The following is a 72,089-nucleotide window of genomic DNA, read 5'->3' on the forward strand; positions in this document are numbered from 1 at the left end:
GGAATGTGAGATTTATTTTCTTCTATCAAAGAAATTAAAATAATAATTTATTTAATATGCCTATTCTCTATGATTGAACAATGCAGTAATCTTAAAGGCACTGAAAAAATAACTTATTAGATTGCATTTTTCACTCATTACATCAAAAATAGTGCTGATATTAATAAAATTAATATAAAAAGATGTATGAAATCATATACGTTACAACTGCAGTAGATGAAAGTGATACTCAGTGTAAATAGTTTAGTGGTGACCTGCAATTGTTGTAGCAGATGATAGATATAAAGTTGTCTATGGGTTTTAATCACACCAGTTCCTTACTCACCAGATGTTGCGTGTCAGTGTTTGTTTGTTTGTCAGATAGTTGTGCTCACAAACAACACGTTAGCGGTGTCAGTTGGAGTGTTTGTATTGATTGTCAGAACTAAGTTTTAATTACAAGTGTACAGTTTGGCACGCTCACTTATACTGCATGCAATGTATCCGTCGTAGCTTTCACTCACTACCTTGGACACCCAGGTAGAGTTTTGGTTTACAACAAAATTGAATTGTACTACAACAATGATGATGTTTTTAAGTACCAGCCACAGACGAATATCTTCTAAGGTATTGTTGAGATAGATTCTAATAAATAAACTTGGTAATGTTCTAGTAAATAAGTGAATTTGGGCAGTAGGTGTTTTCCTTTAATGTGTGATAGTTTCTATGCAAGATGGAGTTTACCAAAACATTTTCTTACAATTACAGAAAACACCTTCCTGGTTATGTTGTGCATGAAATCTTTATCATATTACTAATGATATTGAGTGAAGTAATGAAAATAACTTTTGGAATTTAACATAAATAAACGTGAACAAAGAAAGTGTCAATTATCTAACCAAGAAATTTTATGATTTTTTTTTGTAACATTATTTTTCTTCTTCTTCCAAGGGGCAGCTTAAAAACAAAACATAAAAACAACCAATTAGGTCCTTCTGGAGAAATTCATCACCCTTTTCCAGGATGCAAAAGCATTCACAATGGGGGCACAATGCTTCCTTAATATCACAGGACAGTCAAAAATCAGATGGTCAGTAGTTCCCTCTTGCTTATTACATAATCTACAGAGCGGATCATCATTGAAAAATCCAGACTCTGGAGATTCTTAATATATTTTAAATAACCATGCCGTAATATTTTTCAGGTGAAATACTGCCATCAATTAATTAGTATGAAACTATAAATTTGTTGTAACTTGTTTTTTGACAAAAAGTAATTTACTATTTTGTAAAATAATGAGCCAGTATTGTGTGAGTAATTATTGGAATATTTCATATTTACAAAATGTCCATGTCTATGTACTCCAAGTTAGTTTAGACTATCATGACAGGGATGATGATGATGATGATGGAGAAAAATCAATCTATGAATTTTTATTTAACCAATATATGATTCTAGTAAAGACAAATTGGAAGTTATTTTCTATCAGTGAGCAAAGTGGTTTAGTGAAAGTTGAGTAAATTGAGACTTTTTTTTTACTTAGTTCTGAGGTTCTGAACAAACCCTTATAATTTAGAACTAAGGAGAAAAAAAGACATTTGCGGTAGTGATTGGCCTTGGTTTGACAAGAGGAGTCTAAAACAATAAACTTTTATGTCAGTTTGGGTGTAATTGTTGTAAATTATATGGTCCTGCTGCTCTGCCAATGTGTAAGAAGAAGTTGAAAGAGGAACTTTGCAGTACCCCATTGGATATTGGATCTATGCAGAATTATCAAATTACAAGTCTTGCAGAAAAAACCTGTTTACATATTTATAGCCAATATATAAAATAAAATGATATAAATTTCTTAATGATTTATTTTTATCAAAAGTTTAATTTCAAATATGTGAGTCTGATGATATGTTCTTTAAAAGCAAAAGGATTCGAAAAATAAAATTTAATTATTGGATTGTTTGATGTTTATATTAATAAACTTATAATAAAAACAATATTTATTTATAAAGAGTCTACACTTAAATACATTTCAACTGAGTGATTAACTTGTTTTCTACATTTAATGGTTATTTCTAGGTTATTTTCTAACATCTCTATAAGTATCAATATTTTATACTTTGAAAAATTCAGAAAAACCATTTGTAATGAAGTATTAAAATATAAACAATAGAAAAGAAAAAGCTTTTATATGTCCACAAACATGCCAAAACAGAACTAGTTGCTGTAGTAAACAATGTCTGCAATCTATAGTTTAAGTATCCCAATAAGTAAATTGAAAAATTAATTAAATATTTTTCTGTTATTTATTGCTTGTTTTTTTTAGGAATTTAATACGAAGCTCAATATTAAGATTGCACCGAATACACACATAATAAAATTTACCAGGTTCACGTTGCGGTAATTTAGATATTACTTTTTCATCTGGTTCATGGTCAGAGAGAAGTTGACAAGTGAAAGAGTTATATTAATTAATATGTTACGAAATGCCAGTGGAAATTATATTTTCTATCAATTTGATACTATGATTGACTTCAGTTATTCAGACAATATTGTACCACTACTAACCTGGGCATAGATAGTCAATAGCAACAATAGCATGATAAACCACCATCAGTCACCCAACTTGGCTTTCCACTTGTCAATATCCAACTCAATTGTATTGTTTTGTCTGCCTTCAATATTCCTCTTCCCAAGGAAATCAGTTTTATAGTCATGAAAATGCCTGTGACTTATAGTTTGAGAGAATAATTTACCAGATTTTACTTAGCAGCAGTATCTCAATTCTAAATTAATTTGTGATTATTTAACATTGCAATTTTATTGAACAGTTTATATGTACCAACAGTCATCCGTACAAAACAATCAAGGGGTAGGACCCTACACTTTTTTATTGTGCACTTATTGTAAATGATATACTTCAAAGTACTGAAGTTTAAAAATATTGAAAAAAATAAAATAAAGTCGTTCTCAACCTGGGGAGGTGTAAAAGATTTTCAAGGGAGGTGTCAGTGCATAGGAATAAAAGGAAAGTGTTGGAGAATACGGCTTGCAAGCGGTTCTCATAATGCTCACCTGTCATTTTATTTAGTAAGTGATTCTTGACGCTTGCATGGTTTATTAGTCTACTATACTACAGTTTGTTGGACCAGTGAACATAAAAAGTGGGGCAGATAAGTTGTGTGTTTTTGTAGCAGGCCTAAAAATGATCATATCGCTGCAAAGGAAAAGATTGTATAGTTATGATTATGTTAAAGATGGTTATTACGAGGTTATTACTCGTATTTACCTCAATGCGTTCTTTGCAGTGCTGTTTTGAGTAATGGTACTACGTGGCCTAGATGTTTGAAACTCTATTGTACTGGAAGTTATCGAATGGGGAATGAGAAAGCAGTTGAAGATACATCTACTGCTTCAATTTATCAATGAATTTAAAAATCTTGTATCACAGCATTTGGTGTAACAGATGTTAGAACAGAAAGCTAGCAATTAAGTAGACATGAGATCCATTTAAATTCGATGTGGGTGTAATCCCTTAGCACATTCAGGAATAGTCAATTGTCATAAAATGCCACGCAAAGGCGGAATTCCAAAACATGGGTTTTGAATATTTTTGGTTGAGTTATCTTCATGTTTACCTGCAAGTTGCTAAGGAAATTACAAATGTTTCAGTACAATTCTCATCCACACACCTCTTTGACTCTGGATTTTCAACATATGCTTATCTGCAGTCAAAAATCAAGCAAAACTGGATGTTAAAAGTTATCTGAAATTTGCTTTGTCACTGCTAAATTTAGATATTTAAAAACTTGTAAAAGACAAACGATGCTAACCCTCTTACTACAAGTGTTATAAAGTGACATATAATAGCGTTATGAACTAACTTTTTTAGATTTTATTACATATGTGAATTTGTTTCTGTGTTTCATTGTTTTATTTGGAGAAAAACTTACTGGTAGCAATAGTGTAGACAAAGACTACTTAAAAAGGTATTTAAGATTTATTGAAAAATTATCAAATATTAATTTTAATATGTCTAAATCTAAAATCTACCCTAACCTAAAAGTACTCATTTAAATTTTACTGTGTTGACCACATAAGGTGAAGGTGTTAGATGGGAGGCATGACTAAATTTCAGTGTACTGGAGAAGGCACAAAGCCTGAAATATTGAGAACCCCTGTAGTAATGTATGCATTACTATACATACATTGTTTGGATTAATAAGCCAAACATTAAAGTTTTAATCATTTGGGGAAGAAAAATAATAGATCTTGAGAAAATTGATGCCAGAAACTCAATTATTTTGAAATGTAATAACTGCCATTACTGTAATGTGGAACCTTATTCCTTCAATCACAGTTTATTTAGGGTGGTTTTAGAATACATGATATGGAATTAATATGAATTTTTATTGATTAACTGAGCTATTTATTGATTTATTTAGAATTTACTTCGATACAAAGACATTTGTAAAGGTTTTTACCAATTAGTTTTTGTTTTTAAAATGTTGAAGTAGTGGAAAGCATTCCAATATTAACCAATATGTAAGGAAAATAATTATTCAGTTGTGTAACAATAGATAACCAGATTGACCTAGCGATTTGGGTGACAGTAGATTGGTTGTACAGTTGCAGCTTTGCTACTTTTTGGCTAGTCCCAAAGAACTTAGTTACTACTGTATTGGCAGTCATCTTGATTTGAGCCCCACAAGAACAATCTTACACCTCATACACTTTTACAACCTTATCTTTATTCGTAGAACTAGGGGATATGTCTCATGTATAATTAATACCCATCCAAAAGCTATTCAGTTTTTTCAGTACTTTTATAGGTTATTCAGAAAAAAATATCTACCATTTCCATACTGAATTATTTTGTGAAAATCACTGTAAACTGCAATTAAGACAATAGCAGACTGATTGTATGACAAGTTGGTCATGGATAGGGAGAGAGTGAGGTGTGAGTTGCATGTTTTGAAGACAGTTAATCCTAACGACAGAGTGACATGCACCAACTGACAGTCCAATAACCTACTGTTAGCCTTTCCACGGTAGCTTTCACTGACTAGACTTTCACCTAGCATGAGTTAGGGGATTCTTGTGAATTGGTTATGTGCATTTCTTTTGCAAAAAATTAGATAGTTTACCAACCTCTGTCACCAATCATTCATGTACTCCAACTATTTGTAGCTTATATTCAAACTTACAAGTCCAAGTATAAAGTGTATAAAAGTAATTGAAGAATTATAAGTTATAATTGTTACATTTAATAGTTAAATTTATACATTTTAAGATACATTAATTAACAATCACAGAATAGGCAATGCCAGTGACGTAAATAGGACTAGGAGAGGATGAATCTGATTGAAGGGCACACCCACCAGGTATTAGGAATACATTTAAATCTGTATCAAATAGATAAGCCTATTTCAAGCAAAACATTCAACTGCAGCATTTCAGACAAGGTATTATACAAATATTTGATTTGTTTTAAGGATTCTTTGAAGGGGGGGAGGTTCTATTCATCTAATCCCCTGTTAGTTACACCACTGAGAAGTATTATCTATTTGTTCTTATTCATGTTTTATTAAACTAAGCATGATCCTGATCTAAATATTTTTTAACATTTTTAAAAGCTCTTACAAACCAAAAGTAATGAAGCATAAGAAAGTAGAATATCTACAAGAACACATACAATGAAAAATCAAAATTGTAAGCTTTACAAGATCACTAAAAGTCAGTTAGTACACATATTCCCTTTCAAGGTATAGTCATGTAATAACTTATTAACTCTTTAACAATTTCAAAAATGGCTATGGCATGCAATACAAACAGTTTTAAATGTTAGGTAGTACAAAAATCAATACATGCTGTGTAATCCAAAAATAACCATATTTTTGCAAGATGAATAAACTAAAATCTGTGAAATGAGTTGTTCAAAGAGTTAGTAAATAATATAGAAACATGACTATTTAAAAAGTAATATTTACTATGTAAATAGGCTCTGAAAATTTAGAAACATTGAGACAGCAAAACATGACTAAACTAAAAAATCCTTCTAAAACTTTAAGTGCCTTACAAGGCATGCAAAATCCTATAAACCAGAATAGCATATTGTACCAGAATACCAACAAATTGAGAAGTATAAGAAGGAACTTTCAGAGATGGCTAGAGTAACATAAAAGTTGTCTTTTACATATATAGAGAGAGTATATGACGTAATAGCTTTTTCATCAACAATTTATTTTACTGCTAGTAAAATGTATGAATTTTAATTTTACAACTGAATTTCCTGACGTAAAGTGAAGAATGTTGACCACAAACTTGTGGATGTTATAGTGGTGGTGAGCAGTGGAGTGAGAAGGCCACAGATGTGTTTGAGGAGCTCTGCCACGTGGCCCAGTGGAAGCCACTGTTGGCTAAGGTAGTGTCGTGCGATCAGCAGCCCAGAGGACGCAGGGAAGGCAGTCCTGTCCCTAGCGTCCATCTGTTCGACTCCAGTGGTCCTGAGGTTTGTGCACTTTTTACTTTTGTACATTGGAAATTAATTTATTTTTATAAACCTCACCACATCTTAATTGCAAAAATCCGTCAAAAAATCTTTGACAATGAACTGTCTTCTAAAAATCAGATATTTTTAGTCCTGTCTGGAGTTTTTAGTGAAATAATTGTTTACAAACACTGTCCAAAAACATTTTAGGAATTGTGTAATGTAGTTATTAAACCATATCCTCATTCATCTTATTGAATTGCATTGAAGGGTGGTTGCACAAAAACTAATTCAATAGCTGTAATGTGGTGTGTTTAAAACAAAAGCATTAAACTTTATTTCAAAATGCAACTAATTTTGTTATTTTGTTTTAAAATTTATTATTATCCTTCTTGATACTACTTGTAATTACTGTTTAACCTAAATTTTGAAAATGTAGAGGTCAGTAACAAATGGAAGAGATTTAAGGAATAACAAAACATTGAATTTCATTAATTTCAAATTTACAAAATACTTTTTGTAATCATTCTTTCTCTTAATTTGGATTAGGCTCATCAAATTTTTACAGAGTATTTTTAAACATTTGGAAAGAGCCTTTGGGAGCACATTATAGGCGCTAGTATTATTTTTAGTCTTAATGTGAGTCAGTAAGTTTTTTTTCTGAGCTATAGGTTCAAAACTAGTCTATGATTTTTATTTTTACTCTATACGGAATTAACAATATACTGAACTTCTACTTATCTTATTAATAATAACGTATTGTAGTATTATCGTCATATTGTTTTCTAGTTTGGCAGTGAGAAATTTGAAAGGAGCAATGTATTGTGACCTTTCGAGTCTCGTTTGGCCCTCTCCAAGGGAAGGCTTTCGTTTTAAAACTCAACAAATGTGTGTTATATCAGGATTGTTTTTCTCTTGCTACAAAAAAATTACCCTATAACTGTAGTTTTCTCACTTTAACTCAAGTTTCTCTCCTTTCAATACGTAACAGTAATACCGAAACCTCCCTGACAAAGGTATGGCAGATATTTTAGCTCAAAATCCACATTTGTTCATAAAAATATTGAATAAAATGTATATTGTAACAACGAAAATGCAACTATTCCAACTTTGGAGCCCTTCAGGTTTGAAAGATATTAAAATTCATTGAAAGAAAAAGTTCTATTTTGATCATTAAAACATAATTTTGAGTTTTTACATGTGTTGACAAAGGAACATGTTTGCACTAAATTGTAGTACAGAAATGTTAGGTTTTTTATTTAAAAATTTATTTAATCAGTGGATGTATTTATGGATTGATTATCAGTATTCTCTTCCAGACCATTCTTGAATCTTTTTAACATACTCACTACTAAAAGTTACTGTAGCAGTATGTGGTGTATCTCCCATCAGTCAGTCAGTAGTCTAAATTGTTGTATATTGGTTATCTAAAGTGTGTATTGGTTACTGTTGATTGTATTGTTTAAATAAGCTGTAATATATAATTATGTGTTAGATTGTTAATATTATTTTTTTTGTGGATACTTGTTACTTCAATATAATAAGAATGTTTTAACATTGGTAGTCACATGCTTATTATTAAATGCAATAGATATTTATATTGTGTGTAGAAAATAATCTGTTACTTTCGTGAACAGGATATAGATATTGGCGAGGAACTAGTGAAGCAAGGGTTGGCAGTGAGGGAGGACAGTCCACAACGCAGTCTGTCACGAGCGAGCGGCGCAAGTGGTGCCAGCACTCCTTTCCTTCCCAGCGCTACCAGCCCAGAGCCCAGTTCTGATGCTGAATCCAACACATGAACTGCTTGCTCTCACATGTATATAGTGTACAAATAGATAATACTGTAGATACGGTTTATTTTTAACAATTGGTTAAGGATTGGGATAACTACAACTTACTATAGTTGTGATCACAAAAGGGTTGGTAACTGAGATAATCCTATGGAGAAGTTTTCTGAGACATGAGCTCAAAATCTTCCTCCCATGGTGTAAGAATAACAACTGATGTGTTCCAAAAAATATGGTTTTTTTCTCCAACCTCTCTTTAAAGATTTGTGAAAAATACTTTCATGGTCTAAGTCATGGAATAAATTATACATAATGTAAAGGAAGAGAATGTGGTTTTGAAAAGTTTATTATTTTGTACTTAGACTGTAAAATTATAGGACTGAAAATTATAAAAAATCTTTTTAGTGTTTATTTAAACAATTTTTATGGATCTTTGCATAAATAGTAGTATAGTAAAAATTAAAATTATAAGTTTATATAAAACAAGATATTTCTTAGTTAAAATATTAATCAAAAACTTGCAGATAATAATAAAAAGCTATTTTTGTGGAAACTCTGGCCCACTCAGTTTTAATAGTTAGTTATCTGGTGGTTGGTCAGCTGCTGTTCAAGAACATATCACTAGCACATAAAACACAAAAAATTTCACTGGAACTTAGTTAACAGTGGCATCCTATGACCACACCTATTAAAACAATTAATTTAGTATCAAACTTCATGTACTACCTTCCACTTCATCAAATACCAGGCGGTTTTTTTTGGGGTTTTTATGGAAAATGTTTTCTAACATCACAAAACACATTTTTTCACCCTTTCTTCAAAATAATATCTTATGTTCTTTTACGTTTTACTGAGGTTTATATGTGTAGAGTTAATGAAACAATTAAATTGTATCTAAAATGAACATAACTTTATATAAAATTACTATTTAGGCCAATAAATCTTTTAACATGTTGTTTAGATGGAGGCGCAGTTTTTAAAATGAAAAATGTAAATTTATGTTTTCTAGAAGACTGTATGTATGATTCAAGGAAAGTAACAAGATATGTTTTGTGTACATAATATTTTGTGTAGTGGTAAACTTAATTTATGTAGAGGTTTAGGTGGACCTTAAACATTTTATAAAATTGAAATGAAAATAAAATCACATGTAACTGGCTTGATTGGTATGATAACAACAGAATGATACAGTAAAACTTGTAAACATAGGGATTTAATTTTTGTTTCAAATGCAGTTACAACAATTTTAATTAAAGAAGTCAGGAGCCAATTTGTCTCTAGTTTTAATATCAAAATTTAAGTTTATTTGCTGGTGTAACTAAAAATATTCTATAAAAACTAGGTTATATTGTATATTGATCGCATTTTCAGTTTCCTATTTTTCATAACGCTTACAAATTCCTAAAAATGGCAAAAATGTGTGCCAAAATTGATGTAAACTATGCTATGTATGCGTTTTAAGCTATATAGCATAGTTTATCTGGCATAGTTTACCTACTTATATAAATAGGTAAACTATGCCAGATAAGCGTTTTAAGCTATATAAGTAGGAGTACCAATAGTTTGATACAATTTTGTGGTAAATGCTTAGCTATAAAAGCCGATTGTACCCTTTATTTCTCTCTCATATAGATAATTTCTAATACAAGGAATAGTGAGAATTCAGCAGAATTATTTCCTGCCGATTGCTGTCCTTGCTGAATTAAGTTTCATCTTAATTCAGGCTGCAAATTATTAAGTACTTAATATAAAATCAAAAGAACAGAATTGTATAAATATTCACCGTTTTTAGAGTTATGAAAAACTAAGACAATGTAAAGACAAAATGGGTTATTTTTTAAATTTCTTTTTTTTAATTTTTTTAGCAGTTCTTTTATTGCCTTATGACTATGAGAATAGTTATTGATAACAAGAAATGATTGTGATGGTGAATTTAAGAATTTATAGCTATAGGTAAGCAAAATACTTTGCTCATGTTAGCATTTCTTTCCATTCCCTATTAAATTTAAAACTGACTCCAATTGTATTTTTATTGTGAAAGCTGTCAAATATTAAGGTAATAAATAGATGTCTTATTTTGTATGTATAGTATACTTGTACAAACTTCATCAATGCCATTGTATAGTTGTATTAGTATTATTTTTATAATCAAAATAGTTATTTACAACATTTTAAATTATATTTTATTAAACATTTTTAAGTCAAGTTAATGTGTAAACAAAATGAATTGTGCCTTTTTTAGTACTTATTGTGTAAGAGAGCTGGTTTTATATCAGTTTTACCTGTTACGTTAAAGTGATCTCAAGTCGTTCTATCTTAGTTTATGTTGACACGTTTACAATCAAATTCAAATTATTTTTGTCATTTGTATCAAAATATTTCCAAACTTGTAATGAGATCTGTTACAAAGTTGTTACTTTGGTATGGTTTTTCTTTTATTTGTAGATGTAAGTTAAATGTTGCAAATAAATAGTGTCAAACCATTTTGTAGTATTTTGTTACTGGCCTTTGTCTATTTTGCAAACAGAGAAGCTTTATTCATTTTCCTTGTTATTCCTCTCTAAATATTTATTGAGAAATTGATCACTAAATAGATTTTGTAAACACTTATTTTGCAACTACACTAAAGCATTGCCGCATAGTAAAGGAAAAAGTAGTTTCGCTTGAGTAATCAGTCAGTTCAAATTAAGTCAATGACAATTTTTTTCTAAACCTAATTAATGGCAGTCAGGCTAATTAAGGTTATTAATTGAAAAGTAATAGTTGATTAAAGTAAATATTATTTTTTAGAAGTTCCCAAGACACTTGCTGTTCTTATTTTACCTTTGTTCAAAATTTTCTGAATCTTAAACAATAAAATTGTTTAAGTTAGTATAAAAAATTACTTTTGCTGCAATGACACTCATTAATCGGTCACTATATTAGCCCTTTAAAGTGTTGAGTTTTCAACAGGGCTTTCACCCGATACTGCCGTTATCTGTTATTTGTTGTGCACAGAGCTGCTCCATAGACAGCTTACATGTAGTGTGTTTCTCATACACCATGATGAACTTAGGCAACATATTCATTTACCATATTGCCAGTAGAATCTCCTGATTCATCAAATCAGATCATGGTTAATAAATTGAGTCCATATCTTGATCGCCATCATTCTCTTAAAGTTGCACACTGCTGAATGCCTAACTTACAACAACACATCAGGACGAATCTAAAATGTATAAAATATCCTTATCATTATTAAAAATAATTCCTGCCATACTGACTAAACCACAATCAAAACAGAAATTAAAAAATTACAGTATCAACTTTGAAATTCAATTGAAAAACTAGAAAACAATAACTTTTTATTTCTAACATCCAGGTAAAACTTCACTGTGTGCTTAAGTTATAGTTCCTTAATTGACTGTCAGGGTGTATTAGCAATTAAATGGCTCTTTTTTCTTATCTGCTTGGATATTTTTGTATAGTCTTGCAGTGGAAAATATAATTGTGTGCACAAAGGACCGTTGATCGGAAATGGTCCACAGACAAATCTTCTGCTTACAAAACATTGCATGGTACAATGCCACACTACTAATTTGGCAAAATATTTATTATGAAGAAAATCAATTAGCACAATATCTACTTATTTACTTGTTCAATAGTTTATAACCAGAATGTTCAGTAAATGTTACATGTTGGTCATATACAATATATTGGGAGTTATATTGAGTATTTTTGCATAATTGTTATATAAATATAATGATTCCAATGGTCCTCATGACATAATTCTCAGAAAATGTTTGCATGTCTGCTTATAACCCCCAGATTCCAAATCCAATCTCTATTCAGAAATGTACATGTACTCGTATATATACATGGGCTTATGCAATATACTATGATCACGATAACCAATATCAACCTCTAACTAATCCAAAAAAAACTTTCTAAAGGAATGGTTCTTACACATATATGTATTGGATAAGTTGTAAGCCAACCTTAATCAATACTATGAAGGCATCAATTGTAATTTGTGAAATTGTTGAGTTTTCCATTAAATTACATAATAACATCAATAACAATCTTACCTGGTTGAAGATAAATGTCTTGGAAATAATTGAATATTTTTGCATTTCCAGCCTAAGTGTCTATAAAAGAACTCCGGGGTTTTAAGACAAAATATTTTAATAAAGTAAAAAACGTACATACATGTTTTATACATGATTAGAAAGCTTACATTTTCAAGATTTTTTAACAACTTAGTAAAGTTCAATGTGAGCTCCGTTAGTGGCACGGCACACGTCAAAACGGTATTCTACCTCTTCCCATGTCCTGGCGAGCATGTCTGGGGGAACGGACGCCACGCAATTCACTATTCGTTCCCTGAGATGGCGAACATTTCGAATTTTCTCCGCATAAACAAGATTCTTGATATGCCCCCAGAAGAAAAAGTCCAACGGAGTCATATCAGGGCTCCTTGGTGGCCATGGAATAGGTCCTTCCCTTCCAATCCACCTGTTACCGAAACGAGCGTCCAGTGACTCACGCACACGCAAACTGAAGTGTGGCGGCGCCCCATCTTGTTGGAAGTAAACTAAACCTTTCTCCACCTCAATGTCATCCAACTGAGGATAAACATACTCCTCTAACATGTCACAATAGACATCACCATTGATATTCCTTTCGGCAAAAATGAAGGGACCTATGACTCTGTCATGCATAAGAGCACACCAAACATTCACTTTGGGCGTGTCACGTTCGTACTCAATAAACTCATAGGGCGGCTGTGAACCCGTAGAATCTCTTAACCTTGTCTGCCGGTTTGATATGGTGTAAAAGTTGAATCTTATAGGCAGTTAAATGAAGTCTTTTATGAATTACCTTATGGACTGTTGATCTTGGTAACCCCAATTCCAGACTGCGTCTTGTTACCGATTTCTTAGGGCTTCGAGTGCATGAAGCTCGGATTCTGTCTACATTCTCTTGAGACACACACGGCCTACCCGGCGACTTTTGCTTCAAAACACTTCCTGTTTCCTTGAACGCACTTAACCACTGACGAATTGTTTTGTCTGTAGGCGGGTCAACACCATAGCTACATCGAAAGTTTCTTTGTACAGTAACAACAGAATTAGTTTCTATGAGCCAAATAACACACTAAGCCTTTTGTTGAGGGGTCCCCATAGCGCGGCAGTCCAGACGACACTGACTGCCTGCCGCAGCCGCTACGTCATTTCAAGGTCAACGCTCCGCAGTGCTGCCAACTGTTGAGAGAAACATTCCCAATTGGTATGAGTAAAACTCTTTGAGCTGCTTGTTTCAAAGGAATTGATCAAATGTTGCTATCTTTTATAGTTTTAAAAATATTAATTTTTTAAACCCCGGAGTTCTTTTATAGACACCCTGTATTTTATCAAATGTACAGTACAGTTTGGATATCATTCGTCTTTATTTTAATCCTATTTCCTGATCATTTTAATACAAAATAAAGAGAATTAAGTACACTTCCAATTAAATATCTTACATCTAACACAATTACGAGGTACAGTAATAAAAATACGAGGCTAAATAATAATATAATCAACACAGTATTTTCCAAGTAATTCCATTAACGTTATATTTATTCTCAAAATCGATATATATACTATAATACACATAATGCAAATAAGAGTATTTCCCCACAAAAACTATACATCTGTGTGTGGGGAAAGGGTTCTAATCATTATTGCTGAATAAAACACATGAACATTCTCCTGCATAGTCTAAACCAAGCACACGTGTTATATGTTGAAAAATAACTAAATAAAATCAACCAGAATTATAAAAACTAATATAAACCAAATTTAAAATATTAACTTATTAAGGTTACAATAAATATTACATTTATTAAAAGTCCAAGATCAAAAACCCATAAAATAGTAAAATACTAAATAAAATTAAGACGTTGGGTGATTTACCAAACAACAGTGACAACGTTATATTGGCTTTGTGGCTTTGTTTTTAAACTTTGTGTGTCATGAAGGTCACGCATAGTTGAACGAACAGCCACCACTTTTTTGTCCATTTAACCGTCCTCAAAGAAAATGCGTGGTCACTGTGGACTTTCGCTCTGAGGTTTTGTAGCTGTAGATAAAAAGGAGAAAGCAATCTCATATAAAGTCTTCAGTATTGAGTTGGTCCTCACTGATGCCTCAGTAAAGCTCCCATCAATGTTCAACTCATTTGCAGTAAGTAGTCAAAATATTTTAGTCACACACAAAGATATAGATTTTATATCAATACATGTTTGTAATTTATGTATCTTGTAAAATTAAATATTCCCATATACTCCCGGCAAAGTATTGTACTGAAAATTAATCTAAATCTATTACTTTAAGACACATTTTAGCATTTTTTTAGTTTACAGACGTACAATAGTAAATAAATAGTTAGTTTTAACCAATAAAACTTTTTTAAATGGCGGTTGTTCAAATTTGTGCAAAATTTTATCTCTCCTATTTTACAATCTTTACTTAATATATCATGTGTTTTATGAAGTATTAACAAATTTTACTCAACTTTTACTGTTGCACAGTTTTTCATATCAGCCTAAAAGTTGCAAAATAGCAATTCAAAGTTTAGAGATGTCTAATCTGACATTGCAGAATTAAGAATACTTACAATTGCTTTGATTTCTAACGGATTAAGAGTAATCTTGATATAGAGATAGTATTTACTCATGGCTTAAATATGTTTCTTATCTCAACCAATAAAACGTCTTAAGATTATCATTCACATTGGCATGTTTTTAAATTATCCTTTTGACCATTTACAACTCATTGTTCTTACATGTTTTTTGGTATCTTTTAAGATTTAAGATAGTAGTTGAAGATTGTGTACAATATTTTGAGATGTATACCATAAGGGAAACAAATTAAATCCTACTAGTTACTGAACGATATCGTTGGTGCCAATTTTTAGCAAAGTATTTGAACATTGGATTAAAAATGCGATCTATATATGTATATGTTAAACGATAGATATTTATGTAAACAGCAGTTTGGTTTTATACCTGGTCACAAAACAATTAAAGTTTTAGAATCGGTTGTATCATATGTTTTTAATAGCTTTGAGAACAAAATGGCCTGCCAGTTTCATCAATAGATTTATCAAAAGCATTTGATTATATTCCACATAACTTACTCTTTAAAAAACTTGTAAGGTTACTGTGTAAAAATTAATTAACTAAACCTGTTCTCATCATATCTTATGGTCATAATCAAATGGTTGTACAAGGTGCACATAGATCAGGTTTTACTAATGTCACAATAGGGGTTCCACAGGGTTCGTTGCTATGGCCGTTCTTGTTTGTAGTAGTGGTGAAGGAATTTGCACAAAGTATGACACAAGTCTTTTAAATAGCAATAATCTGAACGGTTTAGGTCTAATTCACTAGTTCTAAATAACATAAAAAACAGAGCATATATGTTTGTTTCTCCTTGAATATTAATATTTCTCTGTGTTGACTCTTCTACTCCAATTGTGACAAACTGCAACTCTATGACCAGAGACAAGAATAAAGCTAAAGCATGCATAGAACCATTAGAAATAATTTAGCTGAACTGAATCCTGATACAATTGTTTTAACAGAGCATAATATGAGCAATCTTAAATTAGAACGATTTAACCAAGAAAACTATTTTGTAATTTCACAATATACTCACTCTACTACAACTGGAGGAGCAGTTGTGATTTTGTCCAAAAAGAGATGGAACATAAAGCAGATGGATAATGTAAAAGTAAATAATCTATGTCAGGATAAATTGTTTGAGTTTTGCTTAGCCAAATTAAAATTAAATTGTGCAGATTGTTTATTGGTAAGGATTTACAGAACCCTAAAATATGAAAGCTTAGAACTTTTAAGTAGATTGAAAATTCTGATGGAACTTTGATAGACAAACAAAAATATATGGTTATAACGGGAGATTTTAATATTGATATTTTAAAAACCTCAACAGAAAGTAAAGAATTAAAAAACACTTTAATTCATATTATTAACAGTTTTAATGTAGTTGATACTATTTATTGCACATTGATACATACTAAATAAACCCTTTGAGTTGATTTGATATTTATGATATTTAAATTTTAACCCTGTACAACTTTTAGGTAACACTTAGGATAGTAAGCTTAGCTAAGCTGGGATGTACATGCACAGATAATCTGTAAGAAATTGAGAAGAGTTATTTATTTACTTACTATAAAATTACAATTTTGTGCTAGTATGGATATGCTAATGACAGCCTATTATCCTGATTTCTTCCCAATGTATGGAATTTTGCTGTAGGAAAATTGTAGTGATGCCAATAAAGCATTTGTGTGACAAAAAAATTAAGTTATCAAAGGTTCTTCTGATAAGAGTATCTTGCTATCCTCTCTTCAAAGAACTCCAAATTATGAGTCTTCCGACACTGGTGATTTACAATTATATGTTTATTCACTTATATATACATGTGTATTTCTATTAACAATAATAGGCTCAAGATACAGTTTATTTCCTTTTTTACTTTTAAAATATGACAGCATGCAAATAAATTTAACGTGATAAGGATTTTTACATTGTTAATTGCATTTATAAAAAATTTCAAAGACAAATAAACAATCTTGAATCTTGTACTGCATACAATATATCATGTTTTAGGGATCCCAATACTTGCAGTTATTGTATTAAAATATTACTTCTTTATGTTACTAAAAATTTCTGAAAGGCAAGCATGAACTTTATTACCATCCCACTTCCCACAAATTATCTTTATACATAAAAGAACTTTTAAGTATAAAAAAAAACAAATTTCCAGGTTCAAGTGACGCTTGCAATGCTAGTCCTGGTGGGGATGGCTGCTGCAAGACCCAGATTCCTCTTGATTCCTGTGGAAGTGCAAGAGTCCAGCTTGCGGGTAGCACGAGAAGCCTGGAGTCCGGGGAAGGACGATACAGAGGGCCGGGTCGAGAGACAGGCTCAGGACCACGGGCATCATGATCATGTTGACTACGGAGCACATACAGGTCACCACGGTGCCTTCGGATGGTATGCTGACTTTCCTGTTACGACTCATCATTAAACCGACCAACACTGCATTTTCTATTTTACAACTGAGTGACATTTTACCTTGATTTTTCATCTTTTTATATTGGACTTGTGTAATCACAAATTTTACACCATGAGTAACAATGTCTTGGAAACTCCTCATTTTTTTTCAACGTAACGTTTTGAGAAATATCTGTTTCTTACAATATACCAAAGAAATTAAATGATTTTGCACAACTCTGGCATGTTGATAAACGTTTCCATAACATTCCCATAACTAAAATTCCTTATTTTTTGATCCCATTTCTTTATAAACAATTTTATTTAAATACTTAGATCTGTTTTTATGTTACAATAAAAACTTTATTATAAAATAAAACATGTTTATGATTACCTTTTTTATTTTTAGCAAAAATACCAATCATTATAGGGAAGCCTTGTTTTTTTTTTTTTTTTTTTTTTTTTTGTGGAAAAGTAACTTTTTCTTTATTTCTTATTTTAATTAAACTTTAACCAATTTTAGCTCATTAAATATCTAAAGCGCTTGTTCCACAAACCGCATTCCCTGAAAAATTATGAATAAACCATTATAGATTACAACCGTACTAAATTAACTTAGCAATGGTGGGAAGGGTTGATTCAATGTGAAAGTTGAGTTTAGCTCCAGTTAACCTTCCTCTTAGCGCAGCATCTGGAATCTGACACTGTTACAGACTTGATATCTGGAACAGGGAGTCATGTTCGCCTGAAGAGATAAAAACATGTATGCGATGGAGCTCAAAACAAACTCTGCATCATTTTGACATCAGTGGCACTTACTACGAAATATAATGTAATTGTAGCAAATAGTATTTTTATTGGTTATCTGGTGTGTCATAGGTGTCTCTGATGTGTAAATAATGCAAAGTTCATATTGAGCTTCTTCATTGCTAACCTTTTTTGGGTCTCTTCAGGTGAATATGACCAGATTCCAGGAGTCAAGTCTGTGACAGCGTCAGATTTCAGACACTGCACTAAATGGAAGGTGAATTGGAGCTAACTCAACATTCACATTGTAATAATTTTAAAAGATATTACATATAATTTTATCTATCAAGAGAAATATTTATTCTGCTGGTAAAGCTTATGAGTTTCTGTTGCCATAAGACACTAAACAAGAATATTTTTTTGTTAGGACTGTAAAATGGTAAACTATTGGACGCTTAGAGACTATCAATTTAAATAGCTAAAGTATAAAATTATTATTTATGCCAGAAATGTCCTGAAACTTTCTAGAAACATGTGGTAATGCAAGAATTGGAGAAGTTTTGCCATCATTTATTTGTCATTTTACGAAATCACAACCTACCATTTTGCGCAACCAATCTTCAGCAATGTGAACTACATCGCTGTTCGTTGCTGGCATATTTATTCTACATTGCATTAGAATAAAAAGTTTAACCAACATTCTTATTTCATAAAATTCTAATTAGTTCTTGAGAAATATTTACATAACTGGAATGGGAATATTTCATCCGGTAATGATGCAACAAACACAATGGGAAAATTTTGGTACTTTATTCTGTTGTAGCCACATTTACAAATATTACACATATTAAATGATACAAATGTGATAAGTGGTACAAACAATATCAGTCTAGCAATATTTCATAGTTATTTACAGAGATCAGTAGAATCAAAGGTGTACAGTATATATCAATATCAATATCAATATCAATGGGCTTATATGGATGTCAAGACATGTTGAGTATATCTAAAGTAGATTTTCAATTTTGATTCTATTGCTCAATTTTTAACGTGGAAATTAAATACCCACATCATTAGGGTTAAAACAATTAATTCCATCAAGTACAAGTACAAACATTTTGACATTAAATTACACATACTTCCAATTTAGGCCAAATCCATGGGATGGTAAAGCTTATTACAGTAAGATATAAACCAAATATTAAAATAGGCTGTAGCAATTATCATAGTAATTAATTCAAAGTACATTAAGAGGGATAAGATAAGCAATAATATAACAGATTTTCCTAAAATGTTTATACCACCAAAATATGTGAATTTATCATTTATTTTTTAAACGCAATTAAGAAATGTTTTATTTATTTCATGACTAGAAATCTAACCAAAATTATTTTAGTTAAAAATCCATGTAACATATTATTATTTCAGCAAACTAAAAATGTTAATTAATAAAATTAAATTCATGTGATAACTATATTCGTGTGATTTGTAATTAAAACATAGACATTTATTTAATGCAAAAACATGTAAACTAGATTGTACAACATCATAAATGAAAACAAATAAATTATTGAGAATTAGTAAGTTTTGACTAGCTATGTTGGATTTTACAACAAAATAATGTAAATTCCATTATTTCTAGATTGATAATAACAAATAGTACACACCTTTTAAAAATTAAGTAACAAATTTAATATAATCTATTAAAATCCTATGTGTTTAAACTTAATACAGTAATTGTGTCTGACTCGATTGGTGAAAGGAATTTATAATAAATTTAAAACATTCATTCACATATTAACAATGAATAATTGCCTGCTCGAGGCACTACTCTATGAGGAACACCAAAATATATCAGATCATACAAGGCTGTACAGCGAATAGAACAGTACATTACTGATACTGGTACTGGTACTGGTACCAACAACTTAAACGGCAATAGGCCATTTTTAAAGCTTATTACTTTTGGTTACATTACAACATACCTCAATCTTTTTACGAGCTCCATTAGAAAGTGTAGCAAATGAGAGCACAATGGATAGTCATGGGAGACAAATCACAGTGAATAAAATAAATCATACACAACATTTAAACTATCATTATAAGTAATGACATCTACCTGAATAAATGAAACAGTAAAAAATATTTTTAGCAAACTATATTATTGATACTACATACCAACATTTTTACTAAATTAACAACTAATGATATACACAATATCACTTATCACAATATTTAAAAACAAAAAAATATGTATAACAAAAAATAAACTAAAACAAAACTTCAGTCAACAGATTTAAATTATATAAATTTAAAACAAACTTATATTGTGTTATAAAATAAAAATATATATAAAAACCAAAAATATAATATAAGTATGATTGTTATGTTGTAGCTTATAAGTTACAAAAAGTAGCTATTTAGTTTTGTTATAAATTTATAAAAGTGTTTTTTTTTTTTTATCTATACTACATCATTCATTACAATTTAACATTTTAAAAGCGCTTATTGTTCACATTAAATTGATGTGGTGGTCAAAAATGCATTTTATTACTCTTCATTTGAAAAATATGTTATTACTAAAACATAGCCATCTTTAGATATTTTTCCTTAGGAGGTGTTATATTTTAAGGAGGTGATGTTTTACATACAAACACACATATATACATACAGAAAATGTATGAATGATTGACCATACTTGGTTGAAATGAAATGAAAACAGTTAAACTTTTTTAATCCAACATAACAAAGCAAATTTCAGTATAATTAAGCATAAATATATTTAATTGCACAGGATGAGTGGACTAGTGGAAGGCAACAGGACTTTTGTGACTAAAATAACCTTCCATAAGGCAATCTTTCAAATTTGCAGATCTAAAACCATTGTAATCATTTCATAAATGCTACCAACGAGAGAGGAGAATGTCATATCCCAATCTGCCACCCTGGCTCTAGTGCAACCAGCTGTGCTATTTTAGACTGGGAGGAGAAATTATGAAAAACTTCTTGAACAATCCATGTATTTTAACAACTTCAAATAATTTCACAAGCCTTCATTTAGCACTTCAACAATAAAGCTACCAATTTTAAATATTTTTATATTAAAAACCACACAGGAACCACTATGTTGATTAAATATACTAGTTTAGATATTCAAATCAATTCAACCAAGTCTGAAACAACCCTGTATTAACTGTGTGAAGTTTTCAACTTCATAAAATATATATTTATTAAAGATACAATCGGCTCGTGAACACTAAACATAGGGTTCATCAAAAATAAAGAGAAAAATTTCGTTATAAGTACAGTCACAAAGTGTGCACAATATTCCACAGTTACGTGCCACTGGGGATTGTAAGTCTTAAACGTATAAGGGATTTGTGTCAATACAAGAGGCAGTACGAATGTACATGTTACTGAGGCTGAAGCCACACAGTATTTGGCACAAAGAGAAGACAGTTTCGTTCATCAATGTCCTGGACCACCCCATTTGGTCACCAACATTTTTCTACTTCATAAAAGAACTTAGTTATGTATTACAACATCAGGTAACTAAGGTCATCATGCTAAAACCAAACCTGATTTTCTGTATTAAATCTTATTAGATTAATTATTATAGCAATTATTTGTTATTACAGTAGGAGTTGAAATTCTATATAAACATTAAACCATACAATAATACAGCAAATTGTCTTAAGTATCGAGATCCATTCTCCTTTCTTTACTATTAAAAAAATTGAGATTTTAATGCCCTTTAGGGACTATGATACACTTTTAGTTATTTCTGATTAATTTTAAAACTACTTTAATAGCCTTAAAAGGGAGGAGGGAAGAGCAATTGAGCCATTTAAAAAATAAAATTTTACCAAGTTATAGCTGTACAAAGGTCTCAATGAGATAAAAAAATATCATACATATTTGATAATACTAATAGTTGTTCTTTTAGGAAATTAAAGAATATAGTTTAGTTTTCAAAACATAAATGGAATCAAGTAATATGATGATGTAATACTTTTCAAATTAAACAACGTTATTTTCAGATATTTCTATATGTCTATTTTTCTTAATATGAATAATAAATGGCTGCCATTTGAAAAATGTGTAGTCAGAACACAATTTCTTGATCTTATTAGAGTTCAAGAAGTTTTATTACACATTATATACACATTATAACAAGTTTTATTATAAAGATGTTCCGGTTGTTCCAACTACATCATTTGTTATTCAGGGAAATAAATAATACTTCCGCCATTTGGAATGGAGTAATCAGAAATTTGTTTCATGGGGATTGTTTATTTTCTTATCTATATCTTTAACTTGAGGAAATGGTCAATAAGACTTCCCTCTTGAAGTTTTTTAAGCGCTTCCCAGTTTGGGAAAACATGTGCGGTAAATTTTAAATTCACCTAAAGGCTATTTGAGTTTAATTACTTTGTAAGTTTAAAGACAAAGAAGATATTTTATGGCCAACATTTATAAATTTAGAGCAGTGTAAGAACAATGTAAAACTTCAAATATCTTTACAACCTTATTTTTGGTACAGAAATATGAGAGATGTATTATTTTTAAGACAAGATTAATATGTATCCAAATGCTTTTTTTATATTTTCTAATAAAGCGGATACTTTTTTAAATGTAGCCATTGAAGTACAAAAGTGTGCAATTTATTTGATGAATTACAAAAAAAAAATAGTAAAAATATAAAAAATAACTTTTGGGTGTGTAGTAATCATATCTTTAAAATGAGACATCTCCCATACTATGTCCAAAAATAAGGGCATAAAATTGTTTGAAATTTAAAACTGTACTTATGGGGCTGAAATCAAAATAGCCATCAGTACAGCCGGCTCTTAAATATGTTACAAAAATCCTGGAAATTGCGCAACATAAAGTACACAACATTTAAGTTAACACATTCAACAAACTGTTGCCTGGTGTATGACATAGTTAGGTTAGAAAATTTGCTTAGTCTAAAGTACATTAAAACTCAGCATTTACAGGATTTATACAATAACTTTTCAATTAAAAATGTAATGAATCTCACGTAACCACATACCTAGTTAAAGTAACAATTTCGTTTTCAAAATTATCATTTAATGTATTTGAAATCTATTTCAATTAATAGATTAAGAAAATTAAGAATTAAGAAAATATTTTACAGTAAAGTGTCTATGTTACTGTTGTACTAATTTAGAATATTTCATATTCTTAATGTTAAGCATTGTAGGATTTTATTCAAATGGCATGTACTTTAATGCTGTACTTATATTACAAATAATATTTTCACTATATATTAAAGCAATTAAATTGTTTTCGTACATTTAGGTAATCAACAATATTAGATATGTATACATGAGATTGTAATTCACCGTATTACATACTTAGTTAAATTTTAAATTTCCACTTCATTTTATAAAACAAAATAATATACAACAGTTACACAAATAATATTTCTGTTTTGTAGAATTATTATGTTATTTTAGAAATTTCATACCACAAACAAACAACAATAATATCCACAGTTTTAAAACAAATAAGGCAAAGGCAAAATTACTGTACTTCAATATGCTTCATAATGACTTAACCTCACATTCATCCTTATCATTCTGTCTTTGATGTAAAACTTTAAGCACCTTGTTTAAGAACCCTAGTTAAAGCTATAAAATAATAAATTATTGTAAAATATATCCATCACATGTCTAGATTACATTAATTTAAATATATATTTATATAAAGAAGTGACATTTCTCCAACCAAATGTCCGATGTACAAACAATATGGTCCAACATTTTTTTATTCGTAATTATTCACTCCAGAGAGGCCATAGCTAAGTAGGAAGTAGAAAATACCCTCAGCAACCACAGCTGAATACAATATTCGTATTACTTACAAGCACTGTCGTTAAGGATTAGTTCTAAAATAATTGCCACAGTGAATGTTTTAAAAATATACATCCGTACATACACAGGTTACATAGGTATAAGCTTTACAGATGATTTAATGGTTTGGCCATACAAGTTTATGTGTTACGGTTGTTTGAATGTTGGATGTACATAAATATATCTGGTACTTGTTAAGCCTTACAAGTACAATAGTAGGACGAAAACTTTAAAAAATTAACATATTGCACAGTTAGATAAAACAGGGACAGCAAGTTATAAATTTGTACTTAAGTCTTTTGGTCTTAATAGCTCCAAGCTATAACAACTTTCTTGAACGGCACAAAGAGGGCACAGTCTGCATCACTAAAACACACACAACACATTTTCAAACATTAAAAAAATTCACACATCTATTAAATATTTTTAAATTATGTTATCAGAATTGATTAACTATGGACAAAATTCTATGTCTCCGCTGACTGTATGAGTAGGAGTCTTGTTTAATCATCTTGGTTATTCCATTGACCTACTACTTTATTAACTACTGATTAAAAAATAAGCATTAAGTTACATTTTTCTGTTACTTTATTTTTTTCAGTAATTATTACATCATTCATAGTTAAAGAAAATACTCAAGAAATCACATTTCTCATGGCTGTTTCATAAATTGTTTCCTAAATTATATTTAAAAGGTTTTAATTTTAAATAGTTATATCTTATCCTAACCGTTTGAGTGCAGCAACTTCAGCAAAATCAGATTTGGTAAAAACCTTGTAAATTGCTGGCAAAGATTGGCATGACAATCCGTATTTCAGCAATAATTAATATAGTAGACCTGTTGAAATATCCTAGTAACCATACAGCTGCATTAGATATGTTTTGATATATTTATTAATGCCTCTTTTTTCTTCCTCATAGGTCTTTGGAATGATAATTAACTATGATGTTGTTATGGTCTGTAAACCAATGAATTCGTCTGATACATATTACATGTTTGGCTAGTAACACGGTTTATTTCATTCTGTATTGTTTTGATGTAAAAACGAATCATAAAGCAGTGTACAATTTATATTTATTAATGTAATAACATCAATAGTGATATTTGGATGTTTCCATAGCAATGAGCTTTTGTTTGTTTTATTTTTTCGAGTATTGCTGCCAAGTGCATAAAAGTTTGAAAATCTATTGTTGACATTAGTTTATTATGTAAGTAGTGTTATTTTGTGCTTTATCTGATCTTTTTTATTTATAACAAAGTAAAGAAAGCTTTGCAGACACTGAAAACCATATGTTATATGTGGCTTTAGATGAGAGTATTAGCTCAACATTTCTCAGTAGTAGGCCGGGTTGTGTTGGTGATCAAGCAGTAGTGTTTTTTATAAATTGTTTTTCATGTTTGTTTTTATTCAGAAATATATAATATTATAGATGACTTTCATTTATAATTTAATGGCCTTTCACGTGGTATAGCTAACATAAAGTATAAATTAATACGTCAAATTTTGAATAAAACTCCAATGTTTATAAATAAATGTTTTTTTCTTTAATTTTGTACTAACACACATTAATAATATATTGTATTTTAGTTTTACCAGAAAATATATGTACTATTTTCTATATTTTATTAAAAAAGAAACAAAATAAAAATTATGAAAATCTGACAAGTGGTTATTGAACAACACTTTTTTCCAGAAAGCTTGTAAATATAAAAAAAAATCAAGCCAGCAATTTAAGGGGGATAACATGGTAAAATAGTTACGGCACTCAAAGAATTAATTAATTTCTACATTTTTAAGTAATGCACTTTAAATTCATTTTTGTTAGGTTTGCACCTAGCTTTATTACTATGACAGTTTCGCCTCTCAATACGCCCATGGTGTTTTTCATCAAATTATAATTATATATTATTATAAAGGTTATTTAGCTTCTATTATGCAAAACAGAATATAGGATTGTAAATCAAATAAATCATTAGTAATTGAAGTGTCTTTTTATGATTTTACTGTTGACCAATCAACTAAATCTAACACCAGACCTAGTTGATTACAAAAATTGTGAGTGGCAAAGACGACGGGAGGTGGGGAATGTCAGTCAGCAGCCCCGCCACCCCTCTCCCCACCCCACAAACGACCAACACTCAAACTCATGTCATGTAATGATCAATAACATCAATCTTTATCACTACTGACTCACATCTTAACATGTTGTTACAAACTACATGTATCTAGACGACTCACTCAAGGTTAATACATGAGTCAAAAGGATTGTTCTTTCAAGTAATTTGTAATATTAAGATCAGCTTTCAGACAGCACTATCAGTTGACCCACTAGAACATTACTAATTTTCTCTTGTCTGTGCTTTTATTATTTATACATCTTTCTTATTTTATTTATTTTTTTTTTCAATTTAAAAACGAGAACATAACAAACTTTAATATAACATTATCTTGACGATAAAGAATGATTATTCAGGCTCTTTTTATCTATGCATAATTAACTAAAATTAACCACTGGGTTCAAGGCATTTTGTGGATTTGAAATCAATCGCAGTTTGGCATTTCGTACTCCATTCCCATTAATTATCTAAAGTAGCCTAATATCACGGCACAGCAGTCGCCTTTGTGAGTAACAATTATGCCACATTATTGTCTGCCATCAAAATAGCAGAGGATGGGGTGTGAAGCAAGGAATAAGACATGCAGTTCATTTAACCCTTCGAGTGCTGTGGGTGTGAAGCAGGGAATAAGACATGCAGTTCATTTAACCCTTCGAGTGCTGTGGGTGTGAAGCAGGGAATAAGACATGCAGTTCATTTAACCTTTCGAGTGCTGTGGGTTATAGACACAAAATTATTAGTAGATTAGCACACTTTTAGAAGAAAAATCATTGTAAATAATCTATCCAACCTATTTGATTTTTTTGTCTCTTGATAATAAAGTTAGAAATATAATACCTTTATTTATATGTTGGTTTGAAAAAATTAAAAACGTCTAAATAACTATTTCAAACAAAGAGTTTACTAAATCTGGAGTACTTGCTAAAAATTATGTACTAGCAAACTTTTTCAAGCTTGGTTACTGAAAATAATCTGGTTAATTATCAAATCAAATCAAATCAAATCAAAATCTTTTTATTCATACACATAAAACAATAAAATATACATTTCCATAATTTAAAATGAATAATTCCCCATATAGACTATAGGTCTGTGTAAGGGGAAGAGTCCATCAATCAGTCTTTTCTTAATTGTACTTAATTGTTCTTAATTGTAATCGTAATTGTAATTGTGTACCATACTTTAACCTAAAGATTTACCAAAGATCTGTTTAAGTAGTACAAAATACAATTGTTGTAAAAATTGTATATACATATACTTACATACATGATACGCGCGCGCGCGCGCGCGCACGCGCACGCGCACACACACACACACACACGCACGCACGCACGCACGCACGCACGCACGCACGCACGCACGCACGCACGCAACGCACGCACGCACGCACGCACGCACGCACGCACGCACGCACGCACGCACGCACGCACGCACGCACGCAACGCACGCACGCACGCACGCACGCACGCACGCACGCACGCACGCACGCACGCACGCACGCACGCACGCACGCACGCACGCACGCACGCACGCACGCACGCACGCACGCACGCACGCACGCACGCACGCACGCACCGCACGCACGCACGCACCGCACGCACGCACGCACGCACGCGCACGCACGCACGCACGCAACACACACACACACACACACACACACACACACACACACACACACACACACACACACACACACACACACACACACACACACACACCCACACCACACACACACACACACACACACACACACACACACACACACACACACACACACACACACACACACACACACACATGCTTTAGGATAGTCTCCAGTATGAAAAATACAAAAAGTTCTGGTCTCGATGGTATAAATATTTTATCAATAAAGAATAATATTGATACATTAGCACCAGTCCTTACAACCATTTATGAAAAATCATTGAAACAGGGTGTCTTTCCCACAAGCTTCAAGGACGCAGTTGTGGTGCCTGTTTTTAAGTCGGGTGATGATATGCTCGTCTCCTCATATCGGCCAATCTCCCTTATAAACACTATTGCTAAAATATTTGAGGTATTTATTAAGGAGGAACTTTTAAAATATTTTTTAAACAAAAGCATTTTTTTCACCACAGCAATATGGGTTTTTGCCAAATCGTGGTACTGATTTGGCAATTGAAGAACATATTATGTGAAATAGCATCACTAGTTGATCGCAGTAGGTGTACTTTAGCTGTATATTTGGATTTTAAGAAAGCGTTTGACGTTGTAGATATTGATATATTATTAGACAAAATTAAGGGATATGGAATAGGTGGCCTTGCATATAAATTACTAGAATCCTTTTGCAAAAACAGAAGACAAACAGTCAAAATAAACAATACATATAGTGAGTTATTGCACATTAGGTACGGTGTTGCTCAAGGTGGGGTGGCAGGTCCGTTAATGTTTTTGATCTATATCAATGATTTATTGAGTATTCCATTGAATTCGTCCATATTTGCCTATGCAGACGACACTGCTATTGTGTGTTTCAGCTGTGAACCGATATGCCCTTAAAGCTAAAATAAATAGAGATCTAGAGGTTATTTCAAATTGGTTAATATTAAACAGGCTTTTGATAAATAATTCAAAGTCTAAATGTATTTTGTTCACTGGTTCTTCATGCGATGTAGATAATCTCACGTTAGAATTTCAATTGGTCTGTCACAATCATCAATGCTTATATGAATGTACATGTGAAAATATTGGTTTTGTGTTGACTCAGTTAAGTATTTAGGCGTTTTTATTGATAGTAAGTTAAAGTGGAATAAACATGTGGAGTACTTAGAATCAAAACTCAAAAAAATCAATTATGCTTTATATTATATAAGGAACTTTTTAAGGAAGGAGCATTTAAATTCCCTTTACAGATCTTGGTTCGAAAGTACAGCTCGTTATGGCATCATTCATTATGGGGGACTTACCCTACAGTATTAAAATCAATTGTAATGATACAAAGGTTTTGCAATAAGAACTATACATTTTATTAAAAAATCAGAGAGTATGTCTTATTTATTTTCGAAGAATGATTATCTTACAATTGATCAGTTGTATTTGTTGACTGGTTTGTTGCATACATATAAGTTTTTTTGGCAAATATAGCTTGAAACAATTTAATGCTCCTACGCGAACTTCGCAATTTATTACTATTTCAACGCCGAATTTCAGAAAAGAATTTTGTAGAAGACAGTTTTGTTTTGTTGGAAAAGAAAATTTTCAATAAGATTATTGTACACTTTGGTAACGACATTTTAAATGAGGGGAAACCTCGTTTTTAAAATGAAAGTTAAGAGCGCAATTCTCAAAAACGAAATTAATATATAGTAATGGTATTAGTCTGCATCTCAGAAGCATAGCTTATATATTTTGTGTATTTTGTGTATTGACAAAATATCATAATTAGTAAATCGTTTTAAACTTTGTTCGTATTAAAAAATATTTATTGAATTGTTAATTATATATGGTTTATTGTTGATATTTCTGTTAGAATTTATTGTATATTGTTGTTGATCTGTTAGTTGTTTTCTGTATATTATTGTTGGTTTGTATTTGTTTATTTATTGCAGATGTTTTTGTTAGATGTAGCTTTAAAAAAATTTATTTTTGATTTTTAATAGTAGTTTATTTATTAATTGTTGATATTTTTTGTGAAAATTTGGTAGTTAAATAATTTTGGCACGGAATTTACTGTTCAGATGCGTGTTCTGTTTAAATATAGAAAATGCATGTTGTTACTTGAAGTTAATAGTGTTGATATAATGATGAACTAATAATTGTTACAAGACTGGCTGACAACTAATAAAGTATGCTGTAATTAATTTTGTTTCGTATGTTAATAGTATTTCCGCACGAGCTCTGTGAGCTCTTGGAATGTTTAAAAAGTATTGTGAACTTTCTTGAAATAAAGCATTTGTCTACTGTCTACTGTCTACTGTCTACTACACACACCACACACACACGCACGCACGCACGCACGCACGCACGCACGCACGCACGCACGCACGCACGCACGCACGCACGCACGCACGCACGCACGCACGCACGCACGCACGCACGCACGCACGCACGCACGCACGCACGCACGCACGCACGCACGCACGCACGCACGCACGCACGCACGCACGCACGCACGCACGCACGCACGCACGCACGCACGCACGCACGCACGCACGCACGCACGCACGCACGCACGCACGCACGCACGCACGCACGCACGCACGCACGCACGCACGCACGCACGCACGCACGCACGCACGCACGCACGCACGCACGCACGCACGCACGCACGCACGCCGCACGCACGCACGCACGCACGCACGCACGCACGCACGCACGCACGCACGCACGCACGCACGCACGCACGCACGCACGCACGCACGCACGCACGCACGCACGCACACACGCACACACGCACACACGCACACACGCACACACGCACACACGCACACAACGCACACACGCACACACGCACACACGCACACACGCACACACGCACACACACACACGCACACACGCACACACGCACAACACGCACACACGCACACGCATATTATTATAAAGGTTATTTAGCTTCTATTATGCAAAACAGAATATAGGATTGTAAATCAAATAAATCATTAGTAATTGAAGTGTCTTTTTATGATTTTTACTGTTGAACCAATCAACTAAATCTAACACCAGACCTAGTTGATTACAAAAATTGTGAGTGACAAAGACGGACGGGAGGTGGGAATGTCAGTCAGCAGCCCCCCGCCGCCCCTCTCTCCTCCACCCCACAAACGACCAACACTCAAACTCATGTCATGTAATGATCAATAACATCAATCTTTATCACTACTGACTCACATCTTAACATGTTGTTACAAACTACATGTATCTAGACGACTCACTCAAGGTTAATACATGAGTCAAAAGGATTGTTCTTTCAAATCATTTGTAATATTAAGATCAGCTTTCAGACAGCACTATCAGTTGACCCATTAGAACATTACTAATTTTCTCTTGTCTATGCTTTTGTTATTTATACAATCTTTCTTATTTTATTTATTTTTTTTTTCAATTAAAAAACGAGAACATAACAAACTTTAATATAACATTATCTTGACGATAAAGAATGATTATTCAGGCTCTTTTTATCTATGCATAAATTAACTAAAATTAACCACTGGGTTCAAGGCATTTTGTGGATTTGAATATCAATCGCAGTTTGGCATATTCGTACTCCATTCCCATTAATTATCTAAAGTAGCCTAATATCACGGCACAGCAGTCGCCTTTGTGACTAACAATTATGCCACATTATTGTCTGCCATCAAAATAGCAGAGGATGGGGTGTGAAGCAGGGAATAAGACATGCAGTTCATTTAACCCTTCGAGTGCTGTGGGTGTGAAGCAGGGAATAAGACATGCAGTTCATTTAACCCTTCGAGTGCTGTGGGTGTGAAGCAGGGAATAAGACATGCAGTTCATTTAACCTTTCGAGTGCTCTGTGGGGTTATACACAAAATTATTAGTAGATTAGCACACTTTTAGAAGAAAAATCATTGTAAATAATCTATCCAACCTATTTGATTTTTTGTCTCTTGATAATAAAGTTAGAAATATAATAATACCTTTATTTATATGTTGGTTTGAAAAAATTAAAAACGTCTAAATAACTATTTCAAACAAAGAGTAAATCTGGAGTACTTGCTAAAAATTATGTACTAGCAAACTTTTTTTCAAGCTTGGTTACTGAAAATAATCTGGTTAATTATCAAATCAAATCAAATCAAATCAAAATCTTTTTATTCATACACATAAAACAATAAAATATACATTTCCATAATTTAAATGAATAATTCCCCATATAGACTATAGGTCTGTGTAAGGGGAAGAGTCCATCAATCAGTCTTTTCTTAATTGTACTTAATTGTTCTTAATTGTAATCGTAATTGTAATTGTGTACCATACTTTAACCTAAAGATTTACCAAAGATCTGTTTAAGTAGTACAAAATACATTGTTGTAAAAATTGTATATACATATACTTACATACATGATACGCGCGCGCGCGCGCGCGCGCACCGCGCACGCGCACACACACACACACACACACACACACACACACACACACACACACACACACACACACACACACACACACACACACACACACACACACACACACACACACACACACACACACACACACACACACACACACACACACTACACACACACACACACACACACACACACACACACCAAACACACACACACACACTCACACACACACACACACACACACACACACACACAACACACACACACACACACACACACACACACACACACACACACACACACACACACACACACACACACACACACACACACACACACACACACACACACACACACACACACACACACCCATCTCTATACAGTTTAGGCACCGCTTAACCACCATATTACTATTAGATGGATGGAAACAATCCAACAGCACCACCAAACCACATCCCACAATAATAATTCCTACTTACACAAAATTCCCAAATAATTTGCTATTAACAGGCTTCTTCGTAAATTTATTGGTAACTGGAACGAATCAGTGCCTCTGCAGCAGCATCACCCAGGCTGAGCAAACCACCGACCCACCCTACGCTTGTACTCGACTACACTTCCACCCTCTGCCTCCAATATGTGCTCTGGTAGATTTTTATAAAGCACATGAGCTATGTAAAAAGAGTTAAATTTTTCTATTCAACAATTTGGTCTTGGTATCTGATATATCCAAACTGTATTCTATTTCTGGTAGTATAGTTTTGTGGTGAAGCGCTATAAAAATAAAATCTTTGTATTTTTTTGTATATGCAGTAAAAGAGATTTTATATATAATTGCCTTACACTTAAAACAGGAAACTCATTATATAACAGATTAGAAGGATATCTGCGGCTTTTTCCTCAAAATGATCCTTAATATACTTCTTTGTGTGACCGCAAGTGGTTCCAGTAACAGCAGACGACACTCCTCCACACGCGAGAATACCATACTGCAGAACCGACTGCACGTAGGCAAAATAAACTGACCTAATACGATCCCACTCAATACCGCGCTAAGCTGATTAAATGCAAATAACAACTTTCTAACTTTTTTCTTCACGTAATGGATTTGAGGTACCCAATTCAATTTAGTGTCAAAAATTACTCCCAAATAGTTGTATTGGTCCACACGACCAATGATACCACAACCGCAGGACTCGGAGTAAGGATCGCCGCAGGAGTGCAGTCTGAGGCATCTCTGACCCGGATTAAAATCTATTCTAGAAACAAATGGTAAATATTTTGTTTTTGTTAAGTTAATAGTCAGAGTATTGTGATCACCACAATTTTTTATTTTTGACAGATCTAAGGAAGCTTGTTTCAAATGCCTCCTCCCACGTTACTGCCAGATGACACCACAGCTGTGTCATCAGCAAACAGAAACAACTTACTATTTATGTCCAATTTTTGTTATATTATTTATATAGACTAAGAACAACAATGGCCCAAGGGTGCTTCCCTGCACCACTCCGTAATCCACATTTGTTTGGCTACTCTTAACTCCATTAATTGAAACAAATTGCTGGCGATTATTAAAATAACTGACAAACCAATTGAGCGCTACGTTTTTTACTCCAGCATATTCTAATTTTGATAGTAGTTTCCGCCTATCTAAAGAGTCAAAAAGCTTTAGCAAGATCAAGAAAGGTGACCAGGACTCGCTTTTTAGAACCAATTTCTGACGATATGAATTTAGTTATGTCATAGAGAGCATCTGATGTATTTTTACCACTCCTAAAGCCATATTGGTTTATTTGAAAGGAATAAATTCATCTCTAGATTAATTCATCAATTGGACTTTGATACATTTTTCAAGTAGCTTTGATACAACAGCAAGCAAAGAGATCGGCCTAAAATTATTCATTGCTGATTTAACACCTGACTTATAAATGGGAACAACTTTGGCAACTTTAAACGCATTAGGGGAATTCTCCTGTTCTAATACTACAGTTAATGATATTATAAAGGGGGTTCCGAGAGTGCTTGAAATATTATCTTTAATTAATTTTGTAGGAATGTTATCCCATCCTGGTGAAGAGCTTTCCTCTTAGACCAGCCACTAATTAAAAATTTCCTGCCGTGTAACCGGGCGGAAATCAAACACAGCACTCGCGGCGTGGTCCGCGTCGTCCACCACCGCAGGGTCGCTGGGGTGCAAAGCTCCCGCCAGCATCGGTCCCACAGAGGCAAAAAAGTTATTAAATGAATCGCAGACATTTTCCACAGATGGCGATGTATCAGAGTTTTCCGGATCACAGAATGCCTCAACAGGAAATCGCTCCTTATCAGATGTCCTACCAGCCACCTCATTAACCACGGACCAGAACTTTTTTCATGTTACCTGCAGTTTCAGCAATTTTATTATTGTAATAAACAAATTTAGCTCGCTTTAATCGTCGAGTGTAACGTGTTACGGTACCGAATAAATTTATTTCGCAGTTGAGTATTAAAATGGCTCTTTTATTAACGATCTACTGAGTTTATCCCTATATCGAATAGATTTTAACAAAACCCATAGTTATCCATGGTTTTAATTTTTTATTTTTTGCGTTTTATCTTTACTTTTCTAGAATTACGATTAATAATAACCGAGCGCAGGATATCAATAAATGTATCAACAGAAGCATTAACACAATTGCTCTCTAAAACAGGTTCCCAATTTGTGTCCAAAAGATCTTTGCCAATATTTACCCAGTCATACGTATTATAAAACGGTTCAGGCATTGAGTAGTGTGTATGTTTTTGTAAATATAGCTGGGCCAATACTGGATAGTGATCAGTCACTGTAGTTTCTAGAATTATAGAATTAATTTGACTCAAATTATGAAATTTTACAAAAATGTGATCGATACAAGTGTTACTAGACGGTCCCGCGTTACTCTATCTATACACCCCACGAAACCTGCATCGCTCAGAATATCCATGTAACCGTTCTTCCCTGTGAATTCGAAATAATATTAAGAATATCACAATTAATATCCCCTACTAAGAAACAAAGTTTGTTTCTGTTGATATTATAGTACTCATCCAAGGCGTCATTAAAGAGGACAATGTTTGAATTAGGACTGCGGTAAATAGCCAATAATTGACAAGGGAGACCGGCCCAATTGAAGTCAAGAGATAAGGCGGTGGCCACCCCTCCAAGTCTCAGCTCACTGCAAGACACCGATAACGCACTATCTATATAGATAACAAGCCCATCTGATCGATTAATGTTGTTGTAGGATCTAAATAATTTGAACCCATTCAAATGCATTAGTTCACTTTCGTTATCAAGCCATGCTTCTGTTAAGACTATGCAGTTGAATTTAATTTTTAAACTATCCAATAAAATTAAAAATTCATCTATATTTTTATTGTAACTTCGAATATTTTGGTGTAATATATTGAATGTGGTTCCGCGGTTTACTAGTGGACCGCTTGAAATATGTCGAATTTTTAAAATTGTTGATATCCGAACAGGTTTTCAATTTTAATTATCGGCTCGTCGAGGGGATCGTCCTCTAGAATCATTCTGTTATTTCGATGCCGCCGTCCGGTGTTAGGATTATATTATAGATAATAAATTTGGCGATTGAAATATAAATCTCTAATTAATTGTAAATTTATGTATCTAACAATGGCATATGTAGGCTGAAATCACATATAGGTATTTATATTTTTAGGTGTATAGCTTGTGTTTTGAACACATCTCTAAGAACAAAAGCTTGTATAAAATTTTATTTTTAATATATTATAATTACTCTGTGGATTTAGATTAGATCCTAGAATTCCGGTTCGTGGTTAAATGATGCCATTTAACAATTGTCTTTTTTTATACATCTAGTACATAACACTTTGTAAAACTAATTATATAACTAGAAACATTCCAGTAAAGGGGAGCAAATAGTACATATGAGAACTTAATGACAAAACATGTGGAAATTATCATGAAAAATACCATTCTATCTCAGTCAGTTTATCAGACGTATGATAAGCAACATAATTATAAATAACAGGCTACATTTAGATCATTATCATTCTATGCCTACATACATACATACATACTATCGTGGGATATAATTTATAATTTGTAATTTTGAGAGCAACATAGATGATTAAGTACAAGCATATCGGTAATCAATTTACTTTTAATGTATAATGATTAGATAATAACAGTACATATCTCAGTTTATTATTCCTTATAAGTAATGACTTTTAACTATATATTAAGACAAGTAAATTATTAAAAAGGAAGGTATGACTTGCAGAACTTTACACAGAGATTGGATTGTATACATGCATTGCGCTCGCGTAGAACACACACTCCACACGCACGCACACTTGCACACACACAATCACACACGCACATGCACACACACACACACACACACACACACACACACACACGCACACGCACACATGCACATACACACACTCTCATTCACACTCGCGGGCGCTCACACACACATATGAACTGGCAATTAATTAAACTATTAAAACTAATTAAGTTGATTAGTCCATAAAAAACAATCTTTATGTTTTGAATTGTCTTGTCTATCATTAATACTTACTACAATTCCTATCCAAATTAGAAAAGTGGTTTCTCTCGATATCTGATCAATAAATACGAAATAGTTCTTTAATGTTTCTTGTTTTTATCTCATACTATAATTATTTTACTATGATTTTGTACAAACAAAAATCTCTCACATGAGATATGGAAATAAAAACTAAAACCAACTGAGCTTCTACAAATTTTAATTCTAGGACATTTTCACAACAATAACGTCCCAGATAAAATAGACACAACCGCGCCTATTTCACAAAATAATGAAACATTCGATATAATATATGTATCTACATACTAACAAAATAAATACATGACTTGTATTAAGCTTAAACAGAAAAAACATTTTTTTCTGACTTTGCAACTGTATTTACTTAAGCATAGTTTTTGAGAGCTACTCCCTTCAATAATATAAACAAAACGCATATGTACGCTTTTATATGCGTATTGAAAAATGCAACAGAAGAATATTACCTTATAAATAGAACTTACTTATATTGTTACTTTACTTCTAATAATCAAAAATCAAATATTAACTCATACAGTTTTTATTGAAAGGATATATAGCAATAGATTATACTTAAGTTTAAAAGAAACTCATTGTATAATTTCAGTAAAAAACAGATAAATAAAATTCTACTTATAGAAAATCACCCCAAATTAATGTAACTCCTATGGATCAATTGAGGTCTACAATTTTAATAAGTGCCACTTAGCGTATAGTAGGTTAAGCTCGTCTTACATTAGACTGGTAGGGGGTTATCGGGTTTCGGTACGGATTTGGCAGCTGCTGAGTAGGATGCTGCTATCAATTCATCCAGATGTTGTTGATGTAGGATGCGAAAGGGTTTCCCCCCTTCATGTTTCTTCGCGAGAATTCGTCCGTCACTGGTCCACACTGATGACAACTTGCCTGCTTTTATGAGTTCACGCGCCCCATTAAATATGGCTCTGGTGTGAGACGTTAGATGGTCGTTCATATATACCTGGTGGTCAGGAAACGATGGATGCAGGTCCCTGGCAGACAGTTTCTTCACTCTTCTTCTCGCCTCCAGCCAAAACAGCCTTGACAGCCCGTGACACGAAGCTGACCACTATGACAGGCGGTCTTGAGTCGCCTTCCCTTGAGGATAGACGATGCGCTACAGAGATATCTGGGATGCGGAACGGTATGTCCAGAGCTCGTGCCGTAGAGTCCAAGATCGCCAAACAGTCCTCCCGAGGCGTCACCGGTATACCCGTGATCAATATATTATTCTTACGACTATGCTGTTGGATATCGCACATTTGTAGGTTTAGGGCGGCTAATTGGACTTTTAGTTCCTTGTTTTCGGTTTCCAGCTTATTTATTACTAAACACATTTGGTCTGTCTTTACAGTCGTTTCATCTAGTTGCGTTTTATAAGCAAGGACACTTCAGCCTTTACCTCTTTCACATCTCAGTTTGGACCGTGGATAACTCTGCGACTGAACTCGGCTCCATTGTTCTTGTGTTTCCTTCCTGAAGGCGGCGATGGCATCCATTACTGAAGTCAGGTTAAACTCGCGATCGTCACGCACCTGACTAGCGGTCGATGATGTGTCGGATAAACAACCGTCACATTTAGCATTTTTTACGCGTAACCTTCTTTCCCGATTCTGCGTAGCCGGGATTTAGACATTTCAAGTGAAACATAATATTACAGTCTGGGCACTTCGAACCATCTTTGGTTTTGTGATATTTCTAGATCGCACTTCCCGCACTTATCAGACATGTCTTTGACGTGAACCAGACAAAAATCCACTAATAGGTAAATTTCACTAACAAGTTTTCCCAGTGTAATTTAACGTAAAAGCAGTATTATAAGTTTATAGTTATTAATTATCTGATTGAATGTTAACATATGCTTTCATGCACACCGGACGGCAAGCCACAACACGCACCGCACTATAGACTCCTGATAAGATAAGCCATCCGCCACTAGTCGACTGATCGAGTGGAACTGAATTAGTTAGGATCGTTAAGACAGCTGATGACAGCTGCCAATGATCTGTCTGCTATTTTGCTATTTGTTTCATTAAGTTACATTACTAATTTTGTCCCCCCAGTTGTCCCCCCCCCCCTCTATTCTTACCCATCTCTTCCACCAGCCAATCTTACAATAATACATGCTTTATTTACACCTCACACATGAGACACTGAGTTATAATTATAGTTATACAGTTAACATATATTTTATTTTGTTGTTTCCTATAAGCTATATTTTCCATTTCATCAATAACCCACTGATAGTTCTAGAGTTTGCATATACATACATGGTAATAAAACTCAGTATTTTTATAATTATCCCCATTTACTTCCATAAGATTATGGACAACATTAACAATAATTACATTGAAAAATAAATACTTGTTGGCTTAAAAAGTCTTTCTTACAATTTAAAAAAACTACCTATACCTTACTTAAGTGTGGTTTTCTTTCAGCTTACCTATGGGCAGAATTTTTAATTACTCCATCAAAACTTAGATTGTTACTTCTGATTTAATGCAAAGCACTACCATACAAACAGATTAAACGTTAAAACATTGTAAATATTTGAAAGTGACTTGGTAGCAAGCAAATAATTTTTTTAAACAGTCTGCCAGTGCTGGTCAAAAGCTCTAATGAAAAATGGTCAAATATATTAAAAACACAATTATTATATTGCAATCCTGGGTGCAAGTGGGCTGCTCTCAACCATTGCAACACCACCTTCGACAGTCTGGTTGTTTGCGCGTTCAAATGGTTGGTTATGGTAATTTAACAAAATCTGTTCAACTGATCTGGTGTTAAAAATTAGTTTTAAAAAGTTTTGAATAGTGATTTACAAAATTACATGTCAAAGATAATAATTTTAAGAGGTCATTAATAACATGACAAATGCCAAAGTTTTTGAACCACTTGGTTAAAAATAAAAGTTAGGATGGTATTTTATAACAACTTGTAAGTGCATAATTCTAAAATTACATACTTAAAAACATTATTCTTATAACTATCTTTTATACAAATTTGCTCCTAATCCAAATTTGATCACAGGTTTCCAATATATGAAGTTTTAAAGTTGTTACAGCCATGCCCATATTTAGTAATTGTGTGCCCCTATTCCATCAGTCATAATTTTTCTTTTTTTGGTTGTAAAACGTTAAAAACCACCTTTATCGTTGTTATTAGAAAAAGTACACGTTCTTGTTTATAAATGATGAAATCTTGCTTTATATGTCCAAACAAACACAAAAATCAAGCTAAATTTTGAGGGAACTGCCATTATTGTAACTTCACTAGATAGTTTGTTGTTAATGTTAAAACTCAGGTATTTATATTTTTTGATCCAAAAGTAATAGAGAGTTAGGCACTGCGGTGGTGACAGATTCCCTCTAGAATAGTATCTGTTGGTATCCACAAATTTATGTATGTTTTGAGTAATATAACATAACATATTACTGTTGGTATCTACAAATCTATGCATGTTTTGAGTAATGTAACATAGCATATATCTTTTTAATGCTTTGTAAATATTTTATTAAGAATATGTCAAATAAATTTTAAATACTGCCGCTCTGGGCATGAGCACAGAATAGCATGTGCCTAAATATAGGTTACAGCCAGTACAATTTTATATTGTTTTAAAATGTGAAACAAATTATTTGTGAAACATAAACTGTCTGCTTCTATGATGTAATTATTTATGATTCAGGTTACAGATTTTGTTATTAGTGTATTTCAATAAATCTTTTATAACAAACCTTATTGTCTATTACACTTGTAAGAAGTATTTTAAAGCTGTATATTTTATAAATATTGCGATAGTTTATGGTTTCTAATACATAGTATTAAATCAAACAGAAAACAGCTTATTGTAGATCTTTGGGTTGTATTTAAAGTAATATTTAAATCACAGTCTAACTTGATATAAAAATTTGGGATCAAAATTAAATTGAAAATTATTGAAACTGAACCACCCTTTAAAATATTCTGAAAATCCCAAAGTGAATATAACTGTTTCCTGTTTAGCATATAATAAACTATTCTCAAGGGATTTAAGATTTTTTTATAAACATGGCCGTACTTCATGTTTATCCTTGTGATTAGCAAACATAGAGGAATAATTTCAGAAGACTCACCAGTCAAAAAATCGGCGTCCTCCAAATGATCCATCGCTGTTCCCGTCAGATCTGTTCAACTGGACACCCACGAAGCTTTCATCCCCCTTCCCGGGTAACAGACCCACATATCTCACCTTGCCCACCACAACCTGCCCCTCAAGGGTGATAACTTTCACCCAATAGTTGAGCTTCAGATCCCTTGGAATCTTTGCTATGAATGGCTGAGATGACTTGGGCGGTTCAAAATCTGTGAGACAACACAACCAAAACTTATTAAAATTTGCCAATCAAAATACTAGAAATGACAAGCCTTTATGAATTTGAAATTTACTATACACACTGAAATACATTACAATGTATTTGTCCAATACATTATGCTTCTGAACCTAACTTTACTTGTACAACTTTTGTGTTTAAACAAAACTAAGTCTAGCAACATTGTATACATTGGTATTTTAAAACTACGATTTGAAAAACAAAAATACGTAAATCTGCAGATGTATTTATGTCATACAGATATCTATTTTTTGGGGTGGTTTTTACGTGATTGTTATATAAAGTACGAAAAAGTTATAAAAAAATGAAAAATTATTGAGAGTACAAATACCAAATAATAAAATAACACACAGATTTTATTTTTTAACTTTCCTGCTGATAAACTAATATTGATAAAATTCAGTTTTAAGTTGATAGCCTTCTCTTTGCAAAAGTGTTGGGCAGATAAAGCGGTGTTTGGTGATATTAGTTGCTACTTTGAGTCAAATTATGTTTAACTAGATAGCAATAAGTATGACAACAATAACTAATTATTAATTAAATAGAATGATATTAGTAAGTAATAACTAATTATTAATTAAACAGAATGATCCAAAATAGATTCTTTTATATTGTTGCATTACCATAAATATGATTTTTTAGGCTAGCTTGCTAACTTTATAACTCAGAAGGAAGCATCTATAGATTCAATGGAAAAACTTTTAATTTGGTATCTAAAATAATATTCTAAGAGGTGCTACTTAAATCTAGAAAAACTTTGACAAATAATCATTACAGTACAGATTCCAGAAACTACCACTCTGATCCTCAACATAAGTATTTAAAGTCAACCACAGCGTCAGAAATAGACTACTACCAGTACTCAAAATGATTTTACATTCATTTTGTGTACATCCTGTAAGTATTATATAGTATACCACTGACGTGACGTGACTAGTGGGAACGTACTGAATACACATCTGCAACATTGTGCGTAAGGAAGGTCAAATCCTGCCTACATACTTTAAGTATTATACAGCATACCACTGACTAGTGCTGGGAATGTACTGAATACACATCCACAACATTGTGCGTACTGCAAGGTCAAAATTCTGCCTACATACTGTAAGTATTATACAGCATACCACTGACTAGTGCTGGGAATGTACTGAATACACATTCACAACATTGTGCCTACTGCAAGGTCAAAATTCTGCCTACATACTGTAAGTATTATACAGCATACCACTGACTAGTGCTGGGAATGTACTGAATACACATCCACAACATTGTGCGTACTGCAAGGTCAAAATTCTGCCTACATACTGTAAGTATTATACAGCATACCACTGACTAGTGCTGGGAATGTACTGAATACACATTCACAACATTGCCAATTAACTGTGTATAAGCACAGAACCCGGTTTATCTTGAAATCAATAGAGGAATTGTTCCTAAGAACAAGCTGATTATAAGCCACGCTAATTTTTGTGAAGGTCAAAATGGGCAAAATATATCAAAAGCATAAAAAATATAAAACAATAGATTTTTTTCTCTGATTATAGTTTTTCAAGCATGATACGTCATAACACTGACCATCAGACACATAAGTAATTGTATATCACCGTCAGATAACTAGATAGATAGACTGAAAGTCACCAATTTAGGGGGTTTTTATTGTTCTCTGTCAAAGTTTTTGAAAATTAATCTACAAATGTAGATTTGCGTTATTTAAAAAATGTATGACTATTTTACCTTTGAAAGGATAGGGCTCAGAGTGTCTCCTGGACCTTCTCTTCCTGCCAGTCTGTGTGTAGTCCGTTCCTGTTACTACTGAATCAATTGACCTGCGTAAAAACTCTTCAGACTCCTCAATTAATGAGTCTGTCGAATCTTCCCCACTATCAGGCTCCAGTGAGATACGAAGATCTGGCATGGAATGTCCGGGCCGCCTCACCACTGTGTCTGTGACACACATTTACATTATTTTCTTCCATCTCAACCACTAGGTATAGCAGCTTAGATCTTAACTAAGGTATATTTATGGAGATATGGAAATCAATACACTTTGTAATTTATTTTGACTTCAAGAAAATGTAAATACACACTAAATATTTTAACGATTTACTTCACTATCACGTGAAAGCATCAAGATGACATGCTAGTTAAATTAGCTGACAGCCGCACATCTGAGGCATCAGTTTTAACTTGGGACTAAAGTTTAAAACCGCGTTATAAATAAAAACTTGACTGAAATCTATAATTGTTTCACTATATAAATCTGGATTTTAGTGCCTCAAAGCAATTGAATTGTTGAAAACACTATCATCTGTAAATACTAATGGTTAATCATTTATATTCAATATAAAGTTCATCAAGGGAAAATCTATATTAAATATAAATTATAAACAATTTGTACCAACTGTATTTTTTAAATTTCATTAGCAATGTGGCACTAAAATCCAAATTTTCGAAGTAAAACATTTATGGATTTGGGATGAGTTCCTATATAAAAAGCAGTTTTTAATTTGAACCCAAGCAGAGCCTCAGATGAGTAGCCAGCAGCTAACTAGCATACCCTCTAAAGAGCTGACTATATAGAACCGACTTTTAGTTTCTTAACACAAGAACAATGTTAAACATCATGCACTTTTATGCTCATTTTTGTTGTAGTTTTAGGGGGACATCCCTTTTTAAAGATATAAATAATATGCATCCAAAGACTTTTTAGTTTTTTTTTTTTGTAAAGTGTACAAAAGGGCAACCAAAAGAAACCGGAATAGCATTACCATGGGCGGTACTTGTGTAGTGTACATTTCTGGCGCTAGGCGTGTTTAGCACAAGTCATAGCCAGTTCAGTGCCGCCTCTATTGTCAATCTGGCTTGTTCCATTCATCTGCAACACTTGTTTTTCCTAGTACTGTTTTGTTCTTGTTTCATTTTTATGGCAACGTACAGCTGTGAAATTTTGTTTTCTACTTGATAAAAATGCTGCTGATACTGTTTTAATGTTAAAAAAAGCTTACCAAGGTGACGCTATGAGAAAAACTCATGTGTATGTGTGGTTTGCTTGATTTAAAAATGGCAACATGTTGATTGATGACAAACTTTGTTCTGGACGTCCATTAACTACCCAAATTGATGAAAATATTGAAAAGATTTCTACAGCTTTTGCTCACAGACTGTCGACAAGACAATTGATCAACTGTCGGAGATTAATGAGTTATCATGGAGCTCGATTAAGGGCATTTCAACGGAAGATTTGGGAATGAAAAGAGTTGCTGTCAAGTTTGTTCTTTGAGTTCAGGGTCATTCCATGTCAAATCACCCAGTAAATAATTAATTTGACACCCACCTCTTTAGATTTTGATGAAACTTGGCACAATTGTTGCATTTGCTATCCTATTGATAAATGCCAAATTTTATTTCTCTATCTCTTATAGTTTTTTTTCTACAAATTTTTTAATTTTCTTAATTTAACACGATTTTAGGCCTCGGATTTCGCGTCTTGCAATGTAACGTGTAGCTTAAAAAATTAATATCTTGAAAACTATTTGCGATATCACCATGAAACTTTGCATAATATTTAATTAATATATTTAAAATAAAGAAAAAATACATTCACTAACCTATCTCAACTCCAAAAAATAATAAAAATATTATAATCAGAATTTTTTTTTATTTGAAAAACCGTTGTTGGGATTTACTAAAATTGCAATATCTCAGGTCTCAGACCTGGTAGAGTCTTCATATATTTTTTTTACATACTCCTAGATACATAGGCTAACAAATAAACATAAAAGATGTATGGCTTTTTCACATGTTTAGTTAATATTCCAAAAAGTAGAATATTGTTAAGAAATTATAAATTTGCGGTTTACTTACATTTAATAAATGTGAAATAAAATAAAAACTGAATCTAAGAATCAATATGTTTTATAGCAATTATTAGTTCTGCTTGTTATATTTTTTCCACTTCATCCAACACTCTTCTGTTTTTCTGATACACTTTTTTGAAGCAGTACATTCTGCCAGTGCTATTTGATTGCGGTGCATCAACTGTACTGATAATGTGCTCCAAAGGTATTATGCACAAGTCTTCTCTTTGAGGCCAGTAAAAGCTGGCAGCAGGTCCTGGAGGGTGAAGAAAAAGAATTTCAACATCTTCTTCTTCATGAAAACACAGTTTTAACGAGTCCAAAGTACCACTTTCCATCGTAGTTTGCAGCCACGTAATCGTTTAAAGATGGTTGAATGCAGACCCAATCCGTAGCAGAATCAAAAGAAAACATTAGAGTAGGATTAGGACTATCAGTAGTCCTCCTTATTTCAATTTCATTTGTATTTAATGGTTTGAAATAATGGAAACTTCTAGTGCCGGGAATAGTCTTGGTGGTTAAAAATCGTGACACTAACTCCAATCTGAAAGCTTCAGCATTTTTTGTGTCAATAAAGTGAAAGTTTATTTTTTCAATGTTGACTTTACAGAAGTCATAAACTGCAGTTGCTGTCTTGATTTGATTTTCATCTGAAAGTTGAAGGCTGGCTTTTCTCAAAATTCTCTTAATAGTTCCTCCCAAGCCATCACATATTGATTTCCCATGGCTTGTTGCAAAGAATGAATGTTCGGCTTTCATTCCAAAGTCTTCATGATGGTTTGTTAGGTTTTTGAAACTATTTCTATTTTTGTATTGACCAGCACAGCCGTCAGTGAAATAATGAACTTGGTTTATTTCGGGATGATTTTCTTTCAGCCATTTCGAAATTTCTTTTTGTACGTAATTCACAAAACAAGTGTCATGTTGTAAATCATCACTTATGAAAACAATGGTTGGAAATTAAAACTTTATCATCCTTTTTCAAGTAGAGACCAACTGGATGAATTGTGCATCCACCTCTGTTCCAGTGATAACTTTGGATTTCATTTTGAATGGTGTAAGAATAATTTTCACTGAAATCCATTACTACAATTGCAGTATTGAAAGGCGGATCTTCTTTCAGTTTTTTGAAAGTTTTAGACTGTGATTTTGTAATATATGAATGTGGGATTAGGTTTTCTACAGATTTGCTCAGTAAAGAAATAAAGTCTTCAACGCTGATTGATTGCTTAACCATTTCTGTCCTGTCAGTATTAACCCATTGGCTTATAATTATTTCTTCTTCTAAATCATAATCTTCGCTCAATTTTGTCGTTAATATTCAATCAGGGCATCATCAGACGGACAGTTGTCACAATGGCGTAGCATACACTCACTGTTTTCAACATTACAAACCAACATCTTGATAAAATCTTCGTAACTTTCTTCAATTTTTACAGCATCTAGTAACAATTTCACATTCTGGTGTATGCTGCATACACATACTGTATGGGTACCTGCTGACCCAGCAAGAACACACCACTTTGGTCTTAAACTGCAAAATTTCGAGAATCTTATTTTCAAGTCGGGGCATTCCCATTTAAAACAAGAGTTAAAGCTCTCTCAAATTACTGAGAATAAGTCTTTTTTGCATATAAATATTTTTTTTAATGCTCACTTTATCTTTTGCTCCGGGCAAAACTCTTGAATTCTCATCACTTTGGTAAAAGTCTGTCACAAGTTTAACTGTGTTTTCGGAGAGTGTGTTACCTTTTTTAGGGTCAGGGATAGCTAGGATACCTCTCGTTTAAGTTTTCTTGCTTGTTTTACCATATATTCGGTCACCTGAAATTCTGTAGCAACTTTTTTCTGGCTCCAAGATTCTGGCACCAAAGTCAGAATCTGGACTTTTTGGGATCTCCCAACAGACATAGTTATTCTTTTAAAAAGGCCCACGAGCTTATCAAAATCTTCTGCTTTTTTGATAACATTTCTTTCATCTTCTTTATCGTCTTCTGACATTTCAATGTCATAATCTAGAGCTTTGGAGATTTTTTTCTTTACTTCTTTTGTTACTTTTTTCAACTTTTCTTTTGTAATACGATCCCTTACTATGTGATGACAAATTATGAAGTTTAATTGGAGTTTAAACCCAAATCATCTAAGGCTGCATTTGTTTGTAAAAGGAAGACATTTCTAGATTCAAATGAATCCAATTCAATCATTAGTTCGTCTTCAGATTCATTTTCAGTGATTTTAGTTTTTTCTTCACAGAAGTTTCGACATGAAGGGCATATCTTTTGTCCAGGTTTAATAAAAGTATTTTTTTCACACAATTGTTTTGAAAAACTTAAAAATACACTTCTTAGTGACTTTTTTATTGGCTTTTTGTGTTTTTTTAATGGATCTATGCATACCGTTTGATATTTTTCAAACACATTGAGAAAGTAGTAGCTGTGATGGGAACAAACATTTTTAAATTCAATTAAATTGATTCCAGATCTAAGTTGAATTAATTCTTTTTCTTCCTCAGTTAATTGTGATACAGATTGTAATTTTTTGGAAAGTGTATAAGTTGTCTGAAAACAGTCTGATTGTTTAAATAGTCCAATGCTACAAGCTTGAGGATTTGTCATTTTGATTTCCGCTTACCCCATTTTAAAGTCCAAGAAGAAAAATAGGTACAACCTGTAACTAGCCTATTCGCTTATTTTTACACAATCACTGAGTCAGAGAAAAATTGACTCTTGTTGATTTCCAAAATTAAAAGGTGCATCTTTACTTCAAAACTATATAGTTTGATTAAAAAACATTTAATGGAAATCACATAGTTATATACTGTAACTGTTATGTTTCACTTTTCACTTAATAAAATTAAAAATCACAATCACTGCACAAGAAGTCTTCACTCACTCAAAGCAAGATCTAAACTGAGGCAGTGTTCAGTGGTTAGCTGTAGAGCTAGGAGCATGAACCAACATGAAAGGATCCTGTTGAGACAAGATAGATGAGTCATACAGGCTGTGTAAATATTAGTGCTTATAATGTCTCTTTTATAAATCTTTGTCATGTCTTAGTTCTGACCCCTTGCTCTATCAATAATTAATTGATTTTAGAAATAATTATAAAAAATAAGTGGATATATAAAATTTTAAACACTTCATAGTTGATACAAACATGATCAGTAGTAAGTAATTTACAATTTATCTTCATAAAGGTTTTGTAAATACTTTTAAATTGAAAGTGACTTGAGTACTAAGTTGAATTGAGTATTTTTATTCTGATAACAACTTAATACAAGAAAAGTTAAAATTAAACTTTAATTTACTTTCAAACCAAATGTTTCAAATTGCGTATTCTTTTAGTTGGTCTGTAATTTTGTTACTCATAAATAATGTTGAATATCAGTCAAACATGTGAAAAAGCCATACATCTTTTTTGTTTATCTGTTAGCCTATGTATCTAGGACTATGTAAAAAAAAATATGAACACTCTACCAGGTCTGAGACCTGAGATATTGCAATTTTAGTAAATCCCAACAACGGTTTTCAAATAAAAAAAAATTCTGATTATAATATTTTTATTATTTTTTGGAGTTGAGATAGGTTAGTGAATGTATTTTTTCTTTATTTTAAATATATTAATTAAATATTATGCAAAGTTTCATGGTGATATCTCAAATAGTTTTCAAGATATTAATTTTTTAAGCTACACGTTACATTGCAAGACGCGAAATCCGAGGCCTAAAATCGTGTGTTAAATTAAGAAAATTAAAAAATGTGTAGAAAAAAAACTATAAGAGATAGAGAAATAAAATTTGGCATTTATCAATAGGATAGCAAATGCAACAATTGTGCCAAGTTTCATCAAAATCTAAAGAGGTGGGTGTCATGACCTGGTTGACTTGACATGGAATGACCCTTCAATGAAAACAGACCTGCACACACAGTCATCTCTATCAGAAAGTTTTTGGCTAAAAATGGCATGGTTCCGCTGCATCATGCACCTTACTTGCCTCACCTGGCACCGTGCTACTTTTCTTATTTCCTCGCATTAAAAAGGGCATGAAAAAGATATCGATTCACAACATCAAAGAGGTGAAGAAAAAAACTAGGGAGGAGCTGTCAGCCGTTTCTAAAGATAAGTACCAAAAATGTTTCGAACACCAGAAACAACAGTGGGACAAACATATTACTTGTAATGGAGAGTATTTTGAAAAGATAAGGTTTATTAGTAAAAAATTTGATAATATATAGCTTTTTTAAAAAATAATTCTTTTGGGTAGCCCCTCGTATTCTAAAACTTGTATTTAAATTAAGTATCTCACATTCAATTGTTAACTATTTAAGATACAAGTAAGATTACAGATATTTACTTTGCTTTGTTTTTGTTTACTTAAACCAGTACCCAGTAATATTATAAGATTATTTTCTATATTAATTTAAAATAATATAAATCCGGTTAATAAATTAAAACTTTTTCTCTTATAATAACTTAGTAAATGATATAAAAATTATATTTTTATCTTGTAATAATAATATTTTCAGTACTAACCTTGAAATGTTACTCGATTTTGGCTTTTCGATGATGTCAGTGGTCTGAAAGTTCTTGAAGATGATGATATTGACAGTTTGGAATCCTGTCTTCTGTTAGGACAACACATACTGTAGCAACTGGACTCGGGCTGAGCAGTATGCATGTAAGATGCTGAGAAAGGAACACTTCGAGAGCGTCGGCAATGCGTTGGAGATGTTGGAACTGACCAGTTGGGTCTCACACAGTATGAACTATTCCAAGTGTCCAATGAGGAAACGGAAGGTTTCATCGAGTGCCTCCTCCTTGTGTTCTCTGACATGTCCATAACTGATGGTGAAGGAATTGACATTAAGGAACCTTGGTAATACTCCCAACTGGGATGTCGATTATTGCAATCACATGGGGACCAGGGAGGTCGGCCCAAATAGCCTGGAGATAGCACACTGTCTGCATTCTTCATGTACGAGAAAGCTCGAGGATAATTTTTGCAAAGATTTGATGTACTAATAGCTTCATTGCATAAGTGATCAGCACTTCTGGATAATTCTGGGACCATGCTTGTAAAATTGATATCTGACAAGAGGACTCTTCTCGCTTCTTGGGTTTTCTCCGATAGTCTTAGTGACTGTTTCCTCGGAGCACAATGACTAACTGGAATAGCAAACTTTGATGGTAACGTTGTGAAGTTATGGGCAACTTTATGGTGGGCAAGAAAACTTTCGGATCTCCAGTGTGCTGGCAAAGCTGTAATATCAGTCTGTGCTTCTGATTCTTGTTTGTTTGAATTTTTCTCAGCAAGTATGGGACGAGTGCTTCTTGGGCTCCTTGCATTTTGAGAAAACTTTACAAGCAACGGTCTAGGAGAACTCTGACTTTGGTCTACTAACTGACTTTTACTTCCACTAACTGCTTCTCGGTGTATTATGGGTCTATAAGGAATGGCATTAGGCAAAGTGTTGCGTCTACAAACCTGAGGACTTTCATCTTCATCGATAACTCCACATTTGGAAATGTCTGTTTCAACAAAAACAGACTGTGTCCAAGTGTGTTTTAAAGTCGAATTGGAAACTACATCTCTTACATCTCTATCCTTTCCTCTTTTTACATGCCAAGCTTCACTTTCTGATATCGAAACTAAATCCTCATGCAGTCCACTCAATTCTTTATCATCAGTTGTAAATATGAGTTCAATGTCATCCAACTCTTCCGAGTCCTCCGACTCACCCTTGCTGATCTGCGGCGTGTCCCAGCTCCGTGTTGACTTGTAGCACTTGATATTGACTGATCTCCATCTTCTTGGACTGATTTTTCAACTTCTTCACCATTTTCTATAGAGGGTTGATCAACCAAACCATTATGTTCACCTGAACCGCACACTTTTGTGTCTCCTTCCACTTCTGTCTCTACATTATCTGTTGGATCCATGCACTTTTTCTTATTCTGATCTGTCATTGGTGGGACAGGAGACAAAGAGATTTCAATTCCTAAAGAGTTAACATTTTCAGAAGATAGAACTCGCTGTCGTAATACATGATTTTCTAGGGATAGTTTCTCTATGGTTTTTTCGTAAACAGCAGGATCAACTTTCCCTTGAACTTGTTGCCTCAGAGAATGCAGTTCAGCTCGTGACTGTTCTAAAGCTGCTCTTAGTGACACAACAGTCTGGTGTAGAGCTCTGACAGTGTCTAAGCTTTGCCTTTCCGTGTACACCACTCCTCCAACTTGCCCTTGATTCCCCACTTCCATTTATCCAACGAAACACTCATTTCTTCCTAAAATACTCTCTTTGCAAAATTGACTTGTTGACTCTGTTGATATAAAAATCCAGCTACCTGGAACAAATTAAAAACATATTATTACACAATATCACAAAAGCACTGAAATGATTAAAACGAATTCTAAAATATGTAAACTACTAAATATTATATGTAGCTTTCACGTATTCATTTTCCTACTGACTAGAGATTCAATTTTATTCAATTATATGTATTGGTTAATGTATACGTTTGTTTCAGTTTACAAACTTTTATATAATTATTTTTCACCTCTTCAATTTTTCTGTAGGTTTTTATTAATAAGTGAAGAATAATTGTGCAAATTTTCTCTTAATACAAAGTTCACAGCAGTAATGTATTAATTAAAACACTGTTTTATATTTCACACATTAACGTAAGTATATTTTCCAACACATGGTTGGTTACCAATCAAAATTCTTACTGCTAGAACACATAAATGAAACTTCTTCCTTTTACTAGCCAATATCAAGTAAGAATCAGAAAAACGTATAAATTAACAACATTAACATTATGTATGCAAAACATATAGATTATTTAAATTTAATGATTCATTAATTATTTTCAAAATGACTTGTTGGTAAATGGAAAGACAAGAGCTGACGTTATTCTTGTCCTGTGTCTTGTTGAGGAGAGAGCTTCTATAGCCATTTCATCCTTGTATCTAAACGTTTTTCCGCGTATATGATAGAAACCAATATATGTTATTATTTGGGTTACAATGGTTTTAATTTAATTTTCAATCTATTTTAATTAATTGTTGTTTTTTAGTTTTTTTGTTGTAATTTATTCTGATGCATACACATGTGCTTAGAATCATCCACAGAACCGAGGCTAGGGTGATGTAATTAACGAAATCCGACCGCAGCAATTTGCTGCGAACATCTGCCTTTTCAAATATGTATAGAATATAGTAATTCTATACATTTTACAAAATAAACATTACATATCTCAAAAGCCAATTGTGATAAATGTGACTTATGTCACAATCAACCTTCTTCAACCACATCTACTCATACGCAAATCAATTTATTCTATAATATGTACCCCAGAAGGTACAAATAATAGTGTCACTTCTATAAAACTAAATAATGGTACTAATACTAATTTAAATATATAAATTTAAAAAATTATAACATTAGTATATTTTAATGTACTATAATAACTTACATCTTAATAATTTTAGATTCTATTCTTCTTTTTAAAGATTAAAGATTAAAGATTTAAAAATTAATTTATTGGTTTTATACTAAAAGATTACTCAAAATAATAAATAGATAATTTAATTAAATAATATTTACCTCTTTTTAATTTTAAAATATCTGTTTGCCTTATTAGTTTTGTTGGTAGATTATGTAAATATCTCACACCTTTGTAATTTGTTTTCTTTTTATAAAATTCGACATTGTGTTGATCAATATATCTTTTAAAACAAATATTATATGTATATTTATTTACATATAATTTTGTAAGTTTTTTAGTATAGAAACAAGAAATTCTTTTACATAAATTTTTTATTCAAATATATGTAACCCACATACTATCAAAATTCTGAGTTCAGAAAAAAAAATTAACAGAATGTGTGTATTTAAATTTTTTCATAAATTTCTAACAACAACCTATTTAAATTGTTTGTTGTTTTTGTTCCACACATGCTTATTCCATAAGCTAAATATGAATGAACCAATGAGAAATATATTCATTTATGTGTGCCTATTTAAATTACTAATTTTTGCTTATTTTTCACAGAGCAAATAGACCAATAGAAATTTTACTACTAATGTGATTTTCATGTTTATCCCGGAAACTAAATTCTAATCAACTATAACTCCTAAAAACTGTGTGGTCTACTTCTTTAAGTCTGCCATCTAGAAAAATGTCATGGTTTAAAATTTTATCTGGATTGTTTAGCAGAAAAAGAAATATAATTAGATTTGTCTGATTTAATAAAAGATTCCTTCTGTTAAAAAAAACCTTAACCTAAGTAGGGTCTAAGTGACCAATATTTGACGAAATTTCAATATTTTCATGCTTTTAATAAAAAAACAAGACATTTGAATCATCAGCATACAGACACAAGGCATCATTTACTCCTTCCTCCATCACACCTGGCAACCTCCAATGTAGTATAAGAACAATAGATGTCCTAGGATAGACCCCTGAGGTACACCATGCAGCAGTATCTGAAGCTGTGATTTATGAGCCCTTGTATAATAACTTTTATTGTAAATAATTGTTTCTTCTATTTCTACACACTGTTTTTTTTTTTGTTAAATAGGAATTAAACCATGCCTGCTCCTTTCCACAGACGGCTAAGCTGTTCAATTTCTTTATTAATTTTACATGACAGGCTCTATCAAATGGTCCGGTAAGATTTTTAAAAATTTCAACTACTTTTTCTCTTTTATCAATTGAATCTATAATGGACTGGATAAATTCTGTATTGGCAGATATTGTTGATTTTCTACGACAAAAATGATATTGTTTGTCTAACAGTTCATTATACTCAAGATGTTTAAAAAGTTAATCATAAACAACTTTTTCAAATATTTTAGAAAATACACCTTTTTTAAAGAAAAGAATCATTTTGCCAACTTTCAAAATACCAGAAAATATTCCAGAAATTAAAGAAGAATTGATTACATCAGGAAAAGGCTTTAGAATAAACTTAATATATTTTTTTAAACAGTATTTCTTGATATACTCGTATCATCATACCTCATCATACCCCGTAGAAAACTTAGTTTTAAATAACAAAACAATTTTTAAACTGATATTAAACTCAGGTTTAAATCTAAAAGACGTCATTGCACAGGTCAAATGTTCACTATTGATATAAATGGAGTTGAGCTGAGGTATGTTAGGTAACACTTGTAAGACAATGGCTGTAACAAAAATCATTTAACAGTGTTCCTATAATAACACATGTTGTTATAAATTGTGGTATTTGAAATAATAGTTTATTAAAATTTTTATTGGACTGTATCAAATATTAAATTATTTTCCAAGTTGTTTTTGGTCTATTGTTAGAGTATAGAATTTTATCATCGAAATTTTTTTTTGAATTTCTATTCATGGAAAATTCCATTTTCTTTTCTTTTATAATTACTTTCTAATTTGTGTTTCAGGAAACAAAATTTTTTTCTTACTATTTCATATTTTATTTATTTGAATATCATTAGTACTTACTTTTGTTCTAAGAAATGATTTTTAATGGTTTCACTAATTTTAGATAAATGTATTTCAAAATATAACTAAAAATACTATGAAAGTTAATATTTCATATCTACCAGCTTGATAAATATCAATCGATCCATGTCTCCCTTGCTACATCTCTTAAAAAGTGTTTTAGTGTTATTTAAAATAAATTTCCTACACAGTTTTTGACATTAATTTTACACAAATAATTACATTTTAACTGTAAAAAGTTTAGGAGTTGAGCATAATGGTCTTATATCTGAGTTATGATATCTTTATATATATATATATATATATATATATATATATGAAATGACGTTTGTTAGTCTCACTAAAACTCGAGAACGATTGGACAGATTTGGCTAATTTTGGTTTTGAAATATTAAATACAAATTTTTTAGAAAAGAAGGTTTTAAACGTGAGAAATATTGGAAAAGTTTCTCAGAATATTTAATAATTCTGCAAAAATAATTTTATTTTATATTGCACCAGTGATGAATAAACCATATAATGCATTGAAAATTATATTTAAACAGTGTTCTAAAACACACATTGATGAACAAAGCTGTCAATGTGTTCCACATAAGGTTATGGAAACTGGTTGTCTCCCTTTTAACAATTTTACCGTAGTTAAAGGAAAAGCAAAGGGATAGCACACAGCTTATCTTGATCAGAAGCAGCAGAATACAAACGACACAGTAGTTGCATTTTGACTAAAGTAGTCTTTTTAAGCTTACATATGCATATATTTTCTTGATCAGGGTAAAAATCAATATTACTTATAGCACCAGAAACATCGCAGACCACAAATAAACGTTTTTAAATCCAAGTTGGATTCCAAAACCATACAGTATATGTGTTTATTTTCGTGGTCAATATAATAACATAAACTTAACTGTGGAACCATAAATAAATTAGAGTGGAAGTGAATTTAATCTGTAGTATCTGACTCTTTTGGGCCTCAGAATTTTTTCAATTGTGGTAAGTTGTGTATTTTCTTTATTCTGACAAAAAAGCAAAATATTACTGCGGCTCTTGAAAATGCTTCATCAAAAAGTAAATTAAAAGAACCAAAAGTAAATGCTTTTTAATCGAAGTTGATTTTATTTCCTTCATCAGGGCACAAGTCTAAATCAACTATGGCACTTGATATAACTTTGATAGAAAATTAATCTAAACAGACAGAAGTTGATACTTTTTTACCACATTAGGTTTTTGAGACTTGTATATGTATATTCATACAACAAAACCGAAAATAGAACCAATCAAAATTGTATTTACGTTTTTAAATCTCTCAACCTTGGATACTGAAATAATATGTACCTTGGACGTCTACATATGCTTTAGAACAATTGTAGGGCTCCAACATATTACATAATCAATGCTTTCACTAAGAAAGCAGTGGTCTTTGATTGAGAAAATTACGTGTGAAGCCATGGGCTAATCTGATATATTTAATTTTGTACAGTCTATATTCGTGATTAAGTTATCTATGGGTGTTTGAGAATCAGCTGTGTCTAGTTGGGAAATCCACCAAATATATTATATTTTTTAAATACATTTATGTTTATACCTCCAGCCAAAATCGCATTGTTTAATTTATTACATAGCTATTGCACAATATACCTAAGTTATTAAAAATGTATCTACTGGGCAGTGATAGGATGATATGTATAAAACTGCAATACAAAAGAAAACCTATCTAGAACATTTTCAGACAGGCACCACTTAAATTCTTTTTTTCCTAAGAGAGATTCAACTGCTGGTAATTTAATACATCTGAAATTAATATGCTCTCTCACCAATACAGTATTATCACTCCACCTACGGAGGAAAGATCAGCAAACGTTGTACTGACATAACTAACAAAACTTATTTTACTGCTGTCAATGTATGTTCAGTGCTAAGATATCTGATTGTATTTCCTCTAACTTTATTTTTTAACACATTTAAGTGGGATGACTTAATGCTGTAGGTTTTGGTGGAAAATAGAAAACTTTTACAATGATTGAGTGCTCCTTGCTTAATACGCCTACTTGCTCCAGCAAAATTATGTAAACTATCAGGTGGTGAGCGCAGGTGATGAAGGCAGGTGCTGTATGTTCTCATTAAAATTGTACAATATTGATGTATTGTACCTATACAAAATACCCAATTGCAACCAACTTGAAGATTGTTTTCAACATAGTAACCTACCTATTTCAACATAAAACAACACCACTAACAAGAGACTTATTTAATTAGGCCTATATACATATTATATGAATTTTATTTTCAACATTTGGTGTCTAACAAAGTGGGCCTTACATCCAACAATTACATTGAACCTCGACATATGGCTACCAACTTATGTACATCATAACAAATTTATCCACAACCTTTCAATTCTAATCCATAAACTTGATCCACACCATAAACTTGATTTTCAATATTTGAGGTCTAACAAAGTGGGACTTACATCCAACAATTCAATTGAACCTCGACATATGGCAACCTACTTATGGACATAACACATTTATCCACAACCTATCCATTCTAATCCATAAACTTGATCCACATCATATAATGCAACAAACATGGGGCTCCACTCTACAATACTTAATCTGAAATTGAGACATATGGCACCACACATGTGGGGTGTTTATTCAACAAAAACTTGAATTACAAGAAGGCTATTAAATAGTAAAAAAGGTAAAGAATGTCTTATCTCACAAGGCGAAGTTAGGGCTAAGAAGACCTACCTGTATCTTAATCTGGGGACTAATGGCTTAACCTCTGTACCACCACTAATGGCCAAGCAGGCAGACTATAAAACGTTATAAATGTATTGACACTCCTTTCCATGAAATGTGTGTTTAATCTGTTAATATTTATTTATTTAATTATTTATTTATTTAAATTTTTTATTTATTATTTAAATATTTATTTAATTTATTAATGTTTTAAGACATTTATAATCTAACTTCACACACACATAAAAAAACACTACAAAGTCCAAAAAATGTATGAATTGTACCGGTATTCCTTCAACTCACTAAATTCACATTCACAACCACTAATTGCTCAACCTATTCCTTATGCTATTTATAATAATCTCTGTTCTCTTTCTTTAAATTCTCTATTTGATTCTCCATTGATTTTAATATTCAAAACTTTGATCACCGATTGGCTGCTATATACTCATTTTGACCCTGAATGTTGTTTGGCCAGGGATGGACCTGACTGATGCCCTCTCCCAACAACTCCTGCTAAGTCAGTTCGAACAGAATGCCTTATTATATTAACATCTATATGCTATACATGCAAATACTATGGAATAAATCATATCCACATTATAATCATCGTATTTTAGCTGTTTGCTCATTCATATTTAAAAAACTACTATTCCAAACATAGTTAAATAACTTGGAAAAACTTTAATAAGCGGCCTACACTCGTTATTCAATTGCTATTATAAAAAAATTCGATATACTATACAACTTTGATATATAAAAATCTTACACAATAGAGTTATAATAAATAAATGACTGTGTAACCAGAAGAATCTTGTACATTACAATTTTTAAAACAAAAATTTTACAATAACATTACAAAACAACAAAACTTAGACATCAAAGCAACCTTACAACAATATTTATAACATGCCCAGCTTGATATTAATAAGTAACCGCTTTTGTGAAAAATCCAAAACTCACATATTGAAGCCACTTAAACAAATCTCACCACTTGTGAGAAATATCTTACAAAATTTAATCATATTCATTGCCAACTACTATAACTAATAAGTTGAAATCATATGCTAAGTTAAATAAATTGTAATATCGAATTATTCTATGGATAAAAACAATCGAACCATTCGATAATAGCAATTGAATAATGAGTGTAGGTCGCTTATTAAAGTCTACCCTAACTTTTTAATTTGTTTACTTTCAACAAAATTTTAAACAACTCATGCTTATACACAGGCTATGCTGCTCATGTCTAAGGCATTCTTTTTAATTAATTTTGTCAATAATGTTAATAAATTTGTATTATTTATATAAGTTATATTAAGTTGTTTTAATGCTATTGTTTTTCTATCTTATTTTAAATATTTACTCTAAAGTTTTTTTTATATAATTACATATTCGTTATAATACTATGCTAAAGGAATAAATAAATGATTTTATTTTATTCTTCTCTTATCACATTACTTTTAAAATAGCCTAGCAAATAATGTCTGAGCAATATATTAAACTGGCTCGTTTTTCTATTTAGACCTAGGTTTCTTATCCCAAAATAGCTAGATCAATATTCATCAATTCACTAACAATTAGTAAAGATTAACTTTAATTAATAAGAACTAACAATTCCTTGCTATAGGTAGGACTAGGCTAGACCCAGTTGTATAAAAACAACAAATAAATTACAGGAGTATGCAAAAAAAATACAAATAATTACTTTTTCGGCTGAAATAAAATAAGTGCATAAAAATTATACATTAACAAAAAATAATAAGTACTTCTTACCAGCAAATATGACAAGCTTATGAAATTTTCGCCCTATCCACAGAACGCTGTTCTCTTGAATTATGCTGAACCATTTTTACTGCTGCGTTAATTTTAGCCATTAAGAGATAGAATACACATTATGAAATCACCTTATAAAACAACTTTCAAGACAAGAGAGTTTATAAAAAAAGCCACTACATGAATAACACAAGACAACATAAATTACTATCATTTATCAACAACAAAGAATGCTACAATAAACATTTTATCAAAGGGGACTGCACAGACAGAACAGATGCAGACGACGAAATCGACTTTCCCAACCAATGCCTTTTCAATTAGGGGGATTTGAAACATAAACTCGATCAATACATTTTCACAAAGATATAACATATATTATTTCATTGGATGTTGCAAATGTGGGCGTATTGCATACAACAATGATAATAACATCTAAGGGATGCAATGTTTTATTTATCTATTCAAACTGTTTAGTATTATATTTATATTGAAACCACTTATTTGTAATTATAATAGTGTCTAATCTAAACTTTAAGGAATTATTAATTAGGCTAAAACGAAAATCAACCTGTAAATTATGCTCTAGCCATTGTCTGACGTTTGAAGCAACGTTAATGAAATAAGGGATATATAGAAGAAACAGGAAAGGAATGGCATCATTTGAAGTAATCTGGCACCTATTGTACAGAACCCGTTTAAACTTATCCTAATCCACACGCATGGACTAAGTGAAAGGACTACCCGACACCTCAAACTCCAATTCTAGTAGTCATCGTGTTCCATGTTTAAAACTTTTACAGCTGTTACTGAAAATCTTACTAAATTCCATTAAACTATCCAAACGTGAGACTAATTTATTTATTGCTTAAGAATTCATCGCTCTTATATAATCAATTTCTGCACTAAAAATTCATACATAACAATATCTAACATGGTCATATTATATAGGTACATCAAATTATTGTATTTTCAAGGAAAGACCAGTTTCAACGACTTGCTATACGAACACACAAACACTTTATTTAAATGCAATACCCTCAACGCAGGAATATCCTTATGGGAATGTCAATTACACTTGATTGTTGCCTCTTTCGTTAAAGTTAATAACTATTAGCACATACCCGCGGCTTCGCCCGCAATGTTCACAAATTTTCTCTTTTTATTGAATTGAACCTGACTAAAAAGTATGCATACAAGTCTGTATGTATTGTTTATCAGGGTTAAAACGCAAAATCAAATATGGTGTCGGAAATATAATTAACTCGAACCAGAAATACCTCTACAAGCCCAACCCCCAAAATAATAGCCAATTGCAATTCCTCTTAACTTTTGATCTATGATATATTCTTACGTCTGTTTCAAAACCATCAAAATGGAAGGCGTGTTATAATCTCTCTTTCGGAAAAAGGAGAATGGGGAAATTTAAGAATGGATAGGAATTATACCCTAACTTGGGTGTAATTAGACATGATTAGTGCCTTTATAGGTTTATGTAAATATACAATAGTTGATGTTTATAATTTAATATGTATAATATAATATTCAATATTTATAATCTTTGTAAATGTGTAACATATATATTTAAATATGTGATAGCAATTATTAATTGATTAGTCTAAAAATTAATTTAGCTAGTCAATAAAATTAAAAGTTTTTTAAAATGACAAGTAATCGTATTTATAGTTATATGCATTCAATTATTTTTCTTTAGCTATCATTGGTTCAAATCATGTCGATAACTTATTTATCCGAATCCATAACAGTTCAACTTAATCCGTTTTGGCCACAGTCCTGGACACAGTGTAATACGAGAAAATCTGGTATTGCGCTATTGGGCTTACACTTTACAGGTGCAGACTGAATTGCCACTCAGTGACTGAGTGAGCTGTTCAATTCACGAGAATTGTGCACGAGCGCCTCAAAATATGGTTTCAGAGGCCTGAAACGGCTCGTAGCGAAATAGCAGGTAGAGACAGCTGAGCAGTTCCTAATACCACAGACGAACTCCGAATATCTGCTGGCCATTCTTAAGGCCAAGTCACACTGCCGTGGCGTCGCGTCCGTCCATCTGCGGATGGATTTTTAAAATAATCGCTAACTATGTTGTCAAATAGGACAAGTCACACTGACATAACCGACGTGGCGCAACGTTCGTCGCGTCGGCCACCGTCTGCTGCGCTATCCGGCTGGAGCGATCCTTGGCCGACGTCGGTGATGCTACGAAGGCTCGCGCATGCGCATAAAGCACCTCCCCAACCCCCTCACCGGGGCACCGCGCGCTCTTGCCACTGCCTACTCCTTTTATTTTATATTTTTAATAATTTGTTTAAAAAAACCCTTGCGCGAAGCTCTAAAACAGCCCGACACTCCAGGATGAAATGATCGCCAGTTCTAGGGTTAATGAATACTCTGGTGTCATGTTTATATGCAATCATTTTATTTGTTATTTTTCATATTATGTTTGATCTATAACAAAATTAAATAGGCCTTATTTTAAAAACATAAAGACTTATTACAAAACTGAAAACACCAACACAAAAATTAAAAAAAATAATCCTTTCAAGTGCATCTTATATATAAAAACCAATAGTTTTAAAGAGGTATATCAAAGTATTGAATGCCCTAATTACTAAGTTCATAATAGAAATAGTATTGCATGTAATAATGAAAATATAATTTTGATAATAATAATTATTAATGAATACGCTCCAGAACAATAAATTAATTTTGTACAGCTATAACAAACTAGTAATTCCACTATCAGTGTATAACTAAACAAATTCAAAGTAGTTGAAATGCATAAGCAACTCCTAGAAAGACGTGGCGTTGGCCGCCGACGCGGATGCGTGTCTGGTAGTTTGACGGGATTCGAGACTGTCGCTGCATACGTGGACGTTCATACTATGGATGGACGGACGCGACGCCACGGCAGTGTGACATGGCCTTTACAGGGTCGTAACTTTTGTGGGTTAGCAATGGGTTAAGGGAGGGAAGGGCAGTTGGGCGAGGATATGGTTGTGACTCTGTTGGCATGCATGCGAACAATGTAAAACCATGTACACTGGCTGTTCACACTAGTCCCTTAGGGACGATATCTTCTCAGAATGATTCATAATCAAGGGTTGAGCTTATATACAACTTTTGCGAAAAAGTCATGATAATAACTGATCTTTATAGTAAGAATGTATTTGTCTATCTTAATTTATTCATTACATTATAGGCAAATGTAAAATCTCATTCCCTCAACCCGATGGAAGCTCTACACCAAGCCTTATTACGTAGAATTGGAATCACTCATTATAAACCCACAATTAGGGTGTTGAGGAATGTCAGTAACAACGAAGATACCCAATGATAAAGTCAGTCATTGAGTTTTCAGATGCTGTTAAAATTTACAAATTCAGTTCCAACAAGACCTGATTCAACTTCCTAGAAGCCGCCAGTACAATAGAACGGATATAATGGCTGATCAATCGCATCTCTAGTGACTTTTATCCTGCCCCTTACTCATTCTGATAATACATTTTCTTTAGTAAATAATAAAAACAAGATATGAAATAAAAACAAAATATGAAATAAAAACAAGATATGATTCCATATCTTGTTTTTATTATTCACTAAAGAAAGTTTATTATATTGTTTTTGATTGTTGATAGGCCTAGTTCAATTGTTTTGCTGGTAATTCCTTTTTGTTACAGATGCAATGTTATTGATATCGTTATGTATGTGGTATTGTTTTCTATGAACCACAATTTTTGGCTGACGTTTTGATTTTATATATTTTGTTAAAATTATATGGTTATTATTTAGATGTGAGTCAGCTATCAATATTGTACAAATTGGATGTATGTCCGTTGGAAATAAAGAAATACAAAATAAAGGTTACATCGTTAAAAAGTTAGTCTGCTGTAAATAAACAAAGAGAACAAACAAAACGCCTATATGATTAGATTTATTTTTGAAACTTAAGGAAGTCTCTAACCTCAAAACAGCCAAAAGGTCAAAATACTAATAAATATTGGGTTTTGACTTTTTAATAGTTGAATACGGATATTTATACATTGGTTTTTTAACAGGGATCCATGCAATAGTAAGTACTAATAAGGTTACTTACATTTTAAAGAAAATAATTGCTAGGAACTGAGGGTTCTTTGATCTTTTTACTTTGGTTTTGAGAATAGTTATTTCTGTTTGTTACAGAAATTTTACAGAAAATTCCACATTTATAATTTAGAGATTTCTAGCTGAAAAACTGAATAACACTAATTTAAAATTGGATGAGTCCTGTAGCCTAGAGTCCCTCTAAACCAAAATTTATATATATATATAAAAAAATATATATTTGGTATTTATTTACAATACCGTGACTATGAAAAATGGACTTTTTTCATGGGTTGGGCATTTTTAGCCAAGTATTATTATCACAGGTGCGTATAAACTGGGGGGAAAGTATATTATTGTATTATATTGATGCCTTTCGGGCATTATTGCGTTTAAGGATGGAAAATAACCGACAAAAATTTTGTTCGAACAACACTTGGAGGGTTAAGGATCAGGGGCATCACGTGATCTGGGATTCGACTTTTGCAAGCTCGAGTTAATTTTTTTTCTAAAAGAGCAAGCAGTGCGCAGCGGGCAGGCATCGTTGACAGGATTAACGTACTAGTCAGCATCATTTCAGTAAAATTGCCAGAGGTACTGACAAAAAACAGAGTTTTCAGAGGATTTCAAAAAAAATCATTATAACTCCTTTGATTTTCGTTGCCGACGAATTTTTTCTTCACTATTGTTTTCAGGAAAAATTGTAGTTTTCAGGAAAAAATGAACATAACCTTTCCATGGTCACGTTATTGTAAATTGATACCATATATATATATATATATATATCTATCAATGGTAGCACATTCACCTGGCAAGTGAGAGATCCGGGTTCGAGTCCAGGCGGAGCAAGTACTTTTTGTGATTCAATGCTTATTGAAATTATGGGTAGGGTACGATAAGCGAACCCGGTTTTTTATATCGAAAAATGTAATCATCGATACCTAATATTTGTATCTTAAATCCTAGACCATCAATCGATATAAAATTATAGTCCTCAATAACAATCATATGTTTTATATTAAAATATTAATTTGATATTTATAGTGATAAAACAAATTATTATAATAAAAATTAGGAAAACTGAAGACAACCATATTTGCTCCTCTCACAGTTACAGTTGTTTCTTTCACACAATTTTCTCATAATGGGGTTTTCGGTACGAGTCCAACATGCTGAAACCACGTAAAATATGTCTTATCATTTTTCAAAGCAATGTCGTGCATTTGTCTAAAATTGACTGCCATTTTTAGTGATCAAATGTTACTTACGTAAAATTGGAATATTACCTTAAGTGTATTATTTGAAAGTGTTTACAGCTGTTGATATAGATTATTTAAGTTAACTGTTCAAAATAATTAATCAGTATCGATGGATTATATCGATTTTTATGGTTAAGTAATATCGTTTGCTAATTTCAATATAAAAAACCGGGTCCGCTTATCGTACCCTACCCGGAATTATATATATATTTATATATATATGTGTGTGTGTAGCTGCAGTACAATAAGCGTCCAACACTCGACTGATGGATAATATCAAATCATTGATATTTATGAGTAAAGAATCCTCACTACAACTATCTAAAGCAAATTCCATTATATTTTTATTATGTTGTATCTCAAATTACACTATAAGTAATAATGTTAGCTATGGTGAATAATAAACAGTCTAGGATAACCTATGTGTATTTATAAAATATATATAGGAAACAAAAACAGTATAACATTTGCTTACTTTTTACTATTTTGAAGGATAAACGTTTCTGAAACAATAAAACATGTGCATAACCACACTGCACTTGCTGCCATTGCAGATCTACAGTATTAGTGTTAGTAACAGGTAATACAGTGGTAACCTATTACCGGGATACTGTTGTTTTAGTAACAGCTGGGCTGAATGATTTGTTCTTATAACCATTTTTTTGTTTTTGGATTACTCTATAATCAGTAACAGCCCAGGCCATTTTGTGCAAGCAATAAGGCATATAGCAATGGAAATGTTACTACACTCTGCAATGTTATTATGTGATATAAGAAGGTTTAGATAGGTTATCGTAAATATGTTACTAGTAGTAGCCTACTGAAGTTAAACACAACCATCATAAGTGCTTACATGATCTGAGCTTGAATTTGGATACTATCTCGAGAGATGTTTTTCTTTTTATACCAGCATTATTGAGTGAAGGCGCCACTGAAGCCCATATTTATGGCCAGAAGCATTTCCGATCAGTACTTTCCAGATCTTAGATCATGTCCTAAATCTTACAATGTGATCTGACAATGGAGAAGTTGAACGATCTGGAAAGTGATCTAAAATCAAGAAAATACCAAACAGAAATGCCCCTGGCCATCAGTGCGGGCTTCTACCCTATACTTCAAGCTAAATAAGAAAAACATCCCTCAAGATAGTACCCTAATTTAAATACAGATCATATTAGTGCTTTTTAAGGTTATTTTTAACTTTATAGATTTATAATCTACGTAAATATATAGCCTAATAGCAAATAGTAGATAAGGACTTCGTAGTACCCAATAATTGTGTAGTATAGTCAAATTTGAATTAACCCGTCTATAAATTTAGTAGTTTATCAGTCTATGTTACATTGTGGTGAGTTATTTAAAGTTTTGTATGTACTAACATGCTACCACAGTTCTTGAATTGTTATATTTATGTTGTAACATGGGAAAATGTCTGTAATCCTATTATGCTTTAGTCACCCTTAGTCAATATTGAATTTTGAACGAAGAATTAAATTTCATTTAGATAAATATAATTTGTTTTACTAACTAAACTTTTGTGAAGAAACCTTTATAATAGACCAACTATGTAATTGGTTTGTGATGTTTTGGTATAGCTTAGCATTAATTAATTGGGAAGCAATTCCTGCAGTGTACAACAACCTTTTAATATTTTATCATTGATGTACTGAAGTTTCTGCCTGCTACTTTTTAATGCATACATATTTTTTTTAGGTGGCCCACTGCAGTATATGATGAATCTCTTCCAAAGTAACCTTTGTGCTGCAAATTCAGTATTGAGAGTTATAAATGCTGCAGTTAAACAATGCAGGGCTAACTCTGTATGGGTACGTTGGTTTAAAATGTATTAGCGTACGTTTACAACTATGTAACTACATTGTAGATGTATGTTACACTGTTTAAGCTATATAAAGAATTACCATATTCTGTAGATTCCTAAATATTTACTTCGTTGTAGTAAAAGATAATAATAGAAGTACATTAAAATAAGTTTATTGTGCTTATATACACTCTTATATAGCTCAAAGGGTTTGTGTAGAATATGTTGTCTTAAAAAAAAGCACAACTTGCAGATATCTTCTAAGCCAAAAAGCCATAGGTTACCTCACCTCCAAGTGCTTAATCAAAAATTGCCCTAATGTGCAAAATATAGGATTTAATAGCTAAAGATTGTAATATATTTTGACTTTGTATTATAAAATTATCACAATTTTTCTGAAATTTACAACAAACTTGAAGATCCATGACCATAAGCGTGACAATATAACCAGGAAAGAAGTTACTTCTGTACATCACAGATTAGATAATGTATTTGTTAAATTTTTCTAAAACATTTGTTTGATATTAAAAATCCGTTTAAAACATATCACACATATTTCTTTTCGATTAACACATTTTATGTGGCTTTATACAGTTTGATCTTGAGTACCATACCCGGACACTGTGCCATAAGATGTCTGCCACATTAAACATGTTAAATAGTTTATTTTAACTTTAAAAAGATAATCTGTATATTGTACAGAGTGTTTAAAAAAATAATGACCCAAATTTAATATACGTTATTGAAACAAGTGTCACGCAGTAACTAAAACAGAAGCTGTTATAGAAGTGGTGTAGAGTTTCTGAAAATTCCCACAATATAAGTTATATATTTGTAGCCTACTATCACTGACAAAGTGTACCGGCAATGTATCACAGTATGATAACTAGTACAAATGTAATAACTCTTAAGGACCGATGAAAAAATGTTTGCTATTGTTTAGCGAAATCCCACGAAGTGACATTGATGACATAGATCATTGTCACGAAACTCTAGATAGTTACATAGAAATAAAAACTTCGAAGATGAAAAAATTTCAAGCCCACAGATCTGTTTTTTTTTGAGATTTTATGTACAAAGAGAGACAGAAATGGAATTTATCCAGACCCTCTAGTGATGGACTTCACCAGCGCTCCACCAATGACACTATTCCAGATATGATCTGTACTTTGATGAATGATGTTTGATTGAAGACTAGATGCCTGAATTTTGCTAAACAGGGCTGACATTGAGAGTGTTGTTTCCGACTTTCTTCAAGTTATTCAAGATTGCTTGACCTATCTGCTCTTAACACATCATTATACGCCCCAGTGTTTGTACAAGAGTACATGCCCGTGGAAATTTTAACAAATTTTGTATAAATGGCTGTACAAAACATTAAAAGTTTTAAGTAAAACTTTCAAACATGAGTAAATTTCTCTGTTAGTTTATTATTTGCAACACATAGGATTTTACCTGGAAATAGTTTTTCTGAATCGTGAAAAATTGCACATTTCCTTCAAAATTGCAAATGTAATAAATGGTTAGTGACTTGTAATAAATGGTCTTCCTTGACTATACGCTGCACTAGCAATTATCACATTTCCCTGTCAAGAGGCGTACATACTTTAGCGTACATGTGGTCTTGGGGTTGGACCACATGCAATATCAAGGGGACTATTGTTCAAAATTTTATATAATTGTTAATTGTCACTATGCATGTTTTGTTATTGTTCATAAACAAATTAATTGCACAGTCTGTGACTTAAAACCATGGGCGTTTACTTTTATATTTAGCCTAATTGATGCTGTCAGTGACAACTGAAGATTTCCATCCTCTTTTTTCAGGCAACAAAGCGAAAGCCTAAAACGTCAGCGGACGTTGCTTTGGACTACTTTGACAACATTTATAGTCCTATATTTGGGAAGCAATGGCCATCAATTCGCCTCGCTTTGCTTTCTCCTCACAAATATTGTGCAGTTGTCAACAACTATGGAGATAATGACAGTCTCTGCACTCAACTACAAGTAAGGACACAAATAGTATTAACTAAACTCTACTATAAAGTCATGCCTCCAAGATACTTACATCAAGAGATAACAAAAGTGGTAGCATATTTTGCTTTGGAATACTTTTGCAACATTTATATTGCTACATTTAGGAAGCAAATGCACTTGTGTATTTTAATAATAAAGGATTTCTTATAGGTTTAAATTCCTGGAATATCACATTCGTCGTTAGTAGCATGTGATTGTAGCATAACAAACATAAGGGAATGTCTGTGATCTAATAGATAAGCTTTGAATTTTATTATGCTCAACATTAGATATGGAAGTTCTTGTAATAGCCCAGCTACTTGTGGATAGAAGTAAGTTGTGTATAAACTAAACATAGTTTGTTCTGTTATAAAAGTGTTCACCAATAGGATAAGAATAAACAGTTCATACAAGATGGTAGAAAATGCATTAAATGCTATTATTTGTGTACTACTAAATTACAATAATTTATGAGGGGTTGAGTTGGGATGAATTAAAAATTGAATCATACATTTTCTCAGTTACTTTTCATTATGTTACTAGGTAGCAACTTGTTGTTTAATATTACTTTAGATATTTTAGCTGTGATGAGGTTTTAGCTAGATTTGGCATTAAAAACATGAAGTGGCCACCTTTGTAAATATGTTTTATTTATTTGTTTTTACAAAAATTGTAGTATTCAATAAAATTAAGTAAAACCACAACAAAAGAGCAGCTTATATGAGTTCTATGGTGGCTGGCTGGATCATCTGAATCCCCTCTCTACACCCTGGGCTTGACATTGTTGTCAGTCTTACCTTTATTGAAATTACTGATCTGTCTCAACATCTGTTGGAATAAAGAATAATAATTGGCTGACACTGGAGTTAATAATCTTTAACTACAGTTTATTTCATGGGTAGGGTACCATAAGCGGACCCGGTTTTTTCTATCGAAGAATATAGTCATCAATACCTAATATTCGCATCTCAAATCCTAGACTATCAATTGATATAAAAGTATCTATAGTCCTCAATAACAATCATATGTTTTAAATTAAAATATTAATTTAATATTTACAGTGATCAAACAAATTATTATGACCAAAATTAGGAAAACCGAAGACGACCATATTTGCTCCTCTCACAGTTACAGTTGTTTCTTTCCCACAAATTTCACATAATGGGTTTTTTCAGTACAAGTCCAACATGTTGAAGCCACGAAAAACATGTCTTATCATCTTTCAAAGCAATGTCGTGTAGTTTTCTAAAATTGAGTGCCATTTTTAATAATTAAAATTATTTATGTAAAATTGAAATATTACCCTACGTGTATTATTTGAAAGTGTTTACAGCTGTTGATATAGATTATGTTGTTAATAGTTCAAAATAATTAATTAGTATCGATTGATTATATTGATGGCTATGATTAAGTAATATCATTTGCCAATTTCAATATAAAAATCGGGTCCGCTTATCGTACCCTACCCTATTTCATTAATTTGTTTTGCAGACAATATGTAAACCAAGCAGACAATGTGTTATTATAACCACATCATAAAGGGTATACAGCTGGTGATTTTGGCAATACCGCCTCAGATGTCACCAGACTACTTTCATGTGGGTTACAGTAGTACTCAAATTGTCTGTAAAATACAAATTTTAAAATAAACTAAGCAAACATGCATGAGGTAGTGAATATAGAAAGATGCAATCTGGAGTAGTATGTCCCTTGATTTTGTTTAGCCTATGTCAGTAATCTCTTTCATTCATTTTTAAGTGTTTTTGGAGATAACCTCCACAGAACTTTCATATTGTAAAGCATTCAATATTATTACAGTACAAATTCAAACATAAGGTGTTTGTTTGCAGAATGAGGGAGCTATAAACATGAGGGAACTGTTTGAATCCTACCAAAATGTGCTGTCAAAGAGAAAGCGATCTTCTAAAAAGAAAAAAGAGTTGAAACATGTTTATGCACTTGATAAGAAATTGGAGAAAATTGTCGCAAAGCAACGTGATGAAGAACTTGGAAAGATCTATCCAGAGGGAGCGGAAAGATTGCAGCCGGACTATTCTTCTGACAAAAGCAGGCATGTTTATTTATTAAGTATCGTAACTATGTACTTAATATATTTAATCAAGTAGGCTTGCGTAATGTTTTATACAAGTTGCTTTATCTATTTTAATTGAATTGTGTTGTTTGGTTACTAAACATTGACATTTGAGTACTGGCTCTAGAGTACTTTAGCTTTTTATAGCTAAAGTATGTTGGCAGTTTTTGTGGCTGTTGACATTTTGCTACAACTTTAGAATGTGATCTACTCCGCAGTGGTGAAAATATGCAATTTACTTATGTTTGTAATTTTCTGAAGTTAATATTAACCCTTTCCGCTCGGATGGGCAGCAGTGCTGACCAAATATGGCTTCTCGTAGGCTCGTATTATTTTAGCACGTACTGTCCACTCAGATCGGATGGGCAGCGGTGCTGTCCACTATGGCGTCTGCGTGCACACAGCAGCCATGTCATTGTTGCGTCCCCACCAGCTCGGATTTATTTTCAGCGCGTCATTGATACTGTGCCTTTTAAAAAGTTAAATGGATTTAAAGGTCCAAAGGTAAATAATAATGTAGTCGAAAAGTACTACAATGGAAATGTTATATTTTTATAAACTAACATGAGTTACAATGAGTATTAATAATGTGACAGTAAATAATTATAACATGGTAAAAAATAAAATTGAACTGCTTATTATTGTTCTGAATACAAATTTAACTGCAGGCTAGTTGTCATCTTGTTGTTGAAATATCTGAGATGAATGGTACTTTTCAAAACAAATACCGATGTGAAGACTGGGCTCATTTTCACAAGTTTTGCAATAAAACTTTACTCTTTTCCTGGTGCCGCATTGTGCTCTGCTGCTACACATGACACAATCCTTCACTTTTCTACCTTCAAGAGGATATGGTAGATGAAGTTTCCCATTTAGTCGGGAAATGTCTTGCAATTGGGATGGTCTTCCTTTTTTATTTGTGTTCCTTACATCGCCAACAAGCTCTAATACCAGTAATTAATAATAATACCAGTAAAACCAGGTATTAATACTGATATATTTAAACTTTCATTTACAGTTATATTTACACTGATATCTATAATACTTCCTTTACACTAATATTTAATAAAATTGCACAATACTAAGAATAATAAACAATGCGTTCTAATAATGTGTGTAGGTTAACTCACTAGTGACAATGTGGTTAAAAGCGCGCTAAAACGAAATCCTAGAATGCAATATTGACCAAATGATCAATTTCCAAGCTTTGTAATGAAACAGCTCATTGATCTTAATGCGTTGTATTATAAAAAAAATACGTCAGAATAAAAAAAAAAGAGTTTATAACTTGTGGTCAACGCAGCTGTCCATCCGAGCGCTAGTAGGATTATTCAACGGACAGCACAGCTAACCATCCGATCTCTGAGGACGGCAACTCTAAAAATAAATGCACGCGTTAGAGGAAATGGCAGTGGCCAACACTGCTGCCCATCCGATCTCTGTGGACATTCTAACATTACCGCTCCAAGCGGAAAGGATTAATAGAGTTCTGCATATTTTCGACAAATGAGGCCAAAACCATCTGAGATGAAAAAACTTTGAAAATAACAATTTGAAATTATGTAAGATTAAGAATAAGGAAAACATTCTAATGAATGTTACTGTGTTCTGTTGTGCAAACATTGACATAAGGTATAAATACTGTAAGTTAGTTTTAAAAAGAACAACAACAATAATTAAAAAAATAATAGGCTGTGAACTGAGCTGCCCTTTCTTTCTTATTTTTAAGATGTGACACTGTGTAAACAAATACTTTATATAAAAATGTCTAGCCTAAAGATAAATAAAAAATGATGAATCTTGAATCTGGAAGGACAAGAAGTTCATTGA

General features: G+C 32.3%; 4 protein-coding genes across 5 annotated transcripts in view; 3 read left to right on the forward strand and 1 right to left on the reverse strand.

The window, feature by feature from the left end:
* The first annotated feature begins 1,019 nt into the window (after positions 1–1,019).
* On the forward strand, positions 1,020–10,736 carry LOC124363635 (tudor and KH domain-containing protein-like). The gene is made up of 3 exons (XM_046818894.1): positions 1,020–1,069; positions 6,313–6,484; positions 8,101–10,736. The coding sequence occupies exons 1-3, from the start codon at positions 1,020–1,022 to the stop codon at positions 8,263–8,265; spliced, it is 387 nt and encodes a 128-aa protein (XP_046674850.1). The 3' UTR covers positions 8,266–10,736.
* Positions 10,737–13,219: 2,483 nt separating this feature from the next.
* On the forward strand, positions 13,220–17,667 carry LOC124362924. 2 transcript variants are annotated; one of them, XM_046817818.1, is made up of 2 exons: positions 13,220–14,459; positions 17,070–17,667. In XM_046817818.1, exons 1-2 carry the CDS (start codon positions 14,442–14,444, stop codon positions 17,331–17,333), a joined length of 282 nt encoding a protein of 93 aa, XP_046673774.1. In that variant the 5' UTR covers positions 13,220–14,441; the 3' UTR covers positions 17,334–17,667. The 2 variants fall into 2 exon arrangements, with proteins under 2 accessions (XP_046673774.1, XP_046673773.1); XM_046817817.1 differs by lacking the exon at positions 13,220–14,459 and adding an exon at positions 15,311–16,088.
* Positions 17,668–23,515: 5,848 nt separating this feature from the next.
* LOC124362925 lies at positions 23,516–59,264 on the reverse strand. The gene is made up of 6 exons (XM_046817819.1): positions 58,970–59,264; positions 50,900–51,302; positions 49,489–50,762; positions 42,833–43,042; positions 40,841–41,069; positions 23,516–24,291 (listed from the first exon to the last, which is right to left on the reverse strand). The coding sequence occupies exons 2-6, from the start codon at positions 51,214–51,216 to the stop codon at positions 24,231–24,233; spliced, it is 2,091 nt and encodes a 696-aa protein (XP_046673775.1). The 5' UTR covers positions 51,217–51,302; positions 58,970–59,264; the 3' UTR covers positions 23,516–24,230.
* A 3,535-nt stretch (positions 59,265–62,799) lies between these two features.
* The window catches only part of LOC124363636 (5-methylcytosine rRNA methyltransferase nsun-4-like), a 10,072-nt gene continuing 782 nt past the window's right edge, over positions 62,800–72,089 (forward strand). The window contains exons 1-4 of the mRNA XM_046818895.1: positions 62,800–63,062; positions 66,046–66,158; positions 67,979–68,158; positions 70,018–70,238. Of these exons, the coding sequence (XP_046674851.1) occupies positions 66,063–66,158; positions 67,979–68,158; positions 70,018–70,238 (497 nt within the window). The 5' untranslated portion in view covers positions 62,800–63,062; positions 66,046–66,062. The remainder of the gene's footprint in view (positions 63,063–66,045; positions 66,159–67,978; positions 68,159–70,017; positions 70,239–72,089) is intronic.

The sequence above is a fragment of the Homalodisca vitripennis genome, chromosome 5 (genome assembly GCF_021130785.1).
Source record: "Homalodisca vitripennis isolate AUS2020 chromosome 5, UT_GWSS_2.1, whole genome shotgun sequence".
Classification (NCBI taxonomy): Eukaryota; Metazoa; Arthropoda; class Insecta; order Hemiptera; family Cicadellidae; genus Homalodisca; species Homalodisca vitripennis.

Excerpts from the sequence above, each read along its gene's own strand:
- LOC124363635 (XM_046818894.1), top strand. The coding sequence starts at position 1,020 with ATGGGGGCACAATGCTTCCTTAATATCACAGGACAGTCAAAAATCAGA. Across the intron at positions 1,070-6,312 it reads GGACAGTCAAAAATCAGATG|TGGTGGTGAGCAGTGGAGTG; the intron begins GTCAGTAGTTCC and ends TGGATGTTATAG. Across the intron at positions 6,485-8,100 it reads TCGACTCCAGTGGTCCTGAG|GATATAGATATTGGCGAGGA; the intron begins GTTTGTGCACTT and ends TTTCGTGAACAG.
- LOC124362924 (XM_046817817.1), top strand. The coding sequence starts at position 15,801 with ATGCATAGAACCATTAGAAATAATTTAGCTGAACTGAATCCTGATACA. Across the intron at positions 16,089-17,069 it reads ATTGTGCAGATTGTTTATTG|GTTCAAGTGACGCTTGCAAT; the intron begins GTAAGGATTTAC and ends ACAAATTTCCAG.
- LOC124362925 (XM_046817819.1), bottom strand. The coding sequence starts at position 51,216 with ATGGAAGTGGGGAATCAAGGGCAAGTTGGAGGAGTGGTGTACACGGAA. Across the intron at positions 43,043-49,488 it reads AAATCGAGTAACATTTCAAG|ACACAGTGGTGAGGCGGCCC; the intron begins GTTAGTACTGAA and ends TGTGTGTCACAG. Across the intron at positions 24,292-40,840 it reads GGACGCCGATTTTTTGACTG|TGATGCAGACTGTGCCCTCT; the intron begins GTGAGTCTTCTG and ends TGTGTGTTTTAG.